This window comes from Camelus ferus, chromosome 11 (genome assembly GCF_009834535.1).
Source record: "Camelus ferus isolate YT-003-E chromosome 11, BCGSAC_Cfer_1.0, whole genome shotgun sequence".
In the NCBI taxonomy this organism is placed as follows: Eukaryota; Metazoa; Chordata; class Mammalia; order Artiodactyla; family Camelidae; genus Camelus; species Camelus ferus.
Window position 1 is genome coordinate 34,033,368 of NC_045706.1, and position 60,948 is coordinate 34,094,315.

At 39.7% G+C, this 60,948-nt stretch overlaps 1 protein-coding gene across 2 annotated transcripts; it reads right to left on the reverse strand.

The window, feature by feature from the left end:
* Positions 1–32,395: 32,395 nt before the first annotated feature.
* Positions 32,396–59,837, reverse strand: FAS (Fas cell surface death receptor). 2 transcript variants are annotated; one of them, XM_032491360.1, is made up of 9 exons: positions 59,373–59,837; positions 46,368–46,533; positions 40,776–40,913; positions 39,618–39,726; positions 37,671–37,726; positions 37,444–37,515; positions 36,145–36,206; positions 35,205–35,229; positions 32,396–34,448 (listed from the first exon to the last, which is right to left on the reverse strand). In XM_032491360.1, exons 1-9 carry the CDS (start codon positions 59,820–59,822, stop codon positions 34,117–34,119), a joined length of 1,410 nt encoding a protein of 469 aa, XP_032347251.1. In that variant the 5' UTR covers positions 59,823–59,837; the 3' UTR covers positions 32,396–34,116. The 2 variants fall into 2 exon arrangements, with proteins under 2 accessions (XP_032347251.1, XP_032347252.1); XM_032491361.1 differs by lacking the exon at positions 37,444–37,515.
* Between the last annotated feature and the right edge of the window lie 1,111 nt (positions 59,838–60,948).

The window sequence follows — 60,948 nt, forward strand, 5'->3', positions numbered from 1 at the left end:
CACGCCATAAGATGAGGATCATATTATCCACAGTCTTCTGTGTCTTCCTTTATCTCCTAACAATATTTCAGAGATATTTTCTCCCTTGAATAACCTTCCAGTTAAACATGATTTTAAAAATACCTAAATAGTACTACTCCAACATATTGGCATCAAACACACTGTTTACCAGAACCCTTATTATTGGTAGCTTCAGGTTTTTTTTTTTTTTCAGATTCTTTTTCTATTCTGAGTCATACTGGAGCAAAATTCTTGTAAATAAATATTTGGTTTTCTGCCTGGCTATCAGGATTCTAAGAAAATGTTGGGACTCCTTTCACCAGGTGTCCTCGTGGGAATGAAATTATCTTTAAACCCTATATGACAATCCCTGATGCACCACCCAGTTGCCCAGAGATCATCCAACTAGTGCGTGACTATCCAAAATGCTTCATGTGGGAGCAGCAAGTGTGTGCTCCAAGCAGACTCAGCCAAGCCACAAGCTCCTTCACGGGAAGGCTGTGGTGCTGATGGGCAAGAACGTGTGATGTGTGAGGTCATTGAGGACATCAGACAAACAACCCAGCTCCTCAGCTTCCCCTATCTTCACTAACACCAGATGGTGGTAAAATCATATTAAGTAGTTTTCCCCAGAGATATACACTATGAATTTCCCCAGTGCCCTCAGACACTTCAGAAGTGGTATATACAGTGCCACAGAGGGCATTTAGGAGACACTGCTTCACAGTGAGTTTTCCTCTGGTGTGTTTCTCATATTATAGGAATCCCCACCCCAACTCTCTTCTTTCTGCCTCTCCTCCTTTCTCTGTGAGGAAAAAGCAATGGGAGTCAACTGTAAGGTGATGGATGGAAAATGTATACAGAAGTTGAAATATAATGTTGTACACATGCAGCTTATATAATGTTATAAACCAATGTTATCTCAATTAAAAAAAAATAGGGGAAATGGGTTGCAAAGTAAGTAGGTGAGCCAGAAGGTTGTGGAGGTGCTGTGGTCGAGTGTGTCTGGTTTTGTATTGAATCTGGTTCTCATCTCTGTTGGAGTTTGACTTTTGATCCTAAAAGTTACTTGTCTGATTGCCCTTCTTCAGGTTTATAATTTGTTCAGGGCTGCTCTTCTTGGAGTGATGTATCATTTATTTCTATCCCATTCTAAAAAGTTATTCCATTGTCTGTAATGACATATAGATTTAATGCCTGTGTCAGCTCCTGTTGATTGGTGATGGGTAACCAGAGAACGAGGTGGAGAAAAAGATTCCTGGTTTAGAAGAAGAAGATGCCAGAATAGTTTCTCAATATTCCTTAGGAATGTGTGTTGGAAAAAGTATATTTCTGATCCTGAGTCTGTGTTCTCATTGCTTGGGATGCTAAATTAGGGAAGGCATAGGGTGTTGATGAGCATGGCCGTTAGGAAACAACTAGAGGTAAAAGTTAGTTGAAAATATTACCAGAGAGCTCTGACCAGCATCTTAGCGGGATGGGTCTAAATAATGTCCCCTTGAACCAGCCCATTTCTCATCCCCCGAGGGCCCTTTCTCCTGGCCCTGAATATGTGTCCTTAGGTTGTTCCTGGTTTTTTTATAACTTCACCCTCACTGTCACCTCTACTGCTCTTCTCTCTTCTAAGAAGTTTTCTTTACTTTAACGTTCAAAAATCAGTTGCATTTCTTTACACTAACGATGAATCAACAGAAAAAGAAAGTAAAGAAACAATCCCCTTTAAAATAGCACCCAAAGTAATAAAATACCTAGGAATAAATCTAACCAAGGAGGTGAAAGACTTATACATGGGGAACTATAAAACATTGGTTAGGGAAATTAAAGAAGACTTAAAAAAATGGAAAGATATCCCATGCTCTTGGATTGGAAGAATCAATATTGTTAAAATGGTCACACTGCCCAAGGCAATCTACAGATTAAATGCAATCCCTATCAAATTACCCAGGACATATTTCACAGAACTAGAACAAATCATAATAAAATTTATATGGAACCACAAAAGACCTAGAATTGCAAAAGCATTAATGAAGAAAAAGAAAGAGGCTGGAGAAATAACCCTCCCAGACTTCAGACAATACTATAGAGCTACAGTCATCAAGACAGCATGGTATTGGTACAAAAGCAGACATATGGACCAATGGAACAGAATAGACAGCCCAGAAATGAACCCACAAATTTTTGGTCAACTAATCTTCAACAAAGGAGGCGAGAATATACAATGGAATAAAGACAGTCTCTTCAGCAAATGGTATTGGGAAAACTGGACAACAGCATTTAAAGCAATGCAGCTAGAACACTCCCTTACACCATACACAAAAATAAACTCAAAATGGATCAAAGACTTAAACATAAGACAAGATACAATAAACCTCCTAGAAGAAAATATAGGCAAAACATTATCTGACATACATATCAAAAAATGATCTCCTGGGACAGTCTACCCAAGCAATAGAAATAAAAGCAAGAATAAACAAGTGGGACCTAATTAAACTTACAAGCTTCTGCACAGCAAAGGAAACCATAAGTAAAACAAAAAGACAACCTACGGAATGGGAGAAAATTTTTGCAAATTTTTGACACAGCATTGTAAAATGAGTATAACTCAATAAAAAATGTTAATAAATAAATAAATAAATAAATAAATAAAAAACAAGTGCATTTAGCAAGAAGAATTACAATGATAATTCAATAATATTTTATTAATTTAATGATAATTTAATTATGTTTAATTACTTTAATAATAATTTAATCCATATTACTAAATATTTAATATCATTAATATATGTCATACTTAATTTAATAATCAGTTAACTTAAATCAGTGCAACTTATTGAATGTTCAGTTCAGGTGAAGGCAACCAAATTCCTCTAATGATAATTTTTTAAATTTATAAACTTTCACTGGATCACACAAGGTACACATACAAGCAGAAGCACAAAAACAGTCACTTAGCTCCAGTGAGACTATCACAATATAAACTGATTATTTCAATATAAGAGATACTCTGATACAAGCAGTCAGCAGGAAGACCACTTATCAAGATCTGTGAAAGATCTGGGAGCTTATCCTCCTGGCAAGCTAACAAATGAGTCTAACACAGTTTTATGGAAGCTGAGAAAAGATACCAACTAGATTTCTGAAGCCAAGACAAAGAACTACTACTTATGACACAAACATGAATTTCATGTTTGCATCTCTTCCTTTTGCCCAGCAATTCCCACAAAGGTGGCTGAGAGATCCAGCTGGATGCTGAGGTCCCCTGAGTTTAAGGAACCTGAGTCTTTCATATTGTCTTTCATATTGCACAGTAAGCAAATTTGCCAGGTCCTTCAGAGGGAGATATTATCTTCTAAGGCTGCTTGCTTTATAAACATCTTGAAAGGACAGCCCAAAACAAAAGGACAGTCTGTGCCTCACTCACAAGATGTGCAGAATCACAAAAGTCCCACGGAGAGTTAGCTTTGCCTGGAAATCAAGGAAGGCTTCCTAGAGGAGTTGTCTCATTTGAAGAATAACTAGGTCACCAGGTAAAGAAGTAAGAGATAAGACACTACTTTTTAAAATTGAAGTATAGTTTTTTTTAACAATTTTTTATTGAGTAATAATCATTTTACAATGTTATGTCAAATTCCAGTGTGGAGCAAAATTTTTCAGTTATACATGAACATACATATATTCATTGTCACATTTTTTTTTTGCTATGAGCTACCACAAGATCTTGTATATATTTCCCTGTGCTATACAGTATAATCTTGTTTATCTATTCTACATTTTGAAATCCCAGTCTGTCCCTTCCCACCCCCCCGCCCCCTTGGCAACCACAAGTTTGTATTCTATGTCTATGAGTCTGTTTCTGTTTTGTATTTATGTTTTTGTTTGTTTGTTTTAGATTCCACATATGAGCAATCTCATATGGTATTTTTCTTTCTCTTTCTGGCTTACTTCACTTAGAATGACATTCTCCAGGAACATCCATGTTGCTGCAAATGGTGTTATGTTGTCGGTTTTTATGGCTGAATAGTATTCCATTGTATAAATATACCACATCTTCTTTATCCAGTCATCTGTTGATGGACATTTAGGCTGTTTCCATGTCTTGGCTATTGTAAATAGTGCTTCTATGAACATTGGGGTGCAGGTGTCATTTTGAAGTAGGGTTCCTTCTGATAGTTGATTTGCAATGTTCTGTTAATTTCTGCTATACAGCATAGTGATTCAGTTGTACGTATATACCCATATATTTCTTTTCATTTCTTTTTCATTATAGGCCATTACATGGTATTGAATACAGTTCCCTGTGCTATACAGTAGGACCTTGTTATTTATCTATTTTATATATATAGTAGTTAGTACCTGGAAATCTCGAACTCCCAGTTTGTCCCTCCCCACTCCCTTCACCTCGGTAACTATAAGTTTGTTTTCTATATCTGTGAGTCTGTTGTTTTATAAATAAATTCATTTTTGTCCATCTTTTTTTAGATTTCACATATAAGTGATATCATATGGTATTTTTCTTTCTCTTTCTGGCTTACTTCACTTAGTATGATTATCTCCAGGTCCATTCATGTTGCTGCAAATGGCATTATTTTATTCTTTTTTATGATTGAGTAGTATTCCATTGTTTATATATACCACAGCTTATTTATCCTGTCATCTGTCAATGGACATTTAGGTTGTTTCCATATCTTGGCTATTGTTAAATAGTGCTGTTATGAACATCAGGGATGCATGATCCTTTCGAATTAGAATTTCCTCCAGATATATGCCCAGGAGTTGGATTGCTAGATCATACAGTAAATCTATTTTCAGTTTTTTAAAGAAATCTCCACACTGTTTTCCATAATGGCTACACCAAACTACTTTCCCACCAACAATGTAGGAAGGTTCCCTTTTCTCCACACTGTCTCCAGCAGTTTTTTCTTAATGGAGGTGCTGGGGATTGAAGCCAGGACCTCCTGCATGCTAAGCATGCACTCTACCACTGAGCTATTTCCCTCCCCTCAAGAAAGACACTTTAGAGAGTGGAAACTGAGTAAGCATAGACCTGGAGATAGAGTGAGGAAAGTATGAGGGCAATTTACAATGACTAGGGACTCAAGTATCGCTCTCAGCTTCAAAGATTTAATCACATTTTAATCATTATTTCCATTTATTTTTGCTATAAATTGATGTCATCATGATTCGTGAGACAAATTATTGAGTTGAATGCACTGAAGGGTGGGGTATAGGTCATGTTATGATCTGCTGGGATAAATATGTTTTGCCTTCTGATGTCACACAGAATCAATGCCCCTCCACTCACCCCACATTATGACAGCAATGCTGTAGCTGTCTGAAGACAGCTCCTTTCCCACAACCTTCAGGGCCTGCTGGTCTTTCAGCCACTCCACATGTGTCACTGTCATGGTTTTTAAATCCTTCCACAACTTAATCTTCTTTTTCTGGACATATTCCAGAGCACTCTAAAAAGTGTATCATCTAGAATCGGACAGAATTTTTTTGAGTGTTGAGTTTATCTTTTAAGTTGCTGAGGAACTAAATGACTAAATCCGCTGATTGCTTCTGGTTCTACTAGAATTAATGTTGCCAAAGCAACCAGCTGAACAGTGAAGGTATCATTCCATCAGCCCAGTTAGTATTACATGTGGCTCTTGGACTAACCTGGCCCTGCCAAGGAAGGTGCTGACCAATCTGGAGAAAATAATTTTTAGTAGCCTAACGATCTTTCCTGAACTGGGGCCAGAGGACCATCTGCATTAACGTAATGGGGAGGGGAGAGTTGTGAGTGTTAAATGCAGATTACTGGGCACTACCCCTAACATATTAGTCTCCCAGAAAGTGGGACTAGGAAATCTGTTTTTTAAACAAACACCTTTGGTGATTTTTATGCATTCATATTTTTATGCACTTGACTATTAGAAAATTCCTGCTTAAGAAGGTCCTTAGGAAATAAGTCCTTTTGTCCTGAAGGAGTTAATAGAACTTCAACCCCACGGGAGGAATTTCCCACCTATTCCTGCCAGTGTGTCTCCAACATCCTTGGGAGGAAAGGATCATTTACTCTTCTTATCTCATTGTTAGGGGCAGAGTGGGAGCAGAAATTGTTTCCTTTCATCCTGAAGGTGACTCATAGCAGTGACCAAGGTTTGTAGCCTGCCTGATGAAGCTCAGACATGATCATCCTCAGAAGAAGGTCCAAATGTGTTGTTAGGCTCAGTGCAAGGTGCACAAGAGTCATAGAGGTGAACAATACTCGGTGTGCTTGGATGTCTTGAAAAAGACACTAATAAGGTGGTGGGCACACCAAAAAACTATGATCACAATGAGTGCTGTGAACAAAAGAAGTGGAGTACACTGAGAGGAGGAATAGAAGATGAATTGGGCTTATTTTCCTTCAAAGGCAGAGAGAAAAATGTAAAGAAAACATACTAAGTCTATGGGAAATCAAATGGCAGGCAAACAGCAATGATACGTCCTGAAATAAATATTTTATATTATGTATGGTTGCATTGAACACATTATGTGTTTTAGTCCTCACAGTAATTCTTCTAGGTTAGATACCATTACACCTGTTTAATAGATGAAAAAACTGAGGAGAGTAGAGTTTAAGTTATTTATTAAATTATGCCACATACATTTATGGAGCACCCACCAGGCGTGGCATCAGGGTCATATAATCAGTCGGTGGCTGGCCTCTGACTTCAGGATGCAGACTTTCTGTGATCTCTGCTGACAAATTGCTGATAGCCTGGTTACGGAAGGTACATATGTGAAAAAAATAGTTACAATGTAACTTAAATGTAAGTACAACGTACTACATAAAATAACATATAAGAGTTATCCCCCCAAAGTACATGGTAAATTTATAAAACAACTGTAGGAATTAAAAATGTCAATGTCTGTGGTTGGGAGGGCCTGAGAAGTCTTCTTACAAAGTGTGGACTTGAGATGGCTTTTATATATTAACAGAATTCAGTGATTGTTTAGAATTTAGAAAAATTGAGGTGATGATACAGGAATAGGGCATTTGCTGAGGTTATACAGGAAGTTGAAAAATACAAGCAAACCACTAATTATACACATTAAAAAGACCAGTTCACTCAATCAAGCAACATGTTTATTGAAGACTTACAAGGTGCACAACTTCTCGAATCACTGAGCTCTGAAACTTCAGAATTATAGTAACACCCAAGCTCTTATTAAAGAATTTACAATCCACCTGTGGAGATAAGATATGAAATTATAAAATGATTAGTGATAAGAACTGACAGAACTATGGAGTTATGTAATGGATCATTCAACTGTCTAACTCAAGGAACATAATAGTAAATGATAAGATGATGGTTGTTTAAACAATAAGAGCCACAGAAATCAGAAATAATATAAATCTGACTTCTTGGCGATTTTGGAAGTTCCAGGAAAGAAAAACACTGGGGCGAATTGTGTGTGTGTGTGTGTGTGTGTGTGTGTGTGTGTGTGTGTACACAATTGTATTTTTCCAGGAAAGATAGATTCAAGGTTGTGTTTATTTTTTGTTTTTTCTGTATCCTTCTTTTTCCCCTCCTGTATCCTCTTGAAGTAAATTACATCCTGTATTTCCCCCTCCTCTAAAGAGTACAGGCTTCTATTAATTTCCTATTTCTCAGAGCTTTGTAATGTACTTTTCATTTTTCTTATGATGAGGTTGTACATCTTAACATCCTTGATCCAAGGTACAATAAAGATTTTTACAACATAACGCCATTTGCAGCAACATGGATGCTCCTGGAGAATGTCATTCTAAGTGAAGTAAGCCAGAAAGAGAAAGAAAAATACCATATGAGATTGCTCATATATGGAATTAAAAAAACAGAAACAAACAAACAAACAAAACATAAATATAAAACAGAAACAGACTCACAGACATAGAATACAAACTTGTGGTTGCCAAGGGGCCGGTGGGTGGGAAGGGGTAGACTAGGATTTCAAAATGTAGAATAGATAAACAAGATTATACTGTATAGCACAGGGAAATATATACAAGATCTTATGTTAGCTCACAGAGAAAAAAATGTGACAATGAATATACATATGTTCATGTATAATTGAAGAATTGGGCTCTAGACTGGAATTTGACACAACATTGTAAAATTATTATGAATCAATAAAAAATGTTAAAAAATAAAAAAAAATAATAAAAAAAAAGTTCCAAAAAAAAGGTACAATAAAGAATTCTTAGAATGGACTATGGAATTCCATATTTTTCACCATTCCTCCTCCCTACCTTCCCTCTAAAACTTCCAGACACATAAGGCATTTAAATCTAAGTTCAGAAAATCCTTTAGGAACTCAAGAAGTGAAGTGGCTGGCTCACTGTATAATAGTTTGGGGGCATGGCCTCCTTGGGAGACACTCTCAAATCATAGCACAGAAGTTCTGCCGTTGGACCTGGACCTCCATCAGAATAGTTGGTGGAAGTGTTTTCATTTTTGAAAGCTTTGTGTTTGGAAGACAATGAATTTTTTTTAATGGATTTTGTTTTTTAGAACGGATTTAGAGATTTACAGAAAAATTCAGGTGAGGATACAGTAAATTTCCATATACCTAACACCCCATTTTCCCTATTTTTTTTATAAAGGTAATATTGTTTTATAACCTTATATAAGCTTCATGTGTACAACATATTTCAACTTCTGTGTACGTTTTCCATCCATCGCCTTACAGTTGACTCCCTTTAGCCATTTTGTCCTCTTCCTACCACCCCTTCCAGTCTGGTAACCACTGCTCTGTTCTCTGTATCTATGTGTTTGTTTTTGTTTGGCTTGGTTTGTTTGTTTAAGTTTTTTGTTGTTGTTTGGTGGTGGGAAGTAATTAGGTTTCTTTCTTTCTTTATTTTTAGAGGAGGCACTGGGGATTGAACCCAGGACCTAATGCATGCTAAGCATGCACTCTACCACTTGAGCTATCCCCTCCCCCATTTATTTATTTAATATTCCACACATGAATGAAATCATACAGTAATTGTCTTTCATCATATGACTTACTTCAGTTAGCATAATACCCTAAGGTCCATCCTAGTTTCTGCAAATGGCAAAATTTTGTCTTTTTTGTGGCTGAGTAGTATTCCGTGTGTGTGTGTGTGTGTGTGTGTGTGTGTGTGTGTGTGTGTGTGTATGTGTATACCACATTTTCTTTATTTATGTATCCATTGATGGACACTTAGATATGTTCCATATCTTGGCTATTGTAAATAATGCTGCAGTAATCATAGGGGTGCGTATATTATTTTAAATTAGTGTTTTAGTATTTTACAGATAAATATCCAGAAGTGGAATAGCTGGATCATATGGTAGTTCTATTTGTAATATTTTGAAGCATCTTCATACTGTTTGACATAGTGGCTGCACCAGCTTACTATCCCAGCAGCAATGTACCAGTGTTCTATTTTTGCCACATCATCTCCAATATTTGTTATTTCTATTCTTTTTGATAATAGCTGTTATCATTCTAATTGTGGTTTTGATTTGCATTTCCCTAATATGGTAATATTGAACATCTTTTCATGTGCCTGTTGGCCATCTGTATGTCTTCTTTGGAGAAATGTCTACTCAGATCTTCTGCCCATTTTTAAGCAGGTTGTTTGTGTTTTTTTGTTGTTGAGTTGTATGAATTCTTTACATAGTTGAGTAAATATTGGATGTATAATTATTGGATGTATAATTTGCAAATATCTCCTCCCATTCAGTAAGTTTCCTTTTCATTTTGTTGATAGTCTCCTTTGCTGTGCAGAAGTTTTTAGCTTGATGTTTTTCCATTTGTTTATTTTTCTTTTGTTTCCCTTGCCTGGGGAGACAGTTCAAAAAAAAAAAAAAATCATTACTAAAGCCAATGTCAGAGAGCTTGCTCACTGTGTTTTCTTCCAGAAGTTTTATAGTTTCAGGGCCTACATTCAAGCTTTTAATCAATTTTGAGTTGATTTTGTAAGATAGTGGTCTAGTTTCATTCTTTTGCACATGGCTGTCCAGTTTTCCCAACACCATTTATTTAAAAAACTATCCTTTCTCCATTGTATGTTCTTTCCTCTGTCATAAATTAGTTGTTGATGTATCTATAGATTTATTTCTGTGCTTTAAGTTCTGTTCTATGGATGTGTGTGTCTGTTTTTTTGCCAATGCCATGCTGTTTTGATTTCTATAGCTTTGTAGCATGATTGGAAATCAGGGAGTGTGATACCTCCATCTTTGTTCTTTTCTCTCAGGATTGCTTTGGCTATGTGGAGTCTCTTGTGGTTCACTGTAAATTTTAAGATTTTTTTGTTCTATTTCTGTGAAAAATGTCCTTGGGATTTTAATAGGGATTACACTGTTATATTGAATCTGTATATTGCATTAGGTGATATGGACATTTTAGCAATGTTAATTCTTATAATTCATGAGCATGGACTAGCTTTCCATTTATTTGTGTCTTCTTCAATTTTTTTCAACAATGTTTTATAGTTTACAGTGTAGTGGTCTCTCACTTCCTCAGTTAAATTTATTCCTGGACATTTTATTCTTTTTGTTACTATCATAAATACAATTGTTTTCTTATTTTCTCTTTCTGCTAGTGTGCTTTTAGTGTGTAGAAATACAACAGATTTTTTTGTATATTGGTTTTGTACCCTTCAACTTTACTGTACTCATTTATTTTTTTCTAATTGTTTTTTTGGTAGAGTCTTTAGGGTTTTATATATGTAAGATCATGTCATCTGCATATAGTGACAGTTTTGCTTCTTTCTTTTAATTTGGCTTTAGGTATTTTAGAAATTTCTCTTTTGATTTCTTTATTGATCCAATAGTTGTTCAACAGCATGTTGTTTAATCTCCACATATTTGTGATTTCTCCAGCTTTCTTCTTGCAGCTGATGTCTAGATTCATACTGTTGTAGATTCACACTGTTGTGGACAGAAAAGATATTTGACATGATTTCAATTTTCTTAAGTTTATTGAGATTTGTGTGTGGAGGGGGGGGTCCCAACATATGGTGTGTCTTTGAGAATGTTACATGTGCACTTGAGAAGAATGTGTATTCAGCTGCATTTGGATGGAATGTTCTGTATAAATCTGTTGAGCCCATCTGGCCTAATGTTTCATTTAAGGTTTCCTTACTGACTTTCTGTCTGTATAATCTGGTGATGTAAGTGGGGGTATTAATGTTCCCTACTGTTACTGTGTTGCTTTCAAATTTGCCCTTTAGATCTGTTAATAGTTGCTTTATGTATTTTGGTGCTCCCTGTTATGTGCATATATATTTAATAACTGTTATATCTTCTTGATGAATTGTCTCCTTTATCATTATATACTGTCCACCTTTGTCTCTTGTTACCTTTTCGGCTTGAAGTCCATTTTGCCTTGTGTGAGTATGGCTACACTCCCTTTCTTTTGGCTGCCATTTGTGTGGAGTATTATCTTCCCTCTTTTCACCTTGTGCTTATGTTTGTCTTTAGAGCCCAGATGACTCTCCTGGAGGCAGTGTATATTTGGGTCTTAATTTTTAATCCATCCAGCCATTCTGTGTATTTTGATTGGTGAATTCAATCCACTCACATTTGGGGTGATAATTGATATATAAGGACATAGTACTGCCACTTTATCTTTTGTTTTGTGGTTGCTCTGTATCTCCATTATTTCTTTTTCCTTGTGTATCTGTCTGCCATTTAAGTTTGATTTCCAATGATTTGTTTTTCTCAGTTTCCTCTTTTATGTTTTGTGTCTCTCCTCTAGATTTATGTTTTATGGTTACTGTAAGATTTTAATAAAATTTTCCTTAGATAAAATAGTCCCTTTTCTGCTGACTGCATCACATCTTCATTTGCTTATATGGGTTCTGTCTTTTTCTTCTTCCTCATGTTTTTTGTTGTCTTAAATTATTCCTTTTTATGTTGTGATTTTGTTACCAAATTGAAGTAGCTATATTTATTTTTACTGCTATTTTCCCTTTAACCTTTATGAAATAATTAAGTGTGGAACAACTTATTCTAATATAGAGTTGAAATTTTATGATTCTGTCTATTTATCACCTTACACAAAGTTTTGTGTAGTTTTACCTTTTTTAAGTAGAAGTGCTCCTTTCAACATTTCTTGTAAGGCAAGTCTAGTGGTGATGAACTCCCTCAGCTTTTGTTTGTCTGGGAAGGCCTTTATTTCTCTTTTATATCTGAATAGTAACTTTGCTGGGTAGAGTATCCTTAGCAGACAGTTCTTATCTTTCAATGTTTTAAGTATGTCGTTCCACTGTCTCTGGGCCTGTGGAGTTTCTGTTAAGAAATCTGCTGATTGCCTAATGGGATTTCCTTTGTAGGTTACTGTCCTATTTTCCCTGGTGGCCTTTAAAATTGTTTCTTTGTCATTGATTTTTGATAGTGCAGTGGAAAAGCCCACAAGGACAGAGTATCAGAGCCTCCCAGGCAGGGATATTGCTTATTGCTTTTGTACTTCTGTAAAACAGCTTGCTCTTAGGAAACCGAAGTTAACCCTTCCCCACCCTGCCGGTGCAAAAACCCAAGACCATGTGATTTCTTTGTTAAAAGCCTGTGTAAACCTACAGATGGGGTCCAGAGCTTGGAGTGTTAACTCCTCTGGGCCTGCCGGCATAATAAACCTGAGTTCTCCAACCCTCCGAGTGTCACTTGGTGTCTTAATGGGAATTAGGTTTCTGTAACAATAGCTTTACTATAATGTGCTTTGGAGTAATGTTTTTGTGTTGAGTTAATCAGGCGCCCTCTTAGCTGCATGGACTAGTATATCCTGTTCCTTCCCCAGATTTGGGAATTTCTCAGCTATTATTTCTTTAAATAAACTCTCTGCTTCCTTCTCCCTCCCTTCTCCTTGTGAAACACCCATTATCCTGGTGTTGTCTTTCCCAATAGAGTTGGGTAGTCCACACAGAATTTCTTCATTTTTTAAGATCTTATTTCTCTCTTCTCTTCTATTTGTATCATTTCTAATTTTCTGTCTTCAAGCTCACCAATTCTCTCTTGCAATATGGTCTTCTCTGTTTCCAGTGCTTTCTAATGTGTACTTTGTCTCATTTACTGAGTTCTTCAGCTCTGGAATTTGTTTGGTTCTTTTGTAGAGTTTCAGTCTCTTCAGTAAAGCACTCCATCTGTTTATCAATTTTATTTCTGAGCTCACTGAACTGCCTTTCTGAGTTTTCAGGTAGCTCATTGAGTTTCTTCATGACAGCTACTTTGAATTCCCTATCAGTTAGATTGCAATATTTGATGACTTTATGGTTTCTGGAGAATTATCATTTTCTCTTTGTGATACTGTATTCCATGGTTTTGCATGGTATTTTATGAATTATTCCTCCACTGGTGCATTTGAAGTGGGAAACACCATTCATCTTTAGGTAGACCTTTTTTTTTTTTCACTTGATTCTAAAGATTCAAGTTTAGTAATTAGAAGCCTTTCTTTGTTTTTCAGTAGGTGGTGCTTATAGCACAAGTTTTTGGTTTCTCATAACTTCACTGCCTTTGGCTATACAGGCATACCTCAGAGATATTGTGGGTTCGGATCTAGACCATTGCAATAAAACAAATATTGCAATAAAGCCAGACACATGAATTTTTTGGTTTCCCAGTTTATACAAAAGTTATATTTACACTATACTATAATCTATTAAACGTATAGTAGCATTCTGTCTAAAAAAACAAATGCACATACCTAAATTTTAACATACCTTATTGCTAAAAAATGCTAACCATCATCTGACAATGCAGGGTTACTACAAACCTTCAAATATTAAAAAAAAACACAATAAAGCAAAGACCAATAAACAAGGTATGCCTGTATTTGCGAATCCATGTTTCTGCCCTCCATTGCCCCCTCCAAAGGTATCCCCCTGTACCCTTGTGGTTGCTGCTTTTGCCCCTGGGGTTGGTGGCTATTGTGTCTGCCATATCCAGGGTCACCTGGGTGCTGGGCTCCTTAACTGTGGGGGAAGAGGTGGGAAGAAGGGAGAAGCTGGGGTTGGATGCTTCTGCTGTGTCTGGGGTTGTTGGGTTCACAGGCACTGCCACTGCGGGCAAGGGGGCCAGAGTCTCAGGCATCTTCAGGACTGGAGGGAAAGGGTTGCAGCCCCACTGCTATGGATGCCCAGTTTCCTGTGGCCATGGACACCACTGTGGCCATGAGATCAGGGTTGTGTACACTGCCTTCCCTGCTGCTACAGGTTCTCTGGGGCTGCTAGCTCAGCCTGGATCACAGGCACTGCCTCCACTGTTCCCCTGGTTTCACTTCTTCGTGTTCCACTCCACTCATCTTTAGATATACAGATGTGTGTAACTGTCATCCTGGTATGGTGGGCAGAGAAGCTCTTGTTGAACTAAGGATGTTTTGCTGGTTGTAGAGTGATGGGGAGAGACAAAGGGAGTGTTCTGTGCCACTGTGTTGCTGATGTGTCTGTCTGTTTGTCTCTCTCGCCTGTTATTAACATCTTATAAAATTATGGTGCATTTGTTGCAATTAATGAAGCAACATTCATACATTATTATTAACTAAAGTCCACATTTTATTCAGATTTCTTTAGTTTTTACCCAGTGTCTTTATTGTGTTCTGGTATCCCATCCATGATACTACATTACATTTAGTTATACATCTCCACTGGCTCCTCTTGGAAATTCTAATTTTCTCAGAATTTCTTAGTTTTTTGATTACCTTGATGGTTCTGAGGAGTATTACTCAGGAGTGATGCGTCTCCATTGGGATTTATCTGATGTTGTCTCAAGATTAGACTGTGACTATGAGTTTGGGGAAGGAAGATCAAATAGGTCAAGTGTAATTGTTATCACATCATACCAAGGTTACATGCTGTCAGTGTGCTTAGCGATCTTGATGTTGACCTTGATCATGTGGCTGAGATAGAGTTTCCGGTTTCTCCACTGTAAAGTTACTTTTCCTCCCACTTCTTTGGAAGGAAATCGCCATCCACAGATCACATTTAAGGAGTAGGATGTATTTGCATCAATCATTTGGAATTTTTCTGCATGGGAGACTTGTCTCTTCTCCATTGTTTATTGACTTATTCAATCATTTGTTTATATCAGTATGGACTTATGGATATTTGTTTTATACTTTGGGTTATAATTCAATACTATGTTATTTTGTTGCTCAAGTTGTTCCAGCTTTGGCCCTTGAGAGCTATTTTGGTCCGTTCCTGTTGGTCATATACTTTTGTATACATATTACTGTCTTATTTGGCGTTTAGAACATTGTATACATCAAAATTTTTTAATTTCTCCAAATTATTAAAGTAATCTATACTTATGAGAGATAACTTTAACAGTACAAAATATGTAAGAAGCTAAAGTCACACAGAATACAATACTCAAAGTTAACATTTTAGCCCTATTACTTTGTATTTTTATATGCGTAGTTAGAGAGCTTCTGATAACTTAAGTTTACTTAACACATTTTTTTGGTCTTTAAAGGAATACAAAATTGAAAAGTTCTTGATGAAGAAGAATATTTATCTCTGAATAGTTTATTAGTTTCTTCTGAATTGAAAAAGGAAATAAGATGATCAGTGACTCAAATCAATAACTTTTTTGTTATAAATATAACTGAATCACTATGCTGTACACCAGAAATTGACACAACATTGTAAATCAACTATACTTCAATAAAATAAGAAAAAAAATTTGCAGATCCCTTGGTAATTAAAATTATGAGCCTGTTCTTTGTAATTCATGTAGACCAGTACCTGAGATTATGTATAGAGCTCAGGCACTGTTGATATAGTGCTACTTGGCCGACCAATACCAGTAGGATAACTGTAAGTTACACTCAAAAAATGGTAAGGGATTCCAACCAATCAATGGACTGAAAAATGTGGTGCCAGAAATGCATTTTCAGGACTGAGAATAAAGTAGAAATAGAAGAGAAACTTCTAAACACTGCTAGTCCTACATTTCAGTTGTTTCTCTAACTTGAGAAAGTTTAATTTAGTCATGTGTGATGGTACTTTGGTTTCTGACTTGGAATCCCTATACTTACTGAAATGGACATTTAGTCTCTGACCTTCAGATAATCAATGTCACTTTTGTCTTCATGGGGGAATTTTCAACTTTAAATAAACTACTTAAAGTCAGTTGGGTTTTAACTTAATATTTAATTTGTTAAAGGGAAAATTTAGAAACCTAATTTTCTTTAAGTCCTTATACATCTTTTGTCAACCTTGTATATTTACCAATGGAGTACACGTTATATAAAACAAGAACTATTATTGCTGGGAGAGGCTTTGATAAGTGTTTGATAACCTCATTTTAAACATAGTAAACTATTTTCAAACTTAGTAAATTAAGTTTTTTAAATATTTTAAATGCATTTATAATTATTATGTTTAATTTTCTTGTTACCTACTTCAAACTTTGCAACCCCCAACTATTAAATTTTTCCCTAGTACTTAACTATACACCTAATAAATTAACTTATATAGTTAATCTCAAATTACCTTGAGCACCCCAATACAATTCATATATTTCAGCAAATTATTTTATACCAGTCAACTCAAATCCCAAACTCTAAAACCAGTTGCAGAGTTTATTAGGAATCTATTGTAGGTTCATAGATCGGAATCTCTTAAAACATTGCCAAAACATTCAGTTCAAATACTGGGAGGCTAGTCTACTGATAACAGAACATATTCTTAAACCTAGTGCACAAATGGTAAATCCACACTTCTGAGTTATATTTTAGTATTAACTTTTCCAGGGATAAGAAATTATTTTCATTAAGAAAATGAGAGGCCACCAGAGAAGGGCTGGAAGGAGACGCGGGCCAGCAATGGTGAGGCCACGGATACCCAAGCTGAGGCTCTCGAGGCTCTCTTACAGCCCGCGCCCCACAGAGTGCCAGCCACCCACCCCCAGCTCGGGAAGCACACTCCTGCTTGTGCTGCCGAGGGTCCCAGGTGCTGCCAGCCTACGTCCAAGGCCAGGACTCAAATTGAGACCCAGGCTCCAGTTCCCGCAGACCCAGCTCGAGTTCTGGCTTCAGCTCAGATGCCCAGAGGTGCCCAGGTCCTCCCCACAGCTCCAGAGCAGGTCCCCGTTTGCCAGTATGAGGGCAGGACTGATGTGACCCTTGGGCTGCTGTGTGCCTGGGGCTTGGGTCCCCTGTGCTATTTGTACAAATAAACCTGAGGCAGGGTCTGTCGTGAAAGAAAGAAAGAAAGAAAGAAAGAAAGAAAGAAAGAAAGAAAGAAAGAAAGAAAGAAAGAGAGAGAGAGAGAGAGAGAGGAGGAAGGAAGGAAGGAAGGAAAGAAAGGAAGGAAGGAGGAAGGAAGAAGAAGGAAGAAAGAAAAAAGAAGAAAAGGAAAAAAAGAAGGAAGAAAAGAAATCAGTTATCCTGTTAAGATGAGGTTACCTTCAAGGTGAACTGAAGTTACCATGTCAAGGTAAGTCAAAGGTTTCACTTTCTGGGTTGACAGTTAATAACTTTAATGAAGTTATTTATCAGTCAAAAGTTTGGAGCCAGTATGAAGAAGTGGGGGCTACATAATTCTAAGATGAGTCTTCTTGAGCCACAGACAGAAACACTTAACACCTCCTCCCACTCCCGCCAACACACACACACACACACACACACACACACACACACACACACACACACACATTCTTTTTTAATAATTACAAAGACCATAGGAGATTCCAGGTTAATACTCATTTTATGAGATTAGTTTTAAAACCCTGACCTCTGGGTTCTTCCAGATTTGTTACATGATATGGGTAGATGATACTCTCAGTTATTTTACTGACTAATTGGATTAAATAACCCAATTTAATGTCTGAGTGTATTAACCACAACTCTTAAGTCATTTTCTTGAAAAGTATTTGTCATCTTCTCCTTTTAAGTTTTTCAGATCATTTTTTACCTCTACATTCTGACAGAATTTTTTCTTCCCATTACATTGATTTGACTTTTTTTCATTGTAATTGGAGCATCTTCAGTTGAATGTGCATTATAAACCTCCCCTGCCCCATCTGCCCTATGAAGTTGTTTTGTTTTGTTTTGTTTTGTTTTTGTAAAATCACCACTTTTCACTCATGTCCATGAATAGATTTTGTTTTTGTTGTTGAATCACAAGAAGAATTGATAATCTCTCTCCTGTGTTTAGAGCTATGTTTCTCCTGGGGACTCTGCAACATCTAATTTAAGTGGGAGAGAATTCTGACTCTAGACCACCTTCAGACTGAAAAATTGCAGCACAAAACTCCTGCCTCCACAGATGGCAGACATCCCTGCCCCCACAACTGCATGAGCCAATTCCTTAAAACTCTCTCATTGAATATATATATCCTACTGCCTCTGTTTCTCTAAAGAGCCCGAGGTATGATGTAGAAACAACTCTGAGTGCTGAGGCTAGGTTTTAAAAGGCAATGGAGCTTCGGCTTGCTACTTTTGGGATGCTTGCCGTTGAAATCCAGTGACCACGCTGTGAGGAAAGTAAGAAAGAAGACTGTGTGTTGGTGTTCTGACCACAGTCCAGCTGAGATCCCAGGTGACAGCCGGCCCCAACCACCAGACACACGATGGAGGGAGGGAGCGAGTGAGCCGTCTCGTGCTTCCAGCCCTAGGCGGCTGAGCTGCGCTAGTTCATGCAGCACGAACAGAAAGAAGCTACCCTTGACTCTCCCCACCCCACCAAGCCCTGCATACGCTGCAGATTTGTAAGCAAACTAAATGATTATTGTGGTTGTAAGCCACTAATTTCAGGGCAGATTGTAAACAGCAACAGAGAGCTGAAACACTTTGCAAATGAACGTAGGGACCAGTTTAGACTAGGTTTTACTACAGTAACAATCAATTCCCAAATCCCAGAGATGTAATATCAGAAAAATTCTCATTCATATCACTTGTCTGTTGTGGGTTAGCTGCAGTTCTACTTCAGATAATCTCAGTTCTGGGCCCAAAATGAAAGAGTTGCCTCTATCTGCAACCGGATGGTGTCACAGTAAAGGGCAAAAAGGAAATGAAGAAACCACACACTGGCTCTGAAAGCTTCTTCCGGGAAGAGGCACACATTTCTACTCACACTTCACTGGACAAAGAAACCACAGCGGCCAAGATTGACAGCCCTTCAAATGAGGCGGGAAAGTATGATCCTTCTGCAGGAAGGAGCGGAAGTTGCACGACAAGCCACACGGGGGTGTGCATGTATAACCCCCCACCCCAACAGGGAGGAGTGCGGGGGGGTGCAGGACAATACTGTACTCTACCAGAGTGAACATCCTTATGTAGGAGAAAGAACAGTAAAGAGTCAACGGTTTGGAAACACTTTCTAATTCTAGTTTCAGAAAAAGACTGCTCAGATAGCAATACCTCTTTTAAAACAGTGCCCACTATCCCAGCCAGTGTAAGATTGTTTCCTTGTTCTCTTATTACATAGCATTTTCCCCCTTAATATTGATCATACTCTTGTAATTACTCCGTACCGGTGGGGAAAGGGCGGATGGTCACAGAAAGAATTTAACCGGAAGGCTTTCTCTAAGAGGTGGTGAGGAGTTATTGAGGATTTGTAAGCAGAGGAGCAAAGCAATCTGCCTTATATTTTAGAAAGTCTAGTAGCAATTTGGAAGATGGATTCAAGTAGTGTGAGCCTGGAGTCTGGCTAACCAGCAGTTCTGAGGATTTTGTCTAGATGAGTGGTGAGTAGATTCTGAATAAGTTGATAATGGGACAAAGACCACAGGCATTAAAAAATATTAGTAAGCTCCATTGACCAGCAAGGGTCATGGAAAGGATGTGGAAAGTGTGGGAGAAAAAGATGAGGATGCTTGAGTTTTCTAGCTTAGACGATTGCTTGTGAAGACAGAACGGCTGGGATGTTTCCTTACTTGGGTTATCCTTCTCCACTTTTCAGAGAGCCTGGTCTGCAAAAGAGGCTTCCAGGAACACTGGACTTATGTTCAAGGCATGGGTTTTCCACTTGTTTATCCATGTTTGTGTCACAGGTCTTAGCAATTTCTTACCCAAAATTTATGTGAAAAAAAGAGTCTTAGACCAAGAAAGGAAGTAATGTTGGTAAAATTTAGACCTGAATTCTGCTGAAATGTGTGTCTGAGAATTCCTGGCCAGGAAGGATGTGAAGCCATCTGAAATGATGCTGTCTTTGCTCCATGGCAAGTCGTGAAGAGATCCAGAGGGTTGCTCAGCCCGCATATCTGCTTGGATGTTATCCATTTGCATGGTGAGGATAAACTATCCTCTGAGGAAAGAGGAAGAACAGAGGATGTATCTGCCCAGATTCCTCCCAACTGATGTTTTCCAATGGTCAAAATTTCCCCCACAAGGAAATTATGCCCCTGTACTTCCGGATAGTGTCATCCAGTCTTTTCAGTAATCTCTTGGGATGTTGGACCCTACACCCTGATGTGCGGTGTTCTGTCTACACCCGGAAATGGTGATCAGAACCAGACACATCGAGAGTGCAGGTGGTCAGTCAAGGCTGGGTTGACATACTCAGCGCAAGTTACTAGGTAGACTCATGCAGCAGAACGATGGGGATAAGCAGACTTTCAACATCATTAGTCATTAGGGAGTTGCAAATCAAAACCACAGTGAGCTATTACTTCACATCCACATAGGATGGCAATAATCAAAAAGACAGTAGCAAGTGTTGGGGAGAATGTGGAGAAATTGGAATCCACATTCATTGCTGCTGGGAATGTAAAGTAGTGCAGCCACTTTGCAGAAAATTTTGTCAGTTCATCAAGATGTAAAACATAGAGTTACCATGTGGTCCAGCAATTCCTCCTACTCCTAGGTATATACCTAAGAGAAATGACAATGTGTCTACACAAAAAACTAGTACACTCATGCTCATAACCAGCATTGTTCATAATAGCCAAGAAGTGTAAACAAGTCAAATATCCATCAACTGATAAAACGTGATACATCTATACAGTGGACTATTATTCACCCATAAAAAGGAATGAAGTACAGATACGTAGTATAACATGGATGAACCTTATGCTAAGTGAAAAAAACCAGTCACAAAAAAGCAACATACTGTGTGATTCCACTGATACCCGATGTCTCGAATATAGAGACAGAAAATAGAGTAGCAGTTACCTAGGGCTGGGGCTGGGGAAATGAGGACTCACTGTTAACAGGTATGGGGTTTTTGCAAGAGGTGATTAAAAATGTTCTAAATTTAGATTATGGTGATGTCTGCACAATTCCGTGAATACACTAAAAACCATTGAACTATATGCTTTAAATGGGGGAATGTTATGGGGGTGCTGATCAGGTAGAGGGGATATTTAACTTCTCTGAGCCTCAGTTTTGTCATTTGTAAAATACTTAGTTCACAGGTTTTTGTTGGAAGAAGTGATGTCTGAAGTGCCCGGGTGGGACCTGGCCCTTGAGAAACGCACAGCTGTAAATTCTCCTCAAGGAGATAATGTGGAACCTGTTTTCAACACAGATTTTAGAGAGGCTGATGGACAGGATGGGCTGTTTCCAAGACAAACTTACAGGTAAGCTTAATTTAATACATAGTTTTCAAGGATTCAAGGCTCCTGGAAGCCCATGTATGCGTCCTCTGGGTCAGTATTTCTCAGGGAGCCTTCACTGGAATTCACTCATGGGGAAGCACGTTAGGAATTCAGATGTGGGCACTGCTCCTCTGCACACGAGAACAGTCCTCTCCAATTTAAACTTCCCCTGCTGGGTGATTCATGTAAACTCAGTGCCACAGAGGTTAAATGACCACAATCAAAATGTCCTGCCTAACGTTCTGGGTTATTCTCAGGGATAAAAGAATGCAGCCCACGTGCACTCAGAATGTATTTTGATGTGGTTGGCTTGTCTTTCCCACAAGACTGCAAGCTCCCAAGTACTAGAAACTCTGCCCAGTAGCTTCCTTCTTGTATGAACATGGCAAAGGTGCTCCGACCTGAGAGAGAGGGTCCTAAAGGAGGCTAATGGTCTGGTGCTATAGGAAGATTAGCCGGTGTGATGGCTTCAGTTAGGGTCCAGTAGACACTGTCAGTATCTGAGTTTGTAATAACTATCTTGTAGTCCAATTCTTGGAAAAATAAAACATCTGAAATTTCCTAATTTCCTCTATGAATATCAAATAGCACCTTATTTAGTAAAAGTAACAAAGTCAAAGATACAAAATGAGCAGAGTTTAACCCAGCTATAGGTTTGAGTTGCTTGTGCTTAAATCTAACTTTCAACAAATGTGTATGTACCTATCTGCATGGGAAATGGCTTAAAAATAACTTTTGTTTTATAGATGTCTAAAAGAATAAGCCCACATAATTCTAATGTTCATCACTGGCTAGAGATAATCAGTTTTAATTGTTCATGAATATCTGTTCATATCTATATAGAGATACGTTTAGATTTGGAAGGATACACAGTTTGATGTCACTTCCTTGAGAAGCCCTTCCCTGATCTTCCACCCCTAATCCAGTCTAGATTAAGTTTCCTGGTTATACCAGTTCATAGCACCTCTACTTTTTCTTGATACCCCTTATTGGAGAAGAAATTATTTAGTTAATTGCTATAGATGTTTTCTGCTATATATTCCCACCATGAGACAAGCTCAGTGAAGTAGATAAACTCCATGAGGTGAGAGCAGTGTCTAACTACTTGGTGCTATGTCCCTAGCATTTAACTGAGTGCCACAGATGTAGCTGGGTAAATATTCAGTGCCGATTTCTTGAGTTAACAAAGTGTGATATTAAAGCTCTGTGTGTGTACATGTGGGCGCTTCTCAAGCTAGTTAGCTCCCACCTCGTTTTGTCAAGTGCAATTATGAAGCATCACGTGGAAACAAAAAATGCCACTATAGCGCTTATTAGGAACTACTGCATTTTGTAAACTTGAAACAGAATAGAGAATTCTCCCCCGCCCCCCGCCCACACACACACACACACACAGTTTGTGAAAAGCGGTATGAGGATAGAAGATGCCTCGCTGAATTGAGCCTGGTCTGGTCATCTTTACTGAGTGTCAGCTGAGAGCCTTCTCTAGGTAGGGGCAGGCACTCCCTCATCTAACTTTAAATCTTATGTCAGCCCCATGTTGGTTTTCACTTAATGTTCATTAGGCTTCCAATGAGCATAAGACTAAAATTTCGTGCAAATGACACTGCTCATTATTTTAGAACTCTCTCTAAAGTACAAAAGCTCAATCTGAATTGTCAGCAGAAAGGTGTATGAATTTGTACAAAGCTTTATCTTCTTGGAGTCTCATCTTCTTGGAATATCAGTTTCTTCATCCTTAAAATGGGGGTAATAATAATAATAACCTACCTCAAAGTCTGGGAGTAGAATGCATTGATGACAATAAAATTTAAAGATGTTCTTGCATGGACTGGTGATAATACGCTGTAAATGGAAGAGTAGGAATATCTCAAACCTCTCCACGTCTGTGACCCTCCATCCTCAACCCCTGCAGGAAACTATCTCAGCAAACTTCCCTGTTGAAACACTTGCTCTTTTTTTTTTTTAAATAGAAGTATAGCTGATTTACAATATTGTGTTAGTTTCTGATGTACAGCATGGTGATTCAGTTATACATATAATATATATTCTTTTCATATTCTTTTCCATTATGGTTTATTACAGGATATTGAGTATAGTTCCCTGTGCTATACAGTAGGACCTTGATGTTTATCTATTTTATATATAGTGGTTTGTATCTGCTAATCCTAAACTCCTAATGGATTCCCCCCACATCCTCTTTCCCCTTTGGTAACCGTAAATTTGTTTGCTATGTCTGTGAGTCTGTTTCTGTTTTATAAATAAATTCATCTGTGCCATATTTTAGATTCTACATATAAGTGATATAGGGTATTTGTCTTTCTCTTTCTGACTTACTTCACTTAGTATGATCATCTCTAGGTCCACCCATGTTGTTGCAAATGGCATTATTTCATTCATTTTTATGGCTGAGTATTCTGTTGTATATATATACCACATCATCTTTATCCAGTCATCTGTCGATGGACCCTTAGGCTGCTCCCATGTCTTGGCTATGGTCAGTAGTGCTGCTATGAACACTGAGGTGCATGTATCTTTTCGAATTAGAACTCCTTCTGGATATATGCCCAGGATTGGGATTGCTGGATCATATGGCAACTCTGTTTATAATTTTTAAAGGAACTTCCATGCTGTGCTCCATGGTGGCTACGCCAGTTTGCATCCCCACCAATAGGAAACACTGGCTCTTACTGACAGGAAGGGCAGAGATTGAGGCAAGGGATGAGGTGATCTATCAAAACTATTACTGCCGTCGTCTGAATTCTGGATCTTCATCCAAAGCAAACTCATCCAAGGAAATGAAAGTCTGATAAGCATTGTATATGTCACCTGAAGCTGAAGAGCCCAGAAAAGCCTTTGATTGCTACTATCAGACAAGAACTGGCTTTCATTACATGTCGTTTTCTGACTGTGCAGGATTAAAATCTGCAGCTGAACTTGAAAGTTTTTAGTGCTAAAAGATGCAGTTTCATGGAAGAAGCCAGCCATAAAAGACCACATATGATAGGATTCCATTTGTATAAAATGTCCAGAAGAGTTAAACCCCTAGAGACAGAAAGCAGATTGGTAGTTTCCAGGAGCTGGAGAGAGGGGACAGTGGGAAGTGATCCTCAGTGGATACAGGGTTTTCTTTGGGAATGATGAAAAGTTTTGAAATTAGAGAGAGGTGGTGGTTGCACAACACTGTAAGTATACTGAATACCGCTGAATTGCCCACTTTCAAGTGGGTAATCTTATGTAAATTTGATCTCAGTTAAACACAAAAAAGGGAGGGGTGAAGAAAGGGACTTTCCAAATTCTATATTCTTAAGAAAGCCCTTTCTCAGTGAAAAGATGAGTAAGGTGTGAGGCATAGGTCAGCTGCTAGAAAAGTTGGAGGAGTGAAGAAACTGCCCCAGGGCAGAGTGTGCCTGGAACAAGAAGTACTTGGCAGGATTCGGAGTAGAAAATGCTGTTTGAGGCCCCCTCCCCTCATTTACTGATTCAGGGCTCCACCCATTCAACAAGTGGGCTTGGCACCCCCCACCCCAGCCCACAAGTGCAATCAAGTCCATTTACTGATATTTTTTTTTCCCATTTACTGTTTATTGTGTGTCTCCTGCTGCTAAAACCTCAGCTCCACAAATGGCAGAGTCTTTGGCTATTTTATTTCTCTTTTAGTGAAGGGCCTGACATGGTACCTGGCTCAAAAATAGTAGTCGTTCAATAAATATTTGCTGAAAGAGGAGAAATTCTGTAGTTCCATTTCAGCACCTTCCTTTCTCTGTCAGTGTGATGTCTGAACACAGTCCAAGTGAAGCAGGTTTCTACAGCCTTTGCTGAAAACTTCACCAGCAGCCCTATCTCCCGTTGCCTAAGATGAGAGCAGAAACACCCACGTCCAGGTGCAGGGGGCTGTCACGTCCAAGCTAGGTCGTTCACACTGGCCACGCCCCCAAGGGGTCAGACCGCATAGCTCTCTGGCTCTGTTCACTCTTCAGATCAGACCTTCTCTGCTGGGGGAGCAGCTCAGGGGAGGAGCACCCTCTGAGGAGTAGCGGGGCTGAATATTTGCTTAGAAATTGTGAGACCCTTGCCAGTACTGGTCAGAAATTCCAGGTGGTCTTTGATAGCCATTGTGAAAGAATTCCAGGAGACTCGTGGAACTTCATTTCTAAACTGCCTGCACAGCTTTACAAGTCCAAAGGCATGGCTCAGTGGGATAGCGAAGCCTGCTTGTATCAGCTCACAAGAGTTAATTGTTAAATGCTCAGGAATTTTGTAAGCCAATTCCTGCACCGCTGCCTCCTCCTGCAGGGTGAAGGCCCTGGTCCAGAAGGCACTGGCTCACTGATTTAGAAGCAAAGATAAGCCCATGAGGTCCAGAGGTAAAGCTCAAGACAATTCTGTTGCGTCTGCCAAGTCCTATTACTCAAATATACCCATAAATGGGGTAGAACTTTTAAGGATGCTCTGCAGACTGCCCAGCCTAAGTCTGATTATCACCCCAGAAATATTTCCAATTACTTGCTGTGAACGTAAAAGGATGAACAAAACACACAATTCTGCCTTCATTAGTTAACCTTCATTTGTGAGTAGAGGATATTTTGTAAAACTTTGATTCAAAATAGAAAATAATAAGTGCAGTTATAAGGGAAGCTAAAAATAGCTTCTGGGCCTTAATCTCTCTCCTTCCACTGGTCTGTCTTTGCATAATGCAGTGTCTTAAACTGTGGTCCAAGGGCTTTCAGCGTCACAACTATCAAGGATACTGGGTGATGTGCACATTCCCAGGCACAGCGCTGGACTCACTGAAGGTCCCTGGGAGCAGGACCTGGGGAAAATGCATTTAAAAATTTCCTCAGGTCACTCTTATGCACGTGAATGGTTAAGCACCTGTGTCATAGTACATTAAAATTCATTACACTTGCACTTGTATTTTTCTCTTGTTCCTCCCAATGTAAAGAAGGGCAGGTGAGATGTGTCTGTATTTTATAAATGAGGAAACAGAAACTCAGAAATGTTCAAGGTCGCAAGTTAATTTGTGGCAGATCTAGAATTGGACCTTGCATTTGCCTGGTTGCAGATCGAGTCTTTGACCTACCAGTCCATGCTGGGCTCCATGCTTTCCTCTATTGGAAAAAAAAATGAATCAAAATATGAAATGACTGGAAAATGTTCCCAAAGGGTAACAGTCTTTTGTACAATCAGGGCAGTTAGTACTAGGAGAAACACTGCCATCTTGTGGTTACTTGGAAGCAAAGTGCAGCCTTGTGGTTGAACAGGGGATCATTTCTTTTTGCTTGCCTTTCAGGGATGGGTCTGTGCTGAGCCATCCTCTCTCCGTTGATGCGTCTGAAGGACCAGCTGACTGGTTCTTTGACTTTTGGCCTATGGTTTTGTAGCTGAGATTTGTTTCCTCCTAGCTGAAGTTAATGTACTCATTGAGGGCAGACACCACAAGATGACTAGTGCCGTACAATAACCAGTAGATGCAGGGGACCCTAGTGAAATACTTCCTGAGGCCAACAGATCCTAGATCTCTAGATCTTTAGTCTTTTTTTTTTTTTTAAGATTTTAAAACATTTTTGCCATGGTTACAAAATCTTCCTGAAGAAACCAAGGTGTGATCTCACTGTTGGGAAGGGAGACCCCCAGTGCCCACTCCCGGGAGAATACAGAGATGAGGGAGCTCTCTCCTCCCTTCAGCTCCAGCACACTGACCTCTGCAAACTCAGACAGAAATCCTCACAGGGGGCGGTCATTGGGCAGATGTATCATACAGACCACAGAACTATCAGACACCCCCCAGAAACAGCCAGTGTTATCTGGTCAGGGAGTCATGGGACAGTCAGCCTCCAGGATGACAAAAAATCTGCTTCAGCTCCCCCAAGCCACTCCCACCCCCCCGACATCTGTGCAAATTGCTGATTACTGCTAGTCCTCAGGTTTGGAACATTTCACACATGCTTCCCTGCCTCAAATGGCAAACTTCCCAGGCTGCTGCATAGCCGAACCACAGTCAGTGACCTCCATCCGCACCACTCCCATGTGAAATATGAAAGAGAGAGAGAAGAAAGGGCATATCAAAAGGAGGGATGGAGGAAAAGAAGAATAAAGATGGGGAAGAGGAACTGAAGAGAGGGGAGGGCGCAAGAGAGGTGATTTTGTGCAGTGCTATAGAAGAGAGGGAGGAGGAGGAAGCTGAGAAAATGAGGATGAGCAGGAAGGAAAGGAAGTGGTCGCCGGGCACCCAGATTCCATGTTTCTGGATCTGTGGCTCCAACAGGAGCTGATAGTTGATGGCTGGAGACATCTCGCCAGGCGGCTAATGTTACCACGTAGATTGGTCTTCTTTCATTAAAAAAAATAAAGAAAGAAAGATCAATATTGGTGTCAGGAAGCTAATCCCTTCCTTCAAACATTCTTATGGAAGAAAAGAAGATAGAGCTTGGTCTCTGCTTTATCTATGATAAGTGTTTCCAGACAGACACTTCACTTGGTGGCTAGAAATTAAATGTAGGACTTCTAAGCAAAACCTGCAGAACTCTCCTGACATTCACTTGGTCTCTTCGTAAACTGAGCTCTTCTACTTTAAAAATGCAAAGTCTGCAGTGTGAGCATAGTATTTACTCCCACCATAGTAATATCAAGCCACCGACAGTTTAACAATTGGCTCACACATTTCCTAAGTGTTTAACAATTGACTCTTGTGAGCTGGTACAAACAGGCTTCCCTGAGCCATGCCTTTGGACTGCCTGTCCTATAATGTAATACACTTTTCTATTGTCACCTTGAGTTGAGTACCCCAAATAGCCCAGCACTCCTACCCAGACACCCCTTTCACCCTCTTATCAAGAGTCCTCCTTCCCACTACATCTTTGGAAATTTAGGGGAGCCCGATCCTACCCCAGGCTCAAGGAATGAGGCTTGTGGATTTAGTCAACCAGCCCATCTTGTCCCTGTGCTACATAACTCTTGTCTTTTCCGGATGTTGTGACATGCAGATAGGTCCAGGTAACTTGTCATTATCACTCAGACAAGTAGGTACTGATGAAGATGGTAAATCCAAGAGACTCACAAGGAATCATGACTGGAGGCACTGGGTTAGGTTAGTCCTTAACCCCCCGCCCCCATCTCTGAACTTCCAGTGAAACATACCAATCACTTTACATTTTGCTTAAACATCTGAGTTGGGTTATTATTACTGTCAAGGTATAGAGTCAGGCACTGTGGTATATACTTCATATGCATTTTATTTAATCCTCATAAAACCCCCAACATATTGAAACAAGTTTCCCGTTTTATAGAGGGGGAAACTGAGGCTCAAAGAGATTAAAACATTTGTTTCTACTATTACGGAAAAAATAAATATTTAATCCCAGATCTGTAGGCCTCAAGATTCACCCCAATAACAAAACTCAGATCCATTTGACCACTCGGACTACAGGAAACCCCACGGGCTCTGTTCTGCTCTCTTGATCTCTGTCAAAGGGCACCGTGTAACTGAAAACAAATTGAGTGTTACTTGTAACTTAAAAATGTAAAACAAAACATTGCTTCTGATCATCCAATGACAAAACTGGAGACTTAGGGTCAATACAGAGTTATAAGTTCATTTCTTGAGGGTCACTCCCTCCCCATCTGAACAAACAGCAATGATACACAACATATTTTATAAGGAAAACTAAAAGGCATAGCCAGGCTAAAGAATAAGAACTGTAAGAATGGAAAACAATTGCAAGGTAATTAATGACTTTGGACACAAGCCAAAGCTGCGTGCTATCAATGCCTGGAAGAAAAGCCGAGTTTGCTCCTGGGTTTAGCCAAGGCTAAATGTGCAGAAGGACAGGAGCCAGGCTCCTTTCTTAAAACCAGGGACTGAGGCTGAGCTTTCTGACTCATGAAGGACAGCTGAAACAGGGCTACTGCCAAACACCGCCTGGGACCTATGTGAAGTTCTGGGGCTCAGGAGCTGGGAAGACCTAGACGCAGCCTCATGACGTGGAACTGAGCCAAGCTGCCCCCAGATGTGTGACTGAATATGTGACAGCCCCAAAGTCACCAAGTGACACCAGTGTGAGTCACCAGATGCCTCTGTAAATCCTGGCTCAGAACTGAGGACTGCGGAAGCCCTGGTAAAAGAAGCCACAAAACTACTAGGTAGACAAAGGTGAGTGCAGAGAAATAGGGGGAAAAAAATCTGTCATTCAAGATGAACCTACAAAGCTCAAAAACACCAAAGGAAATCACACGAGAAAAGCCACACTACAAAATCAGCATGAAATCACTGCAGTTAAAGTCATGGTAACAAAGCCATTCTAAAAAGGATTTTAAAATAACTAGAAGATCCTCAAAGAGGAAGATGGTGGAATAAAATCTATTAAACTATACTAAGTTGCCAATGAAAGCCAAGCAGAAATGAAACAGGTATAAGTGAAAGTGTGAACGAAGCAATTAGAAATGCTAAGAATGAAAGATGTAGACAACAAAATACATCTCAGTGGGCAGAATACTAAGCCTGATTAATAAGAAAGAAAATAGTTAATTTGAAGAGAGTCATGGCAATTCCCCCAAATGCCACATATAGAGACAATTACATTAAAAACACAAAGAAGTAAAAATAAGAGACCTGAAAAATAACTCAAGAAGCTTCACCAGATAACACAGATTGTTTCAGAAGAGAAAAGGGCTAAGAATTTTCCAGACATGACAAAGGCTTCAGCCCTGTCTTTCAGATTTAAAACTTACTCTTACTAAATAGGTTAAGTAAAACTAAATCCACACTGAACCTCATTATAGTGAAATAGCAGAACACCGAGGGAAAGGGTAGGGGAAGCTTTAAAAATGACCAGAGTTAAAAAATAAATATTGCCTTTGAAGGAATGATATTTAGGCCAACTGCAGACATTTGATCCACAGTGATAGATGTAAGAAGATAGTAGATCAACATTTTCGAAGTGCTGAGGGAAAATTGCAGGTACCCTGGCATGAAGTTCTATAGTCAGATAAATTCCCTTTTAGGAGTGAGGATGGAAAAAATCCTAAACTGCATTGAGTAGATACCTTATCCAGACAGTTGTACAGAAACTGATGATTCAATAGTCCAAAAAATGTCTGATCAAATTAGAGTTGGGAGAACGCCGTGTACAAGCCGATGAGATAGACCAAGATGTGTGAAGCAAGGCTCACCGTGTGATCTATGACCTCCTCCTAAAAGTAGCCTTTGTTCTGCAGCTCATGGGGGACCTCTGGGTGACGGTCTTACCCTGAATGTCTGCCTCAAAGTGGACCAGACCAGGTCCACCACAATAAAGGTGATCTTGAACCAAGGGCACCTCAGACTCTGGGACACGACTGTGATTATTGGGAAGAGTGACACTCAGGAGAAACTGTGAAGGAAAAGAGCCACTGCACCAAGTCCAAAGCCTTTCTCAACCTCCCTCGTCCTCCCAAAGGAACCTGAATTTCTTGGGTTGGAATGCACCAGAGTGGGTACAGGGCGTTCTCTAACTCACTTCACCTGGCCAAGTACAAGGCGTGCCTCAGAGATACCGTGGATTCAATTCCAAATGACCGCAATGAAGCAAGTCCCACAAGTTTTTTGGTTTCCCAGTGCATATAAAAGTTACGTTTACACTACACTGCAGTCTATAAGTGTGCGATAGCATTATGTCTAAAAAAATGTACATACCTTAATTAAAAAATACTTTGTTGCTAAAAAATGCTACCTGCCCATCATCTGAGCCTTCAGCAAGCCGTAATTTTTTTTTGCAACAGTAACATCAACAATCACTGATCACAGATCACCGTAACAAATATAATCATAATGAGAAAATTTGAAATATTGCAAGAATTACCAAAATGTGCATGAAGTGAGCAAATGCTGTTGGAAAAATGGTGCCAAGAAACTTGCTCGATGCAGGGTTGCCACAAAATTTCAGTTTGTAAAAAGCATGATATCTGTAAAGTGCAATAAAGTGAAATTCAATAAAATGAGGTCTGACTGTAGGACTTCTGCTTCTGGCCATGAAGATTAACTAGTCCCAGAGTTGCCCTCCAACTGTCTGCAACTAGAAAACTGGACAACTGTCAGTACAGACCATCCCTTGGAGAAGACAAACTAATGAGGTGAGCCCTCTGATCTCTCAGACTTTCTGCCCAGAGGCAACTTCCAGATCCTAGGGCAGGAGGAACTCTAAGAAGAGCACAGTCATCATGTGAAAGTGGAGGAGCAGAGGGTGGAGTTCAGGAAGCAGAGGCTGCCAGAATTTTCAGAACAACGTACTGAAAAGAAGGAAGCTACCCACAAAAGAGATCCAGAAATCTGTACGGAAATTCCCTGGAGTCTTTGGCCCATACTATGTGCACATGCAGAGAGAAGACTTTCCCAAAGCCAGGCAAACAACAGCTATGGATGCTGTAAGCAGAACAAAGCGGACATAGCGGTCGGAGATGTGGACGATCCAACCAATCAGAGTGAAAAGACCTCATTGAACAGACCCAGGAAGTGCTGGACTTTAGTCATAGGGCTAAACCAGCCATTGAGTGCAGGTTGCCAGCCCTAACAAAGATAGACCCAAACTACCTATGCTGTAGCCACTGGCCACATGTGGTTGTTGAACCTCTGAAACGTGGCCAGTCCAAACTGACAGCTGCTTATAAGTATAAATAAAATACAAACCACCTGACTTCAATTAAAAAATAAAATAAAATGCAAACCAGATTTTGAAGACTTTACTGTGAAAAAGAAGAATGTAAACTATCTCATTAATAGTTTTTATATTGACTACTTATTGAGATGATAATATGTGGGGAGTAATCACTTAAATAAAATACATTATTAAAATTAAATTTAAAAAAAAAGAGATAGTCCAGTGATCACTAAGTAGCCAGAATGGGAAGTATGCATGAAAGAATATTTCAAAATATTTATTTAGCTTTCTTACCAACAAAACCAACCCTTTGAAATATTTACTTTTTTATCCACACTTCCAGTGCCTGATATGTACTCCTGTCGTAGTAAATCTTCGCATAATAAATAATTAGATATTGTTTGGAAGGGGTATTCTTGGGAGTAACAGGGAATTATTTAACTACTAAAATGGCTTTAAAATGGCAATACCTCCTGAGAGACCAAAGAAAGGATTAAAGCTTTATAAACAGGTTACATTTAGCAATAGTTAGAAATAAAGGAAAACAAAAACAAAAAGCAAGCCCCCACTAAAAAAAAAAAAAAAAAAAAAAAAAAAGAGATAACCAGAAATACCAAAAACATGATTTTAATTAAATATTTTTTACCTATGTTCTATACGTACAAGCAAGAGGAGAGAATCTTCTATCAATGGATGCTCTTTACGAAGTCCTAAGTATCTTCTTCAGCTTCTGCCTATTTTCAGTTTACAACTATACAAATATAAATAGTATTTATTTAAATTCACATTTAATACAAACTTTCAGAAGTGTTTAAATGTAAAAGTCAAGACGTGGTAGTGAGGGGAGGAGCTTGTTTGTCTAAGAAGCTGCGGGAAATCACAGCAGAGCCTAAAACCTGGTATGCTTTCACTTTTGCCTTGTATAAGCTGTTTTTGCAGCAAGAGAGAGTACATGGTGGGGGGTGGTTACTGAACATTTTGTGGGGGGCGGGGCAAAATTCAAATCTACCTTACCAGCTTTGGTGGTAGACTTGGGTCTGCCCATGTCTACCTTCTCTAAGTGCCCTTGGTCTCTCAGAACCAAGCTAGACGTTTCTAAGGGCGGCCCCAGCTTTTTGTGAGTCACCTGTTTCTGAGGCAGTACTTCCAGGAATGGGAGTGCATAGGCCACCGAGATGCACATCAAGGAGAAAATAGAGAGGGGGTGATGCTCTCGTAATTCTTTCCTGATCAAAATGTTTTGACACCTGAGAAAGCAGATTATTTCAACCCAGTAAAATGGCAAACAAGTATATTCAAGCATTATAATTAGTTTGCCTTTTCTATGTGAATTCAAAATTGAAGTATTTCACAATGAAATGCCAATAAGCCGTGCAAAGATCTTCGAGGTAGTACCTTATTAAAGTCTGCACTCAGATGTGTATGCAAGCTGTCCCCGAATAGGCTCCTCTGAGAGCTGTAAAAAAAAGTTTATAAAAAAAATAGGATAAAATCTCTAGAATTATCAGTGGAGCTGGGGAGGTAATTTAGAGGCAGTGGTTGTGACATTGCAACAAAAGAGGCCATCTGCTAATTGATGGAAGGGGGTCAGCCTGTGGATAGGCATTTGTATTCACACACATTAATTACATTCATACTACCGAATTATACATTTGATACTTGAGCACGATCTCAACCTTTTGTCCTTTGCGTACACACCTACTTGCATATGTAACACACCATTGTATTTACTCTTAACCGTGTCCATCTTCCCAACTAGATTTTAAACATCCTTTAAGGTAGAATCATGAGATGCTCAAAGCCTGTAAATATATAAGCCTTACAAATCTAATAAATGAGAAGAGGAAACCCACCCAGTAAAGAGCCCAAGCAATATTTATAGCCTGCAGCTCTTAAGAACTTACTCAAACATCAATCTTTCTATTGCCTAGTACGTTCTCAGAACTGAGTTAGTGCTGTTCACTTTAGGCCACGATTTCATTTTCATTTTGAAAGTCTGCATTTTCGTGTTCACTCGTAACATCTTTCTGGACTATGTCTTGAATTTTGTCTGCAAGAGCACAAAGATTGGTTTTCCTGAGACCGTTAATCAAAGTGCTGTATGCGCCTCTCTTCCCATGATGTTGATACCAGTAACGGAGCAGCTGGACCTTCTGTTCAGCTGTGTCATGGAGATGGTCATTCTTAATCTCGTCTATTTTGGCTTCATGGATACCATTCTTCCGAACGAATTCTTTGACTTCAGTTATTTTCATCTGTCCAGCAATAGTAGTGATATATTTACTCAAGTCAACGTCTGAAAAATAGAGAATAGTCTCTGGAAATTTGTTTTCCTAAACAAAATTCCCATGACCGAAAATCATGTTTACTTCCCTTGACAGTAGTTAAGTCCTAGAAACCTAAAAGAGCTGATTGGGCGGAAAAACAAAAACAGAAAAAACCTTGAGTTCTAATCCGAACTCCCCCTGTGTCCCCAGGCGTTTGATTTAGGACCTGGGCAGGATACACAACATCTCTGTATCTTCTTTCCTCCTCTATAAAATAAAAGGGCTGGAAAAAGTCACCCATAACATCCCTTATGGATCTGATCATCAACAACCCACACATCTAAAAGGCGAGCAGAGAGTTTATGACCATCTTACCACTGGATCAGTCAAAGAACAGAAGCGAACAGAACTGAATAGAGTCATGAATGCTGTTTCAGAACTAGGTTACAACAATCATAACTGGGTCTACCATTCAGATTAGCCTCTACGTCAGTTCAGGCAGGAGTTCTATAATACGCCTAGCTGCTTGTGAAGGAAAATTTTCTTAAGTCTCAGGATGTAATGTCTTATTGCTACCTGATTTATTTTTAACCATGAGCATTACTTTTATACATTTAAGCAAACTGCCTAATAAACTCTTGATCATGAGCCAGAAGAACAGTAGCCTCAAGGACTAGCAAGACCCCACAATACGTCCCTGAAATTAGCAATGTCATTTTACACTAAAATTGGCCTGCTACTCCTAAGGAAGCCATCTCTATGAAGTAAAAGGATAAGAGCCTTACCTGTCAAATTCATTGGCATTATTTCCTGAGAAGAAAGAAAAAAAAGTGGAGGGAAGGAGAGAGATAAATAAAAATATATTTAGAATGCTCTAAATGTAATCTTCTAATTCTTCCTTTACACTGAAGGAAGTATGGTTACTTCATGTATAAAATTAACTAGACTAAGTGACTATGGAGGATTCTTTCACCATTCAAATTTTTATTCTGAAAGGTTCCAGCCTTCCCAGAAACTCAGGAATATTGGCTTTGCACACAGGCAAAGAACCTAAGGAATTCATGGAGTTGCTGAAATCACTCTCTGTAGGGACTCATGAAAATAAATATAATCAATATAATCACTCTGTAATATTCTTTACTGAAACTATTCTAATTTTCAACAGGAGAAAACAGTTTAAGTTGAAATTATTTTGTACCACATTGATTTAAAGAACCCTAAGTCCCACCGGGACAAATGAGAAAGTCATTATTTATCGGGTGAACTGGTGACTCTCTGCAGTGTATCTTTTGCTATTTGAAATGCTTTGATCCCATGTTGGGAAAAGATAAGGTGAGAGGTAAGATAGCAAGGGGCTAGAGAGAGTTGTGTTGTGCCTCTGCAGTGGACTTTAAGAGTTATCTCTGTCCCTGGGCTTGGAAGTCTCTCTGCGTTTCTCTTCCAGGATTAACACCAACATGGAACATGGAGGTTTGGCCATATCCTTTTTACAGCTCTCTTTGTGTAAGTGAGCATTTGTTGATAAGAATTTATTAATTCTCCTATTATTTGTATAGGAGCTTCTTACAAACTGGGTACCATATCTTAATTCATTTTTGATGCCCCTCTGAACCCATGCACACACAAACACAATAAATGTTTGTTTTTTTAAAAAGTAACAAGTGAAAAGGTGAATGACTACTTTCTCTATTTTTTTTTAAAGCTAATGCCCCTTTCAACACTTACAGTATGTGAGGCTATAGATTTCCGGTCACCATTCTCTTTACTCCTGCGCCATCTTTTCACCTCTGAAAGAGCCAAGAAATTTCTGTCAGACTCAGGTCTCAGCCTTGTAGGAAGCATGTGAGAACATACTCTCATACTAAGAGAAAATGTGAGAAGAAAGGAGAAATTAATTGAAACTTAAAGTGACCAATCACCATAAGAGGCAGACTTGTCCTGATTTTGAACATGCCATCCCACCGGATCAAGTGGTCTAGAGATATGTAACATCTTAATGGAGCCATCTATCTGATGGCCACACTAGCCTGGCTGAAGCTGGATTTTGACTTTGTATGGCCATCACCACCCTCACTCACCGGCTTGGAGTTGGGTAGCATGGCTACAGCAGGGCACAGATACCCTAGGCTTTGCGAAGTTGATACCAGTTTGCCATGGAGCAGCATTTAATACCCAGAAACTCAAGTACACACACTCACAAATAACTCAGACTCATATACACTTGAAGTCAGTATGAGATGGAAGAAAGAAATCTCTAAGTCTCCAAGCACAGTTAAAGTATTTAAAACACTGAGTGTATATTTTTAGCTAAACAACCTCTAAAGGCAAGACAACCTCTGTATCTTCAGCTGACCTGGAGAAACAGTGACTTGTTCCAACAGAAAAGGAAAACTTGGATGCTTCAGAGTTACTGAAAGTTGGCAACACCTTGTGTTGTATGAATGATCTAAAGGGATTTTTCTAGAGTAATTGTATTTATACCCAATTTGGGTTTACCTGCTGACTTTACTAAGTACCCCTTGCATAAAATGTATTGCCATAGTATTTTAAGTTAAAGTAGAGAAACAATAAAAAAAACAACAACAACAACATGGAGTCTGGACAAGTGAGAGGAGGCACAGAGAGGGATGAATTTATCATGTGTCCCCTGCAGTGCCTTTCCTGGGAATGCCCTTGCTTCTTGAGTTCTCTTTATGCATGGAATGATCTCAACGTATAGTGAAGAACAACTTCTGATTCTTGGCCAACTGGGCTGCTGCCTGAATGAAAATACCCTTCTTCATAGGGAGGATGGGAACACCCAATCAGTGCCCTCAAAGGGTTGCTCAAAAACAGTAGCTGCGAGATCACATCTTCTGTTCTTATCAGCCCTCAGCAGTGCATTTAGAGGCAGGAATTTAACACTGTAACAGAGCTGCCTGCCCGCTAGGAGCTTTCCTGTAGGTAGGAGACAGAGGGGAATTCTTGTGAACAACTACTTCCCAAGTTATTTCCACATGCAGTGTGAACAAAGTAAGAACTTACGCCTGTATATCAGTGCAGATATTGGAATGAGGATCAGGAGGGCCCACAAGCCGTGTAAGTATGATCTGGGTCCTGTGGATTGGAACATTGGACATGGTGTATGAAAGTAAGAAGACTTTAAGATTAAAACAGAGTACTCTCAGAAAATCAAAAGCGATTGGCTTTTCTTCGTGTTTTACAGTAGGGTTGGAAGAAAGGAGAATATGGCCATTAAAAGAGATAATAACCTTGGCATTTGGTGTTGCTGGTTGGTGTGCAGTTCTCAATGATTCCATGTTCACACCTAGAAAAAAAACACAGAAGGGATTCAAAAAGCCTGACAGACTGATTCCTTGATCTTCTGCAATGACACACTGTAAATCCAGGGCCATTGTATTCATTTTTGCTTCTCTGGCTAACGTATTCCCTCAAAGATTTCTAGATGAGCATCTAAGTTGGTATGAATCATAACCTAATTTGGATGTTTGGATGAAAAATATCTGAAAGAATGACTATGGTTTAAAACCTTGAGGTAAAGGAAAAGTTTTAAAATATCAACATGTAAGAAAAAGGATGAAATAGACACAAAAATAAACTTTAAGTTGGTAACACACTGTGCTCTTAAAATCATAAATTGCCAAAAGCAATTTCAAAACAGGGCTATAGAGCAGTAAAATGGCCAGATAATAACCCCTTCCCAGGCTACTTCTTAGCAAGTCTACCCAGCTGGCCCTTATAGGTGTCCCCTTTTAACATCAAGTGGTGATCAGGACACTGCAGAGGCCCCTGTGGGATCTTCTTCAGACAGCCGAAGACTGACAGATTGTCTGAATCACAGCCTGGCTCTGCCCACTTCCTAACCAGGTGAGCTTGGGCAAGTCCCTTAACCCCCATGAGCCTCTTTTCTCATCAATAACAAGGAAATATAACCTGTAATGAAAAGGAATATGAAAACGAATATATGTTCCTATATGACTAAAGTATTGTGCTGTACACCAGAAACTGACACAGCATCGTAAACTGACTGTACTTCAATGAAAAGTAAAAATAAAATAAATAACAAGGAAATAATAACACCTGTCTCAAAGGGTTAGGGTGAGAAGAAAAATCGAGACTGTGAAATTATTATTATCATCATCCTTATTTTCCTACATTAGTTCTTTCCCCCATCCCAACTTATGCGGTTATCATGAGGGCACTCTCAAACACTTGGGGCTAGGAGGGAGAGGCTAGATTAACTGCACATAATTTAACATTTTCTAGTAAATAAGAGATAAGACATTGTGTCCCTACTTTTCGAGTCTGTAAGTGAACTCCTAAAAATTTCCCAAGATGAGTTACATGTTGTTAAGGAGAGACACATGAATATAATCCTAAACATTTATACTTCTGCAAAACAATATCTTACAAAGCAAAATGTATTTTTACAACACATGTTACCCAATCTGATCTTCACTGAAATGAGGCTGATAGGACAAATGAATATTATTTGCATCCTATGAGTGAGGAAACTGAAACTCAGAGAGGTTAAGTGATCTGTTCAAAATCACCCAATTAATCAGAAGAAAAGTGAAATGTGCAACCAGGTTTTCTAACTTTGGGTCAAAACCAAGCTCTTTAACATGAAAGACAGGCCCTGGCTCCATCTCAAGTCTTTCCTACACTCCAGCCAGGTTCTCAGTTCTCCAGAGCTTCTTTTGTCTCTTTGCAGCTGCTGTTCCCCTGCCCAAAATGTCTTTTCCATCTGTGTACACCTGGTAAGTCTCTTTCTTTCTTTCCTTCAAGACTCTAGCCATTTGCCATAGCTTTACCCAGCTCCCCAGGTGGAGTTGAAAGGTTTTCCTACATAACTCATAACACCCTGAGCACAAGTCTCTTCTGGCCACGTGGTGTGGACACAAGAACCATTGCTTTTCTTGACACTCTCTGCCTCCAGCCTTAGACCTTGAATGCCAGACACATGTTTGCTCACATTGTTAGCCTGACCAGCCAGTACAGTATCAAGCACACGGGAGGTGTTCAGTAAATGTTTGGAGATCAAATGTTTGGATGAAGAAGTGGTTATCCAAGTTGCTTAGAGGCAAAGCAAGACTAGAATGCAAATTCTTGACTCTCAGCCAGTGTTGCCCCCCTTAGGAAATCATTATTTCTCAAGATATACCTAGCGTTTTAATCAGAGAAAGACTAAAACTTACGTGGTGCAAGGGTTACAGTGTTCGCATAGAGGAGTGTTACAAAAAAAGTTTGGTTTACATCTGCACTTGGTATTCTGGGTCCGGGTACAGTTTTTTTCCACTTCTAGGCCTAAAAAACCAATTTGCAGACTATTAATTAGAGCAGCTAGTTATCAAGGGACGATGAAAATGATGCAGAAGCTACATGGATTTCTGAGAGCCAGCACTTACATCAGCAGTCATGCGATCACACCTTTAGTGACACAACTAGTGTTTAAATCCAAAAGCCAACTCTGGGTTGGAAGAGTTGGAATCATTGAGCAGAGTTTTAAGTAGACGGACAATCCAGCAACCAAGACAGCCTGACCTTTGCTTAAACAGCTCCCCTGTTCTTCTGGTCTAGAGCCTGGCTGCTCACAAAGTATGCCTTAGGGACCAGGAACATTAGCATCACCCAGGAGCCTGTTAGAAATGCAGAATGTCAGGCCCTGATCCAGATTTAGTCAGTCAGACCGGTGCCAAAACTCTTACTTGAGGTTCTGATTTAATTGCTCCTGGCATTTTTCACAGCTTCCTGTGTGATTCTGATGTATAATCAGGGTTGCAAAACATTGCTTGAGAGCCTGAGTAGGGACAAGAAAAGATTTCTGTCCAGAGAGTTCCTGATGTCTGACAAAACCTGGAGTACTTCCGTTATATTTCAGTCTGAACCCTGGGCATAGGTTGGTATATCCATGAAAGTGCAGGTCCCCAGTTGGCATTTTGAGGACAAACCAGATCCCCAAAGAAGGGGGAGCGGCCCACCCGCCTCTCGGGTTTCTTTGTCCCTGTATCTGCAGGCTCCGAGCTCTTTCTGGCCAAGAACAGGAGCCGTTATATAAGCATAAATAAAGGCAGGGAAAACAAATGTCCCTGGGATTTTGATTGGAGCTGATGAACCCTGTTCACCATGTTTACGTTTAGTCATTCTCCCACATCTGGGAGAACTGCCTAGACTTGATCCATAAACGCGTAGGCCAGTGATTCACTCAATACCTGGACCTGCTCCACCGTGGCCAGCCCACTCCTGTCCCTCCTGTATGCCAGCAGCGCCAGAGTAGGCCCCAATTTCAGGCTGTATTATAAATGGTACTACATGGAGTGTCACGATTAGTCCCTTTCGATTGTTTTTTAACTTACCGTGTTCTCCATCACAAACGCTACATCTTCTGCATCTATCAGAATGATGGCTCTTGTCTGTGTACTCCTCCCGCTCTGAGCAGAGCACACATTTTGATTCACCCCCAGGGCTTGTACAGTCGCCATCTTTCCGTTTGCCTGCCCAAGAAAAAAAATCGAGCAAGTGTTTGAATGCAAGGTGGTCAGGCAACAGCCTGGGAAGCATGCCGGGATGATAATGAAACACTGCTAAAACAGGAGGGGTGGGGCTAAGCTAATGACATATAGATACAGTAAGGGAGAAGGTGGTTGTAAAACTCATGTGAAGAGACGGAATTTCTCCCAAGACGAAAGCTCAAAGAGTAACTGAGGGATATGCCTACAGAAATAGGATAATTAACAATAGGAGCGTATAAAAAAGAAGTTAGAATAACCAAAAGCACTGGAAGAGATGCCTTGCTCAACTTTTTGGGGAGGAGAGGAGAAGGTTGGTAAGTATATATTCACAGTAGAGAGGACCGCCACTGGCCACTGAGATTGATTATCTAAACAAATCTACTTGCTCTGACTTCTCATTTTACTTTTGAAAGTCCACAAATCCTGGCAAGGATAGTATTGTTTAAGGAAGAGGACATTTGAAGTTCTAAAGACTTTGGTCAAATTTTTAATAGCAACAATATCTTTAACAAAATACTTTGTCTCTCTAAGTCTCAATTCCTTCATGCACATAATGGAGATAATAATGCTGTTCTTGCATGGCTAACAGAGCTGCACAGGGCCTGCCTAGTAAATGCTCACAGTTCCCTTTTCTCTCCCCCGCTTTTTTTCCTATTCCTTTGCCATTAAAGAACAGAGTACATTTTCACGTGCAGGAATGACCATAGTTATTTTAAAAAATTATTATAAGGTTTGCTATCTTAATACACATAATTTTAAATCATATTCACAATTTCTTTAATTTAAAAATAAAATGAGTCATTGGATTGCTATTAGTAAGCATTATACAACAATGCCTTTTGGAAAATTCATTTATTTAAGAAGTGTTTATTAAATACCTATTGTGTGCCGGGAGCTTTGTAGAAACTGGAAATACTGCAGGAAATAAGACAAAGCCTCGGTGTCCAAAGACTACATTCTCAAGGTAGAAGCAGGCAATGCATAAATAAATACTGTAAGATGTCAAGTGATAAGTGCTGCGGGGAAAGCTAGTCTAGGACAAGGAGATAGAGAATGAAGATGAAAGAGATAGACAGCATAAGGGGACATCTAAGAGAAAAGCGTAACTAGTGGCTCTTAATTGCTACGTTATAGTTAATTGAAAAGAACAGACAAAGTGTAACGTGCCCCACTCGCTTGTACAGCAAAAATAATTTATGTTTTCTTTCTCAAGTACATGACTCTCTTAATAACGTCATAGCATTCTTTTGATTTATTTTTGCTTTTTAAAAGCAAATTTATTGTAACATTTCAGACAATTACTTTACATGACTGTTCAGAGAATAGTCTCATTTCAGATCCCATGACAACAATAACAAAAGGTTAGTAGGTTAGTATACAGAGAAAATGAAAGAAGGAAAATTGGAGATCTATATTAAATTTGAAAAAAAAATCCTCAGTAACAGTAGCTCCGTGCCATTCATGAGACATACGTTACAAAAGCATCACAAATACTCAGTTTCACTTAATCCACTACAGCATGTAGTTTTCATCTAGAAGAATGAAGGTAAAATGTATATGAACCCAGCAGCTCTATAACAATTCTTATAACGGTAACAATAAATGAGAATATTAACACCTATCAAGCCAAGCACTCTGCTAAACACTATTAGCATATTTCCATTTAATGTGCACAGCAATCATTAAAGGTCAGAACTATTGTTATTTCCTTTTTACTGTTAAAGAACGTGACTCAAAGAGATAAAAAATTAGCCCCAGGACATGAAGCTTGTAAGTAGCTAGGAGGACCAACCATCCCCGTTTGCCCAGAGTGTGGGACTTTTGGTGCTAAAATTGGGGAAGTCTCAGGCAAACCAGAATAAGTTGGTCATCCTGTAAGTATCAGATGGAGGATTTGAATCCAGCGTCTTATGCGAGAACTTGAGCTGTTAAACCCTTTTCAGTATCAGCTTGGTAAAGATTTCAGCTACCATGTTACAAACTAAGATAAAACTTTGGAAGTAGTTCCAAGTTCATCAAGTTTACATGCCAAGACTGGAGGCTCCCTGGGGTCGGGAGCTCTGTCCCTCTTCTCTTCCTTCATCTCAGTCCCAACAGCTCATCTGCTACACAGGAGAATCTATGCCCCGGGCCGTGATTTCTTCACTTGCTTTGCCTTTTGCTTTTTAACACGATCCTGTCACTCTCTCTGAAGTCAGGGCTTCCCTGTCTGCCTTCCAGGGATCTCTCTACTAGGGAATTATTTACTTGGTATGGCCACTCCGGGTGCCAGAAACCTAACTGCAAATGGCAAGTAGCATGCAGTTCAATACATTACAATATCTTTACATTTTCCCTAATTGAGAACTTTGTAAAGGATTAGTCATTGTGTCAGAGAGCCTTGACTGTCACCCAATATCCCTTTTCCCTTCTCCCATAGGAATAGAGTACTTATCAGGGGAAACGGCTGCCCTGAACCAAGACCACATCTCCTAGCATCCTTTGCATGGCCATGTGACTAAGTTCTGGCCAATGCGATGTTAGCAGAGGCATCCAGTGATACCTTCCAGGACTTCTCCTGAAGAGAGCCAGTGTGCAGTACTCTAATCTGCCCCACTTGCATGTACGACAAGAATAATATATGCTGTCTTTCCTAGGTATATGACTTTCTTAATGATTTCATAGCATTCTTTTTGATAAATACTTACTACATGAACAAATTATTAAATTTTAACATATATAAAATCTTAGCAAACAAAGGCAATAGTATGCCAACAGGAAAAAAGAAACAAATTGTGGAAACTCAGAACCAAATTTAAATACAGTGCATCAGGGCTCTATAACACTGGAGCAGTCTCTTTAAGAAAACCAAGTCAAAGTACGATTTTGATTGCTTGCCAGTGGAATTATACTAGTTTCTAAATGAATTGACCTCTTTAATGCAGAGTGTGCCTAGCACAATGCCTACGACATGCCAGGGATGTCATATCAGAGCTTCTTTCTTTCCTCCAACATATACAGCCTAAATTTATCAAAATATAAAAAAAGAGTGGTTGTTCTCTTGAAAGTAAGATTTTAAAATATATTTGTTTCCGAGTATAATAGTATATATACTCATTGTAGAAAATTTAGGAAAGTATAAAAAGCACCTATATGTCAACCACTCTGAGATATCATTTTGGTGCTTTCCTATGCATATAAATACACACATATATAGATGTATGTGTGTGTGTGTGTGTGTGTGTGTGTGTGTACACATAAAATATATGCAGTGTACCACAGAATTCTTCTTATTATGGTGATGTGACAAGGACTTTTTTTTTGATTAAAAAAATGTCAATTCACATAGGGGATCATTGTAAAAATACTGTAAACATTTCAGTTTATAAAGTATAACTGTATAATTATTTGCCACTCTTGTGGTGTAGAAACAACTTAATAAAATTCCAGCTTCTTTCTTACTTAAGTTACATTCAAAATGCATCCCCTATAATTTCTTGTTTCTCTTTCTCCTTTTTCCTGTCTTTCTTTCCTCCTCCTTCCTTCCCTCTTTTCTTTCTTCCTTTCTTTTTGGGGGAGAGAAAACTAAGACACCAATAATCTATACGAAAGGCTTTCAGATTTTTTTGATTTTCTCCATGTATTTTGCCTCCATCTAATTCATTAACAGTTTTTTCAGTAACTCAACTTTACTGAAATTCTCCAAAACATTCAAAATAATTTTCATAGAAATAAACTGTTTTTTTCTGTGTATGTTATATATTGATTTATGTAACATTTAATTAAATTACATATTAATATCACACCACCAACAAGCATAAACAGATTTGGAAGCAATGTGAATACTGATAGGCCTAAAACTCAGTAAGAGGGAACAGAAGTGGAAAGAGTGTTTAGCATGTGCTGGACACCATCCAGGATGCTTTAGAGATGGAGCAGAGAGAGTCAGTTATCCAGCCAGCAGAGTAGTTAGAAACCTCTTAAGGGAATTTACCTACATTGAGGCCTATATCAGAAATATATCAGAAAACATGACTTTGATTTATACATAATATTCCAGTCTTTGAACACTCTGAAGCTTACTTAATCTCACATCATTGGGTATCATAGTGAAATGCCATGCATACAATATTTTCTTTCATTTTTGACTATTTTCTTAAGACATTTTCCTATAAATCTATTACTGTATCAGTGGGTATAAATACTTCCAAATTTTTGACCCACCTATCCACATTTCTTTATTAAAAGGTTTTAACAATTTACGTTGAAGAGTAACATCTGAGAGTTCTTATCTCACAAGCAAACCCATCAGGGCTGAGATTGTTTCAAAAATGAGAATAAAACAAAGCAAAACAAAAAAAAAGCAAACTGACAAAAATTCTTGACAGTTTGATATGCAAAACATATTATCTTCATTGTAATTTGCCTTTTAGGTTTTAAAAATATGAGGAAAGGTCTCAATTCAGAGGACAAATAGATGGTGTTTAGCAAAGCCGGGAAGCCATTCTTATTCCCGTTTGGAGAACAGTAAATATAAATAGGCTTAAGTGCAAATGGGTTAGATTATGAGAGATATTCCCTAAGGGTTATTAAAATCTGCAGAGGAGGCCAAGGAAAACTGATGGAATCTTTTTATAAATCGGGCCCATGCCTGGTTAGCAGCTTGAGTGCTGGAAGCCTGGGAAACCAAACATGAAACCGACTACCGTCCTTTATGTTTCTATTCATCTATCTCGTATGCCCACATGTTCTTGTCCTTTAACTTCCTGTCTTCCTTCACAATGTAGCTGAGAGGTCCACATCTGTAGAAAATAGTAGTCAACTCCACCCCATGTTGAAAAAAAAAAAAGTCTGCACAGTTGCATTTTGCTTAGCTTCTAATTTGCCAGTGTTGGAAGGATTTCCGATCTGAAATTGGTTTGCATTTCAAAATACTGATTTTAAAAAATTGTTGGTTTTTGTTGCTTTTCTAGCTCATCTAGTTAATTTGGTTGCAAGATGCAAATGTATTTTGCAGGCTTCAGTGCTAGGGCAGATAGCTTTCTTAGAGACCTTCTGATTGAAGGGAAGTGCTGAGACACATGTCTTAAGGGTGGAAGTCCCTTGCTTTCAGAGCTCCACAATTATTTTGATATATTCTAACCAGTTCTGATGTGATAAGCTTTAATATGCACTAACAAGTCTTCTTTTGCTATTGAAATATGGTGCTAAATAAGTAAATCCTCTCATTTCGGAGATACAAATCATTTATAAATTAAATTTACTCACTCACAGCAAACAAGGGTGATAAAGATGAATTACGCTGGTCTTGGGAAAATAATGTCATATTTTTTTTCTTCCCAGTCATGCCGTAATGCAGGAGAAAGAAACACTGTAAAAATACTTGCTTCATTATTATATATGCTACTCCTCATTCTGATTTTCATTCTATTCGTTGGATTCTTTGGTATAACATACCAGGAGGACATGGCTGACAGCAATATGCATGCTCACGTTGCTGGCCTTCAGGGCACCTGTCCTCCCTTTCAGTAATATTCTTACTCATTTTCAGCGTCTCAGAGTCGACTTCAGTCCCTTGGGCATTATCACCTTTAGACGATGGTCCAGCCATGGAGGCAAATATCTGTGAAAGGAATGCATGAAGAGAATTTGATTGACTTCTGATCTAAGCAACTTAGTAAAGACTTGTGTCAGCTGCCCCCAAATGGCTGTATTTTATTTGCCACGCACAGGCAACATCGACTGACTTGCCTTTTGCCGACTTGCCTCCAAAAAAGCAGCAGCTCAGCTGCATGACAGTGCAGACCTCGGGTTCTCCACACTACCTGAGAAACAGCACCACGGACGGTAGGAGCCCGAGCCCTCGGCTCAAAAGGGAACACGACTCCCACTTTCCAGCCCTGTGGCGGGGGTGGGGGGACAGTCACTTAAATTCTCCATCTGTTATCTGTAAAGTGGAAGCAACCTCTTCTTCATAGGTTTGTTGTGATCATTGAATAACACACTTAAAGCTCTTAGCGCAACTCCTGGTGTGTAATAAACAGGTGCCCGGTTAGCAGTATTATTATTAATTATTATCATTGTTATTATCATGAAATTCCAGTGAGGGACAACATAGCAGGGTAGGAAAAAGCATGAAATTTCACAACGACCATGGTTTGAATCCCAGCTCTGCTGCCAACACTGACTTTAGGCAAGTTTTATAGCCTCACTGACCCTGAGTTCCCTGATCTGTAAGTGACAACAGTCCTTTCTGTCTTGAAGGGTTATCGTGAGGATAAAAAGTGATAATCTCTCCCAAACCGGGTACTTAGCTGATAGCATGTTTTTGTTTCTTCCCTTTCAATGCACAGCCACAGAATCTACAGTTTTGATGAAATCCTTCTTGGTTATCCAGCCATCCAATACACCCAATAGGATTTTCTTCACTTTTAGTCAGGAAAAAATGAACTTCTCTGAATAGAGAACTAATCTTTAATCTATTATTGGTTCCCTTTTTTCTGGAGGCAAAAGCCCATAGGTCTCAATGACATTGTGTCAAATTTATCTTAGTTATAGACTTGAGTTCCGTAGGAAAATCAGCCCCCTAAGTGTACAGAAGCATTTGAGGGTAATGTCTGTTTGATCTTTTTCTCAGTTTTCTTAAGCATTTATTGTTTGGTCTCTCTAAACATAAATTCAAATAATCTTTCATCTTACGTAGAATATGTAAAAATTTAAACTACTAGCTCTGAGGATTTTTTTCTCAAGGTCATTTGTCATAGTTTCATGGCATATGTTATTTTTTTTACTTTATGGTATAGTAATAACACTGGCATCTTCTGGGTCAAGGGAACTAAATACTCTACACGTATAAATTGCTGCCACCGGAGTCCCCGCCTCTGCCCTTTTAGCCCTTCCCCCTTTGCCACCAAAGCCTGTACCCCCTCTAGGGCACAAGATGCCATCAAACCTCCATGGAAGCAGGGATGAAGGAAATGTGGCTGCCACCTTTTCCTCCTGAGATGGATGTATTTAGAAATTCATTTCTAACTTCCAGACTTCCAGGAGGGAAAATGACACCAAAACACCAAGAGAATACCGAACTTGTCCAGGGTCACTCGTGAGCAGAAGGTAGAAAGCTAAGACTTGCCGAAGTCTCCTGACTTCTATTACCGTCCTGTTACAGTGTTCCTTCTCCTCCACCCAAGAGACAAGTGAACTCACCATAAAGTACAGCTTACGTTCTCTATACAAACAAGTCTATGTAGGGAACAACTGGCACTGGTACACAGATCAGAGGAAATATGCCTAAATATGCTGACTTCACCATCAACTACTGCCTCTTCAATCCAACAGACATTTCTTGGCACTTAAATATGTGCCAGGTTCTGTGAATACAAAGATGAGTAACGCTGATTGTAATTGAAAATGAATGTTAAGTTTCCAAAAGCAGATTTCCACATGGGAGTGTGATTTGTAATATATTAATCGTTGGGGATTTTTTTAACATTATATTTGTACAACTCTCACTTTTTTATTGAATTATAGTATTTTTACAATGTTGTGTTAGTTTCTGGTATATAGCCTGGTGATTCAGTTATACATATGTATATTCTTTTTCATATTCTTATTATAGATTATTACAAGATGACTCACTTTTAAAAATTTGAATCTACGATCTTTTTCTAAGACATAATAAGTAGCTTTGAACAAAAAATATTTTTTAGTATAAATTTCTGTTTTCAGGATGACAGTTTCCACTTTTACTTTCTCTACAGAAGGTCATCCTGTCATCCTGTTCATATTTGTCCCTCTTCTAGATCAGAGAATCAATATCTAAGGAACAGTAACTGAAGTGGGCACTTTAGGAAATAATCATGTGGTTGTAATCATACCAAAGGGTTAGTTGCTAAGATGGGAAGGGCTTTCAAATGAAAATCATTCACTTTTTAGGATCCTTTAATCCATTACTAACTTTGTTCTATTTGACAGTCAGGGATCAAATATACTAACCATGTAACATTCCAGACATTGCCTGCACATGAAAAGTCTTGAATGAACGTAAAAATCTCTCTGTAGCCGAAGAGATCAGTAAGTCCTGTTTGCAACAGATAATGGAAAACCGAATCTAAGCAACCAGACTGAGTAGGAGCAATTCCTTTCTGCGATCAGCCACCTCCATTGCTGTGAAGAGGGGGTTAACAGTGAGATATCACTTGTTCTCCTTCCAGTTCAATTCTGGTTTCTCACCCAAAACTAAAGAAAATGACACAGAGTTAAACTCAAAGTCTTACAGTGATTGGGCTAGCCAAAACTGACATGTCAAAGGCACTCAAAGTTGATACAGCATTGTGTGTGTGTGTGTGTGTGTGTGTGTGTGTGTGTCCCCTGCAGCTATGGGGCCTATCCTCCCTGGGATGCTAATCTCCTCCAACATTCATGCGACAAATTATAAGCAGGAACCACAATTCCTGGTTGAAAGAACCCAGCGTTCAGAGAGGCAGCACATTTTGCTTTTTTAAAGATTTTAATTAAAAAAAATTTTTTTTACATTTTTGAATTGTTAGATTAGTGCTATTTCTAAAAAAACCTGTGCACATAGTCAATCTTCCAGAGCTGTCTAAAAGAAATGTACTTTCCAATTCATCTTGTTTTAGTTTTGAGGTTCTGACTGGAAATCAAAACCTACTGTCCAGAAGGCATTCAGAATTTGAGACCCGTGAATCCTGGAGCAGAGCAGTGAAAGACACAAGGATCACTGGCCCTGAAGCAGATACCAGCACCACCTCATCTCACATTTGATCACACCTGTTTCAGAGGTGAATTTCTGGGAACATTTCCTACTTAGTTCAGCATCGAAGAATTATGTCAAGTATGAAAAAAAGAAAAATGGGTCTGCAGAGCAGGTTGTAACTGTTAACATGATGTGATGTAAGCTGCTTGTATTTTTTTAAGTTTTTGCATTAGCTCAAGCTTGCAGTATGCAAAGATTTAACCCAAACTTTCCAGGCAGAAACTGGGGTGTTTTTGACTGTGACAAGGCAGGAAACCCACAAAGAACAAAGTGATCAGAATGCTCAAAACATTTTTTTTTCAAAAAAGCAGAAAAGGCCAAAAAACGAGTTAAATCAAAGATGTGAAATGTGGATAAATTAAACCAAACGGGGGGAAAAAGGAATAAAATTAATTTTAAATCTCCATCATAATTAATAATAAAAACTCACAGAGACCTCAGTTTTATATTCAGCTGGGAACAGTATTAGCTAAAACAGTTATGAGTTATTTAAATAAGCAAGTACTTTGCTGAGTACCTACTATGTGCCAGACAGATGCTTGGGAACAGAGCAGTAAACAGATGAAGACTCAGCTCTCACAGAGTTTATATGTGAATGATGTATATTAGTTGGGGTTCTCCAGAGAAGAGGACCAACAGTGAGTGGGTGTGTGTGTGTATATATATATATGTGTGTGTGTATATACGTGTGTGTGTATATATATGTGTATATGTGGAGAGAGAGATTAATTCACTTTAAGGAATTGGCTCACACAACTACAAAGGTTTGGCAAGTCCAAAATCTTGCTGATGGGGTAGACCAGTAGTCTGGGGAGTCAGGGAAGAGTTGCAGTTCAAGTCCAAAGGCAGTCTGCAGGCAGATGAGCTTCTTCTTTGGGGGACTTCAGCCTTTATTCTATGAAGGCCTTCAGTTGATTGAATGAGGCCCATTCACATTATGGAGAGCATCTAATTTACTCAAAGTCTATCCATTTAAATGTTCAACTCATCCAAAACAAACAAACACAACCTTCACAGAAACATCCAGAATCATGTTTGAGTAACTATCTGGGTGCCATGGTCCAGTCATGTTGACACATATGATTAAGCATCACATGGACAGAAGTGATGATGAGACAGAGAAAAAGGCAATATGTCAAGGAGGAATTAATGCTATTTAAAAGAATAAAGCAAGCTTAGGGGCATGGAGTTTGAGGGGTGAGGCAGTGCTGCTTTATAAAGAGTGGTCTGGGAAGGCCACTGAATAAGACGACATTTGGGCAGTGACCTGATGCAAGCTGGATGACTATCCTGGAAGGGCTTTCCAGATGGGTCACACCCAGGGGAACTTGGCTTTGCCAAAATGGGGAAGTACCTGAGGTCCTCAGTAAAACATCACTAGCAGCTAGCTGTTGAGAGAAATAAGATCAATATTTCCTGAACCACACAAGTAATTAACATTCTGACTGTTGAAGCCATTGTGGGATCACATGGCCAATCATAACCACAGAAACTGCAAGCTCGTAGAATTCTGGAGCATCAAAGCAGAAAGGACCATATGAGCATCTGCTCAGCTTCAATATAGATCTTAAAAATGGACCTCCTTGGGTCTTTCATGATCTACAGAATTTTTTTAAATTGAACTATAGTTGATTTACAATGTTGTGTTAATTTCTGGTGTACAGCATAGTGACTGAGTTATATATATTCTTTTTCATGTTCTTTCCCACTATAGGTTATTGCAAGGTAATGAATATAGTTATAGAAAACAAACTTACAGTTACCAAAGGGGAAAGGAGAGGAGGGCTAAATGAAGAGTTTGGGATTAGCAGATACCAACTACTATATATAAAATAGATAAACAACAAGATCTTACTGCATATCTACGGGATTTTAATATTTCCTGAAAATCAGAAATTTGCTTTTCTCTCTCCTTCTGAATCATTCATGAAAATGTTAAGTAAGAAAACCAAGCCCTAGAGTCATTTGCCCATCCTCTCATGACATTTGCCTGGCTTATCACCTCATGGTCTTCACAATAAACCTGCGCATCAGGAATTACTGCTGTCTTGCCTTATAGCTGAGGAAGCAGAGCAGAGAGCATGTCAAATGACTTGTCCCATAGCCCTTAGGTAGGGCTGGCTAAGGGAGGACTCAGCACATCCGGCCAAAGTCTGGGCTCAGTTTCAGGTTTATCAATTAGTTTCCTAGTTAACTTTCTCCATTTAGGCACGCAAACAACTCGAGTTGTTTTCAGACAATTGTTGGCAAGGCGCTTCAGTGTTAATTATACAATGAACCTTCAAAACAAATGCATGTTGAGGGTGGAGGGAGTCTGGTAGGAATTTTCTGAAAGCCAGAAGTCAGTCTCAAGCCCTCTGGTCTGAGAAAGCTGCAGCTGGACTGTCCCGGCTGGGGTTCTGGCTGGAAGGGAAATTTCTCAGCCCTGGTCTTGAGAAGAAGGGGAGTTTAGGTTTCCCTTCCCCCAATGTGGGTGCTGAGTTTCTGATTACAGCCACAATACCCACTGGGAGTGCAGTCTCCTGCAGGGATGGGGATTTGCCGACCACAAATCCTGGGAACCAGAAGTCTTCCTGTTCTGGAATCTTTGTATTTGCTCTCTTTGAAACTCTCAGAAACAGGGTAACATGAGATTCTGTCCCTTGTATCGGATGATGAGAAACTGAAAAGAACGGTTGGATTTTTATTAATTATCTGCGTCCATGATGAATCACTTTTCATAGCCAACCTGGTTACTACATAGAAGAAATGAAGCAGAAGAGGCCAGAAATATCTCCATATTTGGAGATAGGGCCTTTAAAGGGGAAATTAGTTAAAAGAGGTCCCTGGGTGGGCCCTAATCCCAATGGCTGGTGTTCCTATAAGAAGAGGAAATTAGGATACAAAGAGACAGAGGGAAGACGATGTGAAGACACAAGGAGAAGGCCATACAAGTCAAGGAGAGAGGCGTGGAGTGGACCATTCCCTCAGTATCCTCAGAAGGAACCAAACTTGCTGACATCTTGATCTCAGACTTCTAGCCTCCAGAAGAGAGAAAATAAATTTCTGTTTTTAAGCCACACAGTGTGTGGTACTTTGTTACCACAACCACAGGAAACTAATACAGGCCCAAAACACTGTCTGCTGATTTCCTCAGATCCTGGATTTGAGGGAGGTCAGGGGTGCATACACACTGGGGAAATCCCTCGCAGCTGAGCACAAGGATTTCCCACCCTGAACTATCACTGAGCTAAACAGACAAGAGATTTCAAATTGTCTTCTGAACCGGCATCACCAGTGACCAACAGGAGTCTGAACTTCTTCCCAGTCTTCCAGGCCCCACTGGGGACTGAAATCTCACTGTCCTCTACTGCCCGGGACACAGCTAGAGGGACAGACTGGTTCTGCTCATTCACTTTTTAGACTTTTAGTTACTTTCCAACACTTTAGGAAAAAGAAATTCTAAAAAGACCATCAACAGTCTACCATTTCTGGCTGCATAATGCATCTCTAATATATTTGTGTAAAAAGGAAGGAGATAGTAATGGTATTTTGTAGCATGTACGTTATTGAAAAACTGAAATAAAAGTAAATAAAATAAAATTTTCTCCATGAAAGAGATAAGTGAATGTTCCATTCATTCTTATTTTTTTGTTCCAAACTTGTAAATAAAAATACACAAGGTAATCTTATTCCGGCAATGTCTTCTTTCTTTCTTAAGGCCAGTTTCTGGGAAGATCAGAAGAGAGATAGTTGAGGTAATGGGAGTAAGTGACTGGTTAGACCCCTGACTGAATCCAGCAATATGTAAAATAAAATGAGGGTCTGTTTCTGTTTTGTAAGTAAGTTCATGTGTGTGTGTGTGTGTGTGTGTGTGTGTGTGTGTGTTTTAGATTCCACAAATGAGTCATATCGTATGGTATGTTTCTTTCTCACAGACACAGAAAACAAACTTATGGTTACCAGTGGGGGAAGAGGGTGGGAAGGGATAAATTGGGAGTTCTAGATTTGCAGATACTATTATACATAAAATAGATAAACAACAAGTTTATACTGTATAGCATAGGAAACTATATTCAATATCTTGTAGTAACTTATGGTGAAAAAGAATATGAAAATGAATATATGTATGTTCATGTATGACCGAAGTGTTGTGCTGTACACCAGAAATTGGCACAACATTGTAAAATAACTATACTTCAATAAAAATAGTTTAAAAAAAAAGGAAAAAAAATAAAATGAGGGAACTAGAGAATTCCATCTGGGGTTAGGTTTGGATTTTAGTGCTAGAGTTAGAAAAATAGTTCTCAAAACCCTGAAAGACATCAGAATTTTGCAGGGATGCATTAAAAGTAAAGAATGTTTTGATCTCAACACAGACATAAAGAATCAGGATCTCTGAGAATGGGGCCCTCCTTATGATTCTCTTCTGCCCTGGTATTTCGACGCGCACCCTAGCTGAAGACCAGCTAGGCTGAAGGAAGCAGAATCTGGGGTTAGCAGGCTACTACATTTACACGTGAGAAGATAAAAACGTTACAGACTAACTGCATCTGTGCTCTGCACGTGAAAATCCGAATCTGACTTTTCAGGGAGAAATAATGACCCTTCCCAAAATAAGCCTGAAAAAAAGAGAAATCATCTTTGGTGGAGGAAGTGGGTAGTGGAAGGGCTACCAAGTTGTAGACTAAAACCCTAGAGTTCTTAAATGCCCTGAGGGGTCGTAGGCGTAACACAGGAGTAAAGCATCCAGGTGGAATAGTCAACAAAGTGTAGGAGGGGCTGGTCAAAATGGAGAGGTCCCCTGGACCAAAGGGGCAGCTATCTGATCCAGGCAAGTGGGGGCCAGGTGGCATGTGGGCTCAGATCTTCTATTTTTCAAGAGAGACCAAAATCCTCCAACATTTAAGTAGTGGCAGCTAATATTAAAAATACATACATGCAGAGGAGATATAGCTCAGTGGTAGAGCACATGCTTAGCATGCATGAGGACCTGGATTCAATCCCTAGTACCCCCATTAAATACATACATACATACATACATAATCTGAATCACCCCCCACCCCCAAAAAATACTTGCCTACATACATACTGTATATGTCAATACGATTCAAGGTAAACAAAACATAGTCTGGGGCAGTGTAGACTCAATTTTTAAACTCAGGCCTAAATCTATTCAGACATGCATGTGAAAAAAAAACAACAGCCTACCAGAAACAAGGATCCATTTGTGAGGATGGCTAAAAACAAAAGGTCAATCCTTGGCAGGGTCAAGTGCCTTTCGCCACAAGTTCTCTGAGTTCTTTTTCTCTCTCTCTCATTCTCTTCCCTCTCTTTTTTCCCAGATCTCTGACCTCAGAAATCCAAAGCATTGGGAGAAGGGTATAGCTCAGTGGTAGAGCACATGCTTAGCACACACAAGGTCCTGGGTTCATTCCCCAGTACTGCCATTAAAAATAAGTAAACCTAATTACCTACCCCCCCCCAAAAAAAAACCCAAAATAAATAAATAAATAACATGAAATTAAAAAAAAAAGAAATCAAAAGCACTGATGTTTCCCACACCTCACTTCTTTATGGCCTCCCAGAGCACAGAGGTGAATAAGTCTTATGCATCCTTTGACTAAAGTCATTAATGACTCCAAAGCAAAGTTTACTCTTATTTTCCAAGTTATTCCCGGCTCACAGCTTAACAAAACCTATATACAGTAGGCTTGCTTGCCTTGCTGGGCAGAGTACATCTGCCAATTGAATTTGTAGTCAGATTTGCTAATTTACAAGACTGGCCTTACTCAAAATGCACAATTTCATGCAAAAGTCACTTTCATCCGCCGCTCGGATGTGGGGCCAGGTGTCCAAAAGAGCAATGGTTGCTCTTCCTAAGTACCCAGAGATGGGGATGGCTCGGTTGCACAAAAGCTCATTTCAAAGTGGGATCAAAGGGAGAACTAGCCCATTTCCTTCCAGGGAAGGTGAAGTTAATAATCTTGCAGTCATCAGCTTTCTAATTTGGGCTTTACTACTCATACTCTCACTTCAAAGAAAACAAAAGTAGGCGAGTACACTTGAATTATTTGTTCCTGTTCAAGACTGAAATGAAGATACTTAATGATGTCAGGAGTCCAGCTACATTAAAAGCTAAAAATATCTTATTTTATTTCATTTCGTTTATTTATTCATTTTACTTCTCTCATTTTAAAACTAGGATCTTCCAGATAATGAAAATGGGCTTACTATGTAGTTAAATGCTGTTTTCCCACTTTTGCAAATAGATGCACACACCTTTAGCAAAAAGAAAACAATACAATAAATTAAGGTACTTACAGTGGTCTTACAAATAATTTTTGGCATAAGATATATATGTTATTATCTTCATATTATTATTATTTTTCATCATAAGTAAATAATTTTTCAGTACCTATTATGAAGCATGTGCTCATTTAAGGGACTTTTGGAACCCACGATAATTTACCAAAAGGTGTTTAACTCACTAGGGGTTTTTACTAGGGGATTTCCTTATTCAGGTTTTTAATCATCTCTTAGAAAATGATCATTCTGTCCAGTCGGCAGCTGTGGTATAATGATCTGCTTCCCTAAAGCATGGTAGTAGCCTTCAGAGAGATGCCTTTGAAATACTGACACTTCCACTATTAAGAACTATTCTGAAGTGAATTACTTGTCTAGTGTCCCAAAGAAACCTACTTAGAGACAACATCCAATTGTTCTTTGCCTTTATTTCATATTTTCCCTTCTCTAAACTCACTGCAAGAATAAACAGTTCTTTTTCTAAATTAAACTTGAATTTGCCACTAAGGGTGATAATTGTATTAGGGAGATGGACAATAGAAGATTTTTCATTCATCTGATTGTAGCTAGTTGTGGAGACCCCGAGGATTTCTACATACCAATTTTACTTTTGCCTCCCAATCCTGCCATCATTTATAAATTTGTGTTTTTCCATCCTGATTGTTAATGTTTTAAATTACATTTCATAATTTTCTTTTATTCATAAGACTTTTCAAGTCCTTTGTGATATAACGACAACTTGTTAAAAACAAAAAAACGGAAACACTGCAACCTAGTTCATCTTTCTTAGGCTGGTTTAAGGAAACTTATTAAATTGTAAATTTAACAACTGTTCTTTACTTTCTCCCTGAAACTCTTCTGTATGATTACTGGCTCCTTTTTCAACTGCCCTCTCCTTTCCCTCGACTATGATTTTGAGAACCACTCTGAGAAATAAAGAAGAAAATGGCTACCTAGTCATTGCCTAACCATAGACCTAGACAGTACAAGACAAGGCTGTAAGGACCATGTGCTATGAAAAGCAGCAGCAGGCGCGCTCACAGCTACTTCTCACACATATTTCTAAAGGAAGTTTGACTCTTTTTTCCGTATCCTTTAGATGTTTGTGAATTGCTTTGGGATTTCAAACTTACCTATTTTTGGTGCCATGGAAATGACACCCAGAAACTAGGGGAGAAAAAAACTAATTCCAAGAGGGAAGAAAGAAGCGAAGAGAAGCAAAGAGGTAAAGGATGAGATATTTGCTGGCTGTAGATCACATTAGAGACAAGAGGACTAGAGGAAGAGAGGCAAATAGAAAATATAGTAGCTACTTCCCATCTACTTCCAGCCCACTGACATGATTAAACCACATTTGCCTCTGGGTTCCATATCACTAGCACTCCTGCCTCTGTTTTATTTATTATTGCAACTAGTGAGTAAGCATTACTAAGTGCAAAGTCATAAAAGCAGTCATTTTCTGGAGACACACAAGGTGACTTAACGGTGTGGAAACTTCTTCAAGAATAGAGGCATGGTGGGGGGGAGGGTGTAGCTCAAGTGGTAGAGCTCATGCTTAGCATGCACAAGGTCGTGGGTTCAATCCTTAGTACCTCCATTAAAATAAACCTAATTACTGCCACCCCAATCTCAGAAAGAAAAAAAGAACATAAAATAATTTTTAAAAAATAAAATATTAAAAAAACAGTAAGAGGCATGATGTTGGGCCAGAGATGGGTGCAAGGCAGGATTCTGTGTAACTAAATTTAAGGGTCATATTAGAAAAGAGATATAGAGAATATACTATAAAATGTAAATGGTGGTTATCTAGGTGATAGGGTTATGTCAGATATTTACATGTCTGTACTGATAAATTTTATTTAATCTTTAATTTCTTAGGTCATATATCATATATAGCAATAATAAACAAATTATGGTAAGCATATATTATAGATACTATTATATATATAATAAGTAAATGTATGTATATATATGCATATATGTGTATGAATATGTGTGCATTCTTTTGGAAAAGCTGAGTTTCCTTGATGCTTTAAACATGCACATCAGGTAAAAATCCTATGGTATAAAAGTTAACGAGTAGCTCTGAGCTTTGACAATTTTGCTACACTTACTAATACTTTTGTCCCAAGAACTGAGAGATTCTCAAATCAACCAACACTGTAATAAGGCAGTGGTTAATCATAAGGAAGAGAAGAGTGTGGCTGTATACATGTTCTCAACTTCGAATCTGAAATTTTCTTTAAGGAAATTTCTAAAGGAGCCCAAATAGTGTACATTACTTCTGAAGGAACCAGGGAGAATTACTTAAGCTTCCTGAACCCCATTTCGCCAGCTGTAAAATGGAGAGGAGAACGTCTTCCTTACTGCGCAGCAGAACTGACTGAGATCACATCTGTAAACGCTCCTACTGTAGTACGTGGTCCTTTGGTGGGGACCGACAAAATAAGAATCCATTGAATTTCAGAGAATTCGGAACTCAAATGAACCTCTCGATGCCAAGTGTCTGCGATTAGCCATCATCAAGCTGGCATTTCTGAGACAGAGACTCTCCAAAAGAGGTGGCTGCTGCTTGGATCTGTAGGCCAAGGACAGGCTTCCTGGCGCATGCGCGGAGGCAGCAGTACCAACGCCAGAGCAGTGAGGCCAAGGTTCCCTCCTGCCCCGGAGTTCAGCAAGCGATGAAACATTACAAGAAAAAAAAAAAAGCCACACCTGAGATAGTGACTCACAGTCTTAGGAGAGGGGTTCCCGGAAGGGAAACAAAAGTTTCTTTTTCTGTGTCGTGATAAGAAGATAAACAAGTCTCTTCAGCCCTGAGACAAACTTTTCAAGAAAGAAACGGTGCAGTCCAAAGCCTCAGGTTTAATCACTGCCTCCGGGCTGATTTATTCCCCAAATTTGGAAACTGTTGGAAAACTCGTATATCAGTTCACAGAGAGCGCTGGTTCTCACCGTCCCGCGGCGCACACGGCCACCCGCACAGAAGCGGACCTTTGGCGTGACATGTAAGGACCTGTCCAGAAGATCCCCTCCTGTCGCCTGCCGGCCTCCCTATCCAGCGACCCCCAGACTTCCCAGGCCCCTGCCGGCCCCTCGCGCCCACCCCTCTCCGCCTCTGACAGCGTCCCGGGGGATCATCCGGAGCTGTTCCTCCGGCCGTGTGGGGTCGCCGCTTCGCATCCAACCCCCAGAAAAGTGAGGTTCCCGGTTTCCTGAGACCCGGCCCTCAGGGGAAGTCCTAGCAGTCCCGGGAGCCGGCCTGTCAAAGGCCGGCTGAGCCCGGACGCCCACACGGGCATCCCCTCGCCGTGCCCGGAGCGCGTCCCTCACCCGTCCCACTGCACCAGTCCCCGGAGCGCAGCCGGGAGAGGCCCCTGCCCCGGCAGGAGAGGACTCACCAGAAGCAGGAGGACCCAGATCCCGGACATGGCTGGGGAGCAATCGCCGAAGTGAAGGAGCCTCTCAAACAACCAGCAGAGCCGGTCACACACTCGAGGAGAAGTGACAGCCCCGCCTGTCCCCTCCCTCCCCTCCAGCCAAGCCCAGGAGTGGGTTCCCTGCCAGGACCCGCCCCGGGGCGCTCGCGCAGTCACACAAGAGCCGCTTCCCTTTCTCCAGAAGCGTCTGTGAGCATCTGCGGGTGGCTCTTCCGGGAGACCCGAAAAGAGGCCTAAAGAAATGTCCCCGGGGCCGGGGCGGAGGATGGAGGGTGGTGGCGGAGGAAGCTTTGGGGGGAACGCCGAGGTGGGGGAGGGCGCCTTTGATTCAGCAAGTCGGCCTGTGCGCTGGGGGCGGGGTGTAGAGCGGGGAGCGGGGCAGGAGTCAGGGTTTGTTGCACAAATGGGCATTCCCCACTGGGGGCGTGTCCGCAGTCGGCTGGCATGCCGGGTTCAGGTGAGGACTCTGAGAGCCAGCTTGCTGTCCTTCCTGAACTCTTCAGCAGTTCAAACTGGGAAGGCTGGGGGGGGGGGGGGGGACTGGAGTACAGAGCGCAGACGTCCTGCCAAGAGCGGGAGCCTTGGCTAACTGCTGGGAACCATAGGAGAAAACGGAGCCTTCACTCACCTCCGCCTGTCGTGGTGGCGACATGAGAGGCTCACCGGAGCCCCCGGAGAACAGGCTAACTCCTATGACAAATCACACAGCTCCAGCTGAATTAGAAGTTCACAGTTACTTCCCCTCCTTTGATAGTCATTATTTCTTGGTTTCTTTTTTTTTTTTTTTAAGAGATTATCTTTAAACTTTTTTCTTAATTTTTTTTAAAGTAATACTTTAGTGCTTTGGTTAACAGCTCAAAGTAACTATTGTTTTGGAAAAGTTGATCTGTTTAGCGAGTTGTGCAAGAATTTTGCAGAAAGGAAGTCTGTCAAATGACATCGTTAAAGAACATTATTCTGAAAGTAGTTTCTAGGCTGGGCACAAGTGAAGTCGTCAGTATTTCTTTGCAGTCCTCTGCTAAGCTCTGCACCTCACTCTGTTGCCCGTTTTCCTTCCAATTTGGCTTCATTCCATTAGGAACACTCTCCTTCCCCACCCGTTGCCTGGCTCATTTCTCTTCCATCAGGCTTCCTCTTTGTGGACATTTTCTTCCAGTAGCCATTCCAGGCTCCTCGGTCTGGGTTAAGTCACCCTCCTGAATGCATTCACTCACCTTGTGTTTTGCCCTGCACACATGGCTCAGTCTTGTAGGTGTTGATAGGCCTGTCTCTGCTCCACCTCCCCGGAGATTGTTAGTGAGTACTGTGAAGAAGACCCTGACTGGCCAGTTTTGAACCTACAGTTCCCAGCACAAAGCAGACACAAAAAGATGTTGGAGGGGGTGGCGAAGGGGAAGATGGTACATGGGGACTCTGTATATTTTTGCAACTATTTTGCAAAATCTAAAACTATTCTGAAATTTTTAAAGTTTATTGAAATAAAAATATCATAAAAAGAAGGAAGGGAAGAAAGGGGCAGTAAGGGAGGGAGAGAGGA

What these genes read in the sequence shown, in the direction of transcription:
- FAS (XM_032491360.1), bottom strand. Translation starts at nt 59,822, where the DNA reads ATGCCCATTTGTGCAACAAACCCTGACTCCTGCCCCGCTCCCCGCTCT. An exon ending in CACTGTAACCCTTGCACCAC is followed by an intron (nt 37,727 to 39,617) that starts GTAAGTTTTAGT and finishes TTTTTTTTCTAG; the next exon opens with GTGTGAACATGGAATCATTG. An exon ending in ATCTGCACTGATATACAGGC is followed by an intron (nt 36,207 to 37,443) that starts GTAAGTTCTTAC and finishes TGGCTCTTTCAG; the next exon opens with AGGTGAAAAGATGGCGCAGG.